The sequence below is a fragment of the Bombina bombina genome, chromosome 1, assembly GCF_027579735.1.
Source record: "Bombina bombina isolate aBomBom1 chromosome 1, aBomBom1.pri, whole genome shotgun sequence".
Lineage (NCBI taxonomy): Eukaryota > Metazoa > Chordata > Amphibia > Anura > Bombinatoridae > Bombina > Bombina bombina.
Window position 1 is genome coordinate 1512584136 of NC_069499.1, and position 67500 is coordinate 1512651635.

Here is a 67500-nt window from a genome sequence, read left to right on the forward strand (position 1 = left end):
GCCCGTGGAGTTGTGCACAACACAACACTAATTGGCTAAAATGCAAGTCAATAGATAATAAATAAAAAGTAATGTGATCAGGGGGCTGTCAGAAGAGGCTTAGATACAAGGTAATCACAGAGGTAAAAAGTATATTAATATAACTGTGTTGGTTATGCAAAACTGGGGAATGGGTAATTAAGGGATTATCTATCTTATTAAACAAACAATTTTGGCGTTGACAGTCCCTTTAAAGAACTTTTCAGTTTACTGCTATTATGAAACAGTTGTCTTTGTTGAGGAGTAAACCTCAGGAGCCTTGGTACTCTATGGCTGTAGTGCTTGCAACAATGTTTGTAGTAATGTTATAGAATGCTGCAAACACTGATAGCATAGAGTGCTAAAGTACACACTCCTAATGGGCCTACCTAGGTTTACTCTTTAACAAAGAAGACCGAAGCAAATTTGATAACTTGAAAGTTGTTTAAAACCCTGAAAGTTTATTTTTGGTTCTGTTGTTCCTTAAGGGGCCACTAAAGTCAAAATTAAAAATTTCATGATTCAGATAAAGCGTGCAATTTTAAAAAAAACTTTCCAACAGCATTTTGCGATTGGCTAATGCCTCCAAATGATACAGGGGAGGGAAAATGTATTCACTTTAAAATTTGCCAGAAACAATGTTATTGTTCATGTCAGATTCAAAGATAGTGCTATTGCATTGTTTTTTTATTGTGTATTTGTCAGTTATTCAGTTCTACTGTATTCCAGAATTGTTGTTGTTGTTTAAATAGATAATCCCTTTATTACCCATTCCCCAAGTTTTGCATAACCAACACTGTTATATTAATATACTTTTTACCTCTGTTATTACTTTGCAACTCTTTTTAAGAATAACCCCTCATCTCAGTTCTTTTGACAGACTTGCATTTTAGCTAATCAGTGCCCTCTCATAAGTAACTCCACGGGCGTGAGCACAATGCTATCTATATAGCACACATGAACTAACGCCCTCTAGCTGTGAAAAACTGTCAAATGCATAAGAGTCAGCCTTCAAGGGCTAAGAAATTAGCATATGAGCCTACCTAGGTTTAGCTTTTATCCAAGAATACCAAGAGAACAAAGCACATTTGATGATAAAGGTAAACTGGAAAGATGTTTAAAATGACATGCCCTATCTGAATCATGAAATATTAATTCTGACTAGATTGTCCCTTTAAACAAGGGCAAACATAATGGTCTGGTAATTTTATATGTTGGGAAGGAAAACTTTATAGGCATGAACTGAATGCAATTGAACTCTACATGCTTCAGAAGAGTTATCAGCTTTTGAGCAATGATAATGTATGGACTTTTCTAAGCCAGTGCTCATTTCTCAGAGAGATAACAGCTCCCTGAAAATATGAATTTCACAAGTGCAGAATTGCAAGTGGTAAAGTAACACATATTGGTTGGTCTCAGTCTCAGACCTTTTCCTTAGTGTATCTAGGACCCGGGGGGAAACCTAGGGTATGATGCTTGAGGGGTGTGGAAAGGTGGTCCCCACAAAACTAAGACATTTATAATATATAAAAAAATGTTACAGATGGGAGTCAGAGTCTGGAAACAAAACAAAAAAAATAAACAATTGAGAAGCAGCTGTCAGACCTTCAACTTCAAGGCGATTTCAAAATGTCTTTCCGTTTTTACGTTTCTGTCCTAAATAAACCTTTTTTTGGTACTACTTGTGGCGGAATGTTTTCTTGTCAGCCAGGGTGGAATATATTAGAAACTACAAAAATAATACTGCACTATACGCTATAATTTAAATAGTTTTACTTAACAACTTTTATCAAAGAATATTTTTATGTGGGCAAATTCTGCTCCTTCCCATGGGTGATAGGATGTTTGTTAGTACAAAGTCTGCTTAAAGCTTTTAGCTATATCCAGGTAACATTAATGGACACAATAGTTTCATGGTTTAATAAAAACATTGTTTAAATCACTTTTATGAAATGTAGGAATTATTTAAATAGACATCAGAATGTTCATTTATTAGTGCAATTGAACTATGGGACACTTAAAAAATAAATAAATATGTACATATATTTGTTTTTTGATTTAGCCACGCATATATGATATACAAAGGGACAGTCAAGTCCAAAATTAAAATTACATGCCTTATCTGAATCATGAAAGTTTAACAACTTTCCAATTTACTTTTAATCACCAATTGTGCTTTGAACTCTTGGTATTCTTAGTTGAAAGCTAAACCTAGACAGGCTCATATGCCAATTTCTTAGCCCTTGAAGGCCGCTCCTAAAGGGAATGCATTTTGACAGTTTACACACATTAGTTCATGTGTGTAATATAGATAACATTGAGCTCACACATGTGAAGTTACCTAGGAGTTAGCACTGATTGGCTAAAATGCAAATCTATCAAAAGAACTGAAATAAGGGGGCGGTTTGCAGAGGCATAGATACAAGGTAATCACAGAGGTAAAACGTGTATTACTATAACTGTGTTGGTTATGCAAAACTGGGGAATGGGTAATAAAGGGATTATCTATCTGTTTACAATAAATACAATTCTGGTGTTGACTGTCCCTTTAATAAATATATGGGCCCGGGAGGAAAGCAAGTTTAGACCATTTATATGCTCTTTGATCAGGGCATAAGTATACAACTCCTGTTATGAGTTGATTTCCTGCACCCTCTGGAGATGGAGAAGTTGCAAGATAGATTGTTTATTATGCTCACACCCATCCATCGTCATAGATGTGGTTAGATTGTGGATGCACCGTGCACAGTATTATGGCATTTTATATGGTTTGATTCTGTTAAATATGCAAGTCACCAGCACAAGTTTTGATTTACAGATACGAGCTGATTCACGAGTTTTACTTTGCTTCCTTTACCTAATTTCAAGTGTTATTATTAGTGATCACTTATTTTGTTTTATGCATCATTTAGCATCACTGATTAAATGTTTTTGATGATCTTCATTATGACATTACATTGTAGGTTATGATCATTGTTGCTTCACCTATAAATGGGCGGTTTTGCAGTTGTAGGGATGGGTTACTATTAAATTCAGCATTTCTTCACATTTGCACTTTTTTTTTTTTAGTTAGACAGTTTTTTTTTATGTAAATGTAATTTGAATTGGTTTTGCCATTTTTAATGACAGCTCCTCTCACAGATTAAAATAAAAATCTTGCGTAGGATGTATTCACACAGAGATTCAGAAGAATTGGAACAAGCGAGCAATGTTTTTAATGAAAATTCTATGGGTCCCATTTATGAAGCGTGCAACATGCCGACTGCCCATAATGCAATCCTCTGCACCTCACAAATTCATCAAAAATGTAGGTGATTACTAGCATTATGTTGATACATTTTTGAAACACATATTAAAGAATGGTTAAAATTAATTTAAAAAAATCATACAGTCGTACAAGGTAAAACTGAATCTATATCAATAAAATGTGAAAACAAATGATCAACCGATGCAACAAGCGCTGATTCAACATGACAATTCAATATTAAAGCTCACAGAACACTTGGCCCTTCAAAACAGTATAAAACCCCAAACACAAATGGGAAACAAACACCCTACATGTTCTGTCTATGTACAATGGATAGAATATAAAAAGATTAACACGAACACAACACAGATAAAATGACCAACTAAAGTCACAACGGACAAAGACATCAGAATCAAGGGTAGATGTATTCAGTAAACTGGGTCATATTTCACAAAATGCATCTTTACAGTATTGGTTTAGCAACAGAGGTATTTCTAAGCATTTTGAGACGGAATTCTGCAGAAATAAAACAATGTTGGCCTAGGCCAGTCAGGGAAAACCCCACAACAGTTTAGTGCATTAATATTTATATACAAATAAAATGGTACTTACTTTCTTTTCTCTTGAAGGAAAAAAAAGACATATGGAGTTCAAAAAATTAAACTGTCATGGTTCAGATAGAGCACTGGTTTTCAGACCTGTCCCCAGGCCTCCCTAACAGGCCACATTTTGAGGACATCTGAACTGGAGCACAGGTGAACCAATCAGCTGATTAGTAAACATGGTTATTTTACCTGCTCTCATCCATGGTAAAACAGAAAGCCTGGCCTGTTGGAGAGGCCTGAGGACAGGTTTGAAATCCAGTGAGATAGAGCCTGCAATTTAAAAAAAAAAATCCAATTCAGTTTGACAAAATGAAAAACAAATTTGACAAACATTGTGAACGCTACATGGCAGCATTGTTTCCAACAATACACAACTCTGCAAAACTGCATGATGCTCCATCTGGACCATAAATATGTACATTACGCCCCTTTAACAGATCATAAGTAATTTGCCACAAACACTATCTGGTGGTGACAACAGAATGAACATTTAAAAAATAAAAGTAGCACAAGCTAATTAGTACAGCCTGTGATTTATGAGTTACTGTGCACCAAGCATTTAAAAGTTGAATATGCACGGATAAAAAAAAAATCTACTGCAATTCGTATATATTTCTAAAATGCATATTAAAAGGGACACTGAACCCAATTTTTTTCTTTTGCGATTCAGATAGAGCATGACATTTTAAGCAACAATTATCTAATTTACTCCTATCATCAAATATTCTTTATTCTCTTGGTATCTTTATTTGAAATGCAAGAATGTAAGTTTAGACGCCGGCCCATTTTTAGTGAACAACCTGTGTTGTCCTTGCGGATTGGTGGATAAATTCATCCACCAATAAAAAAGTGCTGTCCAGAGTACTGAAACAAAAAAAACGGTTAGATGCCTTCCTTTTCAAATAAAGATAGCAAGAGAACGAAGAAAATTTGATAATAGGAGTAAATTAGAAAGTTGCTTAAAATTGCATGCTCTATCTGAATCATGAAAGAAAACATTTGGGTTCAGTGTCCCTTTAATAATGAAGCCATCCTTTCAGAAAGAGACATGGATGTCTTTGTAGATACATTGGCTGCTTTGAATGCTGTGTGTAAAAAGATGTAAAAGAATTTAAAATGACATAAAATGTGTGTATTACAGAAATTGGTCTTTTGCATCTGATGACGGAAATTAAACAGCTACAAGAACTTCAGAAAGGGAGAAATTATTACAAAGTGCATAACTGCTGTCTTTTGAAAGAAAATATTTGCCTATGCAATGGCTTAGAGTCTGGGAAAAGGGCACTTACAGTCAGTAATTACTGCACGGTCGCAGCAGTGATTGGACTGAAATCTCACTCAAAACTAATTCCTATTAGGCAGAGATCAGTGATAACGTAATATCCTACAAATCTGTATCACTTTACTCAGGATCCTTGTGTTGCTCTTGGTCCGAGGCGCTGGAAGCTTCATCATCATCATCAGTCTGATCACCTGAGTGGTACAGCATAAGTGCACGTGTCTTGTGGGTGATGGTTACAGTGCAAGGTCCCTGTGCCCACGGCTCGCCATCCACTTGCATTGGCATTTTTGAGCTCTTCAAAATCAGCTGTAAATAGAAAAAAACAAAGAGTGAAAATAAGAAACCCCCGAAGGAAAAAAAGAGAGAGGGCATTCAAAATAAAATATCAAAATTAGCAGTAACTAAGGGTACAATAAGCAGGAACTATTGTATGCACTTGTCTATGGTACACTGAGCACTACATTTCTGACCATTTTGTTAATGTTGGGTTCAAGTTTGTCTTAGCTTCATTACAAAGGGAAGTCATAATTACAAGGGGCTTTGCAATGCTGCTTTATTCACTCGTGTAAACTGTAAGATTGGTACATGGATCATACAAATGAGAAGGATCTTGGCAGTGAAAAAACATAAATTATGCTTACCTGATAATTTCATTTTCTTCTGAAGGGAAGAGTCCACAGCTACATTCATTACTTTTGGGAATTCAGAACCTGGCCACCAGGAGGAGGCAAAGACACCCCAGCCAAAGGCCTAAATACCTCCCCCACTCCCCTCATCCCCCAGTCATTCTGCCAAGGGAACAAGGAACAGTAGGAGAAATATCAGGGTGAAAATTGGTGCAAGAACACAAAATGTACAGCCGCCTCAGAGATAAAAGCACGGGCGGGAACTGTGGACTCTTCTCTTCAAAAGAAAATTAAATTATCAGGTAAGCATAATTTATGTATTTTATAATTTATATTTTTCTTCTTAAAAGGGAAGAGTCCACAGCTGCATTCATTACTTTTGGGAAAACAATACCCAAGCCAGAGGACACTGAATGCAATAACGGGTGGGTACAAAAGGCGGCCCCCTCGAAAGGCACCACAGCCTGAATTACTCAAAACCCAGAAAAGAAAAAATATGTAAAAATGACGGGGAGAAAAACCCGAGCCCAGTTAACTGCACATTAGTTACACCACCAGCAAAGCCGAACTAGAGACCACTCAGACCCAGAGTCCGTCAAGTCCAAACTACCTCGGAAGCGTCTGCCCCACGGGACACAACACCCAAGAAGGTACCCGGCTAAAGATAAGGACCGCACCTGCCCCCAAAAGGGAACCTAAGACCAGGAAATCCAAAGGAACTTATTCCACTCAACACCTAAAAGCAACCCATGGTTTTCTTTACAAAGGCAACACCCAGGGAGACAAACTCCCTAAAACACAAGGACCCAAAAAGAAGGATCCATACACAGGGAACATGTCCTCAAAAGGACTCGAGGAACCCCTCATGTCCCCCAATCCCATACCATACCCTAAGGTACTCCAGGAAATGCATGAGTGCCCCAATGCTCCATAACATATCTAGATCTGGAGGCTAGGTAGGTGGAGACAGCAGGAACAGGATAAATATCCCAGCAGCTCGAACAGAGCTCTCGCAGAGAAACTCAAAACATCTGAACAGGAACTCTCAAAGACCAGCCTCTAAAAGGAAGGCTGACCCTACCGCTAACTCAAAACCTCATAAAGGCATGTCAAGCTAGTAAGCATCCAGACAAAAGCAAGTAGCTGTAACTGTATACATCACTAAGCAAATCGCTGTGAATGATTTCATTAAAACATGAATGTTCTTCTAAAGTGCGGCTAATCCCCCTTAAGGGACTCAAGACACTGCTCATCTTATCAACCTCGAAAGGAGGAAGGCTGAGTAGACCTCGTTGGGGATCGAACTTGCAACCCTCGGTTTGCTACAGTACAGAGTAGCAACAGTGCATTAGTATGCTGAGCTAGCTGTCCAGCTCCAAGGGCGTAAAGCCCACCGAATAGCGGCTCCAAGAAGCGCCCCCTCCCGGCACCAGACGCCGGTAGAAAGAAGGAGGACATCCAAAGTCTTCCCTCAAGGAAAGGGCCAACAGCAGAAACGGTCAACACTGCGTAGTGTAACCGATCCCTAACGAAGACAAGAGTCCCAGACTACAGAAGAGAAGAGAGGATCAACGAGGAACAAAATCCCTGTTAAACCGCTGCTACAAACGGCATGCTACCGTGAGTCAAAGAAACATTGTGCTCGGGTACGAGACTCCCTACATGCAGTCGTGGACAAAAAAGGGCACACTTCCCAAGGGAAAAAGTCCCCCAAAGCCTCAGCATCCATATATTGGATACACGTAGGAGAAGCCCCTACAGGAGCAAAACCCTCAGTCTCCTGCTGCGGGAGCGGAGGAACCATACACTGCATGACAGCTCCCCTCCCAGGAACCTAAAACACAGGAAGGGAAAAAAAACCCTGCAAGGCAGGACCAAGGACCCCAGGACTCCATGCTACTAAGGTAATTCCGAACCAGGAGAACCCAAACCCTACTCTAATAGAGAAGGGAATGAACAACGGGGGGAAAAAACCTACCATAGAGGCGAGACCCCTCGGCCACATCGCCAACCCAGTTGAAAAGCAACTGTAGTCTACAGGAACATTGTGAATGCACCAGAAGACAGGTAGGGGCCCGTCAGAAAGGCCTAAAGTCTGAGCCACAGTCACAAAGGCATCTCTCACAGAGCCCCAGCCCCAACGAAGAGGGCTCACCGGACCACAACTTCAAGTGAGACCTGAACCGTCCACACCAATCCACAGAGAGACGAGGACCAGGCCAGGGTTCTTGACAATGGACAATGAAAAATCCAAGCTTGGAGAGAACCCTAACTGCCTCCTCCAAGGAGGAGCGCACCTCTAAAATCCGTAGATCTGGCGATCTAGATAGTCTCAAACTCAAGAGTCACAAAGGACTCCTGAACAGTCTGAGAATCAGCATCCAGTGAAATGGATCGCAAGAAATCTCTTTCTTGCGATCGTGATACACACCCAGGCAGGGTAACATCAATACCCAAAGGAAAATATAATCCAGGGCCCTGCTCGCCATCTCAGAGAAGTAAGCAAGGCATCGCCTGCAAAACTCCAAACGGAGTATCTAGGAAAAAGGGACAACTGCATGACCCTCGAAGGGCTGACCTCCGTATCCAACCTCAACTTTGCTACTGACAAGCCCCAAGGCTAGCGTAACATCGAGGACGCAACACAACCGAATGGTAAAGACCGTAGTCCTACCGAGGGTATTAGTCAGAGAGCTTGAAAAAGCTATTATTCAAGGAAAACTACCTTGAGCAGGCAAACTCCCACAGAAGGTAGGGAACTCCTGCACACCACCTTTCAGAGTAACATGACTCAGAACAGAGAAAACCATGTCCGCACACCCAACCAGACGATCCCCCCCAAAAGTGGGGAAGGATGAAGCTTCGCCATTGCAAGAAAGAGCGCATTAGGCTAACGAGTCAGTTTCCGGAAGAACCTCGAGTGAAATCCAAACGTTAACCCTTTGAGTGCTAAGCACTTTCCCCACCTGGGTGCTAAGCTTTAAGTTTTTTTGTTTTTTTGGGGGGGAAAAAAAATTTAACTTTTTTTTCAGATCCCCAATACTTACACTGTTGGAAAGGTTAGGCGATTACCTTTCTAAGCAGCATGCCCCCTGCTCCTATACTTAACATTGTTAACTATAAATAAAGTTGCGAGGTGACGTCATCACGTCATTGCGCTTGACTTCACCGTCACTATGCAGGCCCGATCGCCGGGGTAGGAGAGGATGGGAGCCCCCAGATCTCCCTCAAGGTGGGAAAGTGCTAGCGACGGCTCTGAGCCGTCGTTAGCACCAGAGTGGGAAACTCTGCGATGGCTCAGAGCCGTCGTTAGCACTCAAGGGGTTAATCACCCAGCACATCAGACCAAACAGGTCACACACATCTCCCAACTTCCATTTAAAGGAAATAGCGGTTCTAAATCTCGGGGACCTGAAGAACATAGAGTCGTCTGCAGAAGCAGAATCATAGCCCAGGTGAGTAGACCGAATCGACCACCCTTAGAGTGACACGCACAACCTTCCGCCTGGAGACGTTGCATATAAACCACAGACCTCATACATCAGTAGGATCCGAGCCCGGAGTCCATAGAATAGGCCTAGAGGTATCCTCAGCACCACAAAGGTAACATGAACCCTGGTAACAGTAAAAAACGCGCCCAACCAGTACCAGCCTGGTACAAGAGCACTCTGGAACTGTTCAAGGTCCAAGAAAATTTGTCCCGAAGGATCGATAAATGAACTAGAAACGAAAATTCTAGTATTCAACAAGTGCGCAACTCCCGAGGGAGTGCCCACGAGTCGCAAGTATCGGTTCCAAAGAAAAACTATAAAAACTAAATCTAACAGACTTGAGCTCAAGGAAAAACAAATTAAAACACATCCATCACGATCAAAAATAAAATTAAAGGCAACACCCATCGGATGAACGCCCAAGGTGAATGAGAACGACAATAGGACCAGCCGAGTAGAGGTCCCATTCACCCAAGCTCAGAAAAGGAACCAAAAAAAACATATAGAAAATAAAATGAAGATAATAAGGAGATTGGATAAGACATTGGGGGATGAAGCCATTTTGCCATCCAACATCTAAGGCCTCGGATCCCTCTGCCCAATAGGACTGGGATTCTGTAACATTGCCAAAACATGTCTTAAAAGAACCCTAAGGCCAGCCAGCCTATAATGGAAGGTAAAATCATCCCTTGCTGAATCTGCTGGAGACCTCGTCTCCGAGATTGGGGCCCCTAAAGCCTCAGGGGCCAACATTTCCCCGGAAGGCCGAACTGAATCGGGCGATCCCACGCTCGATGGGTCTAGGTTAACGGAGCACGGACAGTACCGGAGAAATACTTTACTTGGTTGATATAAATGAGACAGTGCCATAGAAATGGCCATAAGGAACCATGCTGTAACCTCTGGTGAAAACAAGCCTCTCTCCGGAGGAGTGAAGGCCATAGGGACACCTGCGTGCGTAGCCGGGAAAGGGTCTTGGGCACACGCCTCATAGAAACTTCGGGGGCAGATGGCTCAACACACTCTAAGCTCCCAGATTCAGGAGAAGAGAGTACTCTAGAACGGCACCCGGGACATAACTAATGGGTATTAATTACCAGGGCCATTTCATATTCATCATAAGACACATCCTCCGTATCAGAGGCATCCATGTCGCGCATATCAGAATCCTCCATAATCTTGGGATTACAAAAAGATAAAACTAACTGGCACCCTTTGACACCCCCAATGGCTGGGGCACTCACCACCTCCTGTGAACAAGACAACCCACGAGCTAGACTCTCTCGGTCGCACACAGTCCGCATACGAAAGTGAAAAACAACGTAACCGCACCCGTGACAAAGTGCACCATGCCAGTCATAAAAGGGCACGTAATCTAGAAAAATTGCGTCATTAAAAGAAGGCTGTTATGTTCCGTAAAGGCCGTGAGCCTACGTAAAGGTAAACATTTGCAGATAGAACCATATAACAAACATGATTAAAAGCCCCCCTGTTCAATAACCCCCCTCAGGAGATATTAACCCATGATTTCTTATTAAGATAAAAGGAGTCCCACTGGGACCCTACCTTGTTTCGTTAACATTACATTCACAAATCTAAATAAAATGAAACAATCTTACCAAAATCTACGCCGTGGAACAGGAATATGGCCCTTTAAGTGTGACAGACAGTAGCCTTGCTTCTGACATGGACTTGAGTGAAGAAAGGTAGGCAGCGAAACTCGTCAACGCTGATTACCAAAGGAGCTGTTAATATGAGTTAGGATGGGTTCGCAGGAAAACTCTCCCTGCGTCTCCGGACTCTAACTTTCATCCATGCTCTCACTGAAAGGCTGACAGGATTACTTAAAACTCCAGTCCCATTGCGAAGAGTACTACCCTCCATATGAACTCGAACTTCTGTACACATCTCTGCCAACCTCCTGTGACGAGAGGCAAAGAATGATTGGGGGATGAGGGAAGTGGGGGAGGTATTTAAGCCTTTGGCTGGGGTGTCTTTGCCTCCTCCTGGTGGCCAGGTTCTGAATTCCCAAAAGTAATGAATGCAGCTGTGGACTCTTCCCTTTTAAGAAGAAACTGGCTAGAGCAGCATATTTTTCCAACACACAGCACCTACTACATAATAACTGAATTGTTTTAACTTTTTAGTTCGGAAATACAGGGGATAAAACAAAATACTGGATTAAGACATTGCTCTAATGCATAAGAGCATTTTCATATTACACCTTTATGTCCCTTTAAATGCATCATTGTGTAATGATTGGCATGATCAGACACTGGGATTTCTAACCAGAATCTGACCTTCCAATGATAAAATATAAACACCAGTCTTCAATAAAATAAAGATGAACTTTTATTAGAGCGTTTATAAAAGGGTACACAGGGGAGCTGTATAACAAAGGACTTAAGCACTTTATCATATGCTCTTTTTGTTATGGTTTTGCACAGTGACATCACACTGATAAATTCTCTCATGGCTCAGGGTCAGCATAGGAGACATTAACGTACAATTTTGTGAAGGGAATTCACTTACCCGAACTGTGTGTGCCTGTCCCAGACGAACTGGATTTGCAAGCTTCACTTGAATTTGCGCACAGTGGAAAGACCCATAGACTCCTACTACTTCCAGCAGCCCATCATCATGCCTGCAAAGGGTCAATTTTATGTCATAATTCAATACTATGGTTTGCTCACCCAAGCCCTAATTACAAAATAACTCTCCAGTATGAGCCCTACCATCTATATTGTACATAGAGGCTTTGTGGCACTTTTTCTTAAGACTGCATGCCATTCCAAGGTGGTTTAAGTGATGCTAAACTGAAGCATATGGCCGCTATCACCATCACTCCCCTACCACATCAATATTGCAACAACCACATACCACACCCATGCATGTGAATATAGAAGCTGAGGGGTAGCTTACTTGCTTTATATGCAGCTGGCTCATTCCTACCTTTCCATAAGGACACAACATATAGGTTTCTTAATCTGTGTATATATGTAGGATTTTAAAAATTACATGAATTGTAATATTCTGTTTATCTACCAAAAATAACGTAATACATCAATGTTTAAATAAATAAATTCGGGAACATATATAGGAGTAAAAACAAAAAACAAATACAATGTGGCACATAATAGCAATAAGCCACAATCTAAAATGTTAATTTATTAAGTCAGTTTCCCGCCCATCAAAAAATAACCCAAAACACAACATTCCAAAAGATCTATGCCACAAGCTATGGTGAAAGTGTTCAAGTAAATACTATAGAAGTGAGTATTATAAATACCTTGATAATGGATATAGTTCATCTCCCATTCCTTCCCAAAGCCGGCAGCCACCGCCCCAACAACTGATGTTCAACACAACAATTCCTTCTAAATTTGGGAGGTCTATTCTCTCACCATCTAACTCCAACTGCCAAAGAGCAAAGAGTAAGCAAATAAAATATTCATACTACTTAAAGTAACAGAGCAAAATACATAATATAAGTAAACTGGAAAGTTGTTTAAAATTGCATGTTCTACTTGAACCAGGAAAGAAAAATATTGGGTTTTATGTCCCTTTAAGTGAGGGAAAATGTGCAAAACGTGAATAGGAATCTAGAGAACAGATAGCAAGACAACTTATGTTAACATTCCTACTGGGGAGTATAATTATCAGGGCGAATAAAAAAGACAAACATAAAAAATTTTTTTTTTTAAATTGATTTGATTTAAATAGAATTTACCCCCCAATAAAATGCTTTTTGAGAAAAAATAAATATATAAATCTAATTATATATTTAACATACATTATAATCGAAATTCTATTCACCCTGAAATAAGGATTTGTTTTTTTTAATGAGGCTGTATTTTCATTGCTGTAATGTTTCATTTTTGTGGTAAATTAATTCCATTAATTCATTCACAAAGTCTTTCTCTCCTAGAGGTTTCTGTCACATTATTTTGTGAAGTTTTCTATCTAGAAGATATCATATTCTTGGTTTTGTGGTTCTCAAAACTATGAATGTGTGTCTGCAAAAATAACATGCCTCTTCTTCAAAGCAAAAAACATATTAAAAACAAAAATATATACTGTATAATATATATATTATATTATATTATATCTTAAAACATAGGATGGCTAAAAAGACAGCCTATGTTTCCTAAATCCCCATCATGAGTTTTACGACACCCACTCCTCCCCCTGCATTTAAACCTCTGTAACACTTTCTGTCTTTTTAGCCATCCTATGTTTTAAGATATAATATGTAAATTCCATCAAATTGGTCGGTAATGCTTCAGACTTGAAAAAGGAAGCAATTCTTCCGAAAGCATGTCATCTTATAAATGTATAGTTAGTCCAATAAAAAAAGTATCATTGTTCAATGCAATACTCTTGTTATTTTGATATATGTATAAAAAAAAAAAAACAATAAACAGGGAAAAGCACTCTCTCCTTTATATAAGAAAGAAAAAAAAATACCTGGGAGATATATATATATATATATATATATATATATACACACACACACACACACACACATACACTATAGTATAGCCCTTTCAAGTCAAATACATTGTCATATGCCATATACCTTTTAACCCTTCTAAAATATTTGTATTCATATTGTAGTAAATAGAGTAAGTCTTTTGCGCTACGTCTTCACTAGCGCTAATCCGATGAGTGCAAATTTAGATTGGGCTCAAGGTAACCTGTTTACTTTCAACTTGTTATACGGGTGCAAGTTATTGCGAGCATGATTTTGGTTATAGCGACCAGCACTAATAATAGTGAGCCACTTGTTATCTGGCCCATAAAAGCTACAGAATATTCTCTGCTTCATTTGGGTATCTATGCATTTGAATATTTACAATGGCCAGACTCTTGTATTTTCCACTGCCACTATCTTGATCAATATATTATACAAATACTAGCAGAATGCAATTCTGTTTGCTCAACAAACAAACTATTAAATAAAAAAAACAAACAGTATACATTAGATATGAGCATTCGGATCCTTCGCGAGGATCCGAATGTGAAAGTAGGCAGCCACTAATGCCGTTAGGCTCTTTTCAGAGCCAGATTTATTCTTGTGAAAGATCCCCCCACTAACGGCTACATTACAAGTCAGCGCCCGTGCCATATTTTTTGTCTTTAAGCTCCCTCAAGCATCTTCAGCCTTGCTAGCCTCATCAGTCCTTATGTTATTAAATACTATTTAACAACATAAGGACGGGTGAGGCTAGTGAGGCTGAAGACGCTCGAGGGAGCCTAAAGAAAAAGCGTGCGACTTGTAATTTCCGCGTAAGATTTGTACTAATCCAGATCGTAGAGAGGTGATCTTTATCAAGAATAAATCCTGCTCCTAAAAGAGCCTAACGGCACGAGCGGCCGCTTGCTTCCGCATATGGATGCTCACTAAGTAGCCGAATGCACATATCTAATAAACATACATATCAGCCGAGTGCTGGATGCGTATTCCCTTAGGGTTCATTTGAAACAGTTAAAAGAATAATAATAATAATAAAAAAAGGTTTTAAATGATGGACATGGGCCGTATAACACTCACTGCAGACTTTTGAAACGGAGCAATTGCAGCAAAAAAACTTATGGGACACGAAACCCAGATTTCTTTTTTCATGACTACAATTTTGAACAACTTTTCAATTTACTTCTATTATCAAATCTGCTTTATTCTCTTGATATCCTCTTGCTTATGGAGCAGCTATGCATTCCTGGAAGCTAACTAAACACATCAGGTGAGCCAATGACAAGTGGTTTATATGTGCAACCACCAATTACCAGCTAACTCCCAGTAGTGCACTAGCTAGGTATGCTTATCAACAAAGGAAACAAACAGAACAAAGTCAATTTGACAACAGAAGTATACTGAAAAAAATATTTGAAATTTCTTGTCCTGTCTGAATCATAGAAGCTTAAATGTTGACTTTACAGTTCTTTTAACACCAAGTTACAAAATGTCTCACCTCAACCTTCTTGTTAAGGTCTTTGCATTCTTGAACCAAGCAATCTCTGGTGCCATAGAAAAAGTAAACTGCCTAGGAAAAGAAGCACATGGTTATCCGTGGGAAACTGAACCTTATGAGCTATAATTTACATTTCTTAGCTCTAGCTCACAGTAGCAGATGAACAGAAGCTTCACCCATGCATCAAATGGAGAATCTAAATACCATTTAAAGGGAGATAGACAACTCGGAGGGTGAGGACAGGTATTTTAAAAGAAAGGAGACTGTAAACTACATTTTTATAATATTGCTTATATTGCACCTGTAACACATACTAGTAGTTTCATTCACCAAGACTACAAGTTATGCGCTAAACCCAGTGCGTAAATAACGCAAAAAAATTAGCGGTACCACACTTTCCATAGCGCTGCCATTACAAGCTACAGAAAAACCTTCTTTTGTTGTGCGGTATGGTGGGTTAAGCTCCATACCGCACAAAAGCCTAGGCCTGACTTGACGTGCTTGGTTTTCCCCATAGACATCAATGGAGAGAAAGTGAAAAAAAAATTAACACCTGCGATCGCAGAATGGCGAACGCTATAACGCAATCCCCATTGATGTCTATGGGGACTAGAAAGTTATGTAAAAACCTAACAGCCTAACATAAATCCCTAGCCTAAATACCGATAATCCGCCACCCCCTGACATCACCGGGCCCGCATTGCTAACTAAATAAACCTATTAACCCTTAAACCGCCGGTCCCCCACATCGCAAACACTCTACTGAACCTATTAACCCCTAAACCACCAGCCACCCACATCGCGACACACTAAATTAAACTATTAACTGCTAAACCTGTTAGTGTACTTTGTAACATTTTTGTTATGAGTTTTGTGAAACATTTTTGTTTTGCAAAATCCATAACTACTGGTCTCTGATTGCGGAATGGATCACGGCAGTATAAGCTAGAATGCTAGCATAATAGCCTGACCGCACAACCTGTAATACGGGTGACCTGAAAATTCCACACTCAAAAGCCAAGTGCGGAATGGAGAGTTGCGGTACAGGCTAAAACGATAGCGGTATAGCCATACCGCCGCCACCTGTAATACGGGAGAACTATCAATTTTTCAGCGGTATAGCCGTACTGCACAACTTGTAATCTTGCTGATTATTTGTAAGTGAATAGAAGATCTATTTTAGCACCCTGCAGGGGTTTACTTTCCTGCTCTGCACGCAACAAACAATATAGGCTTTCAGTATTGCATAGCGATATGAGAAACTAACTTTATTATAACTAATTCATATAAATGTTTTTAAACAACTGTCAGGAAGCAACGTCACTGCTTGTTTATATATTGTTCACAGTCTTGCAAAAAAGTTAGTTCTTTGTTTCTGTGGAAGGGATGCAAAGAGCTGTGGGCGAGCAGCAACTGTCTCTCTGACACCATGCAGGCAGAGATACACAGAATGAAAGTTTAGTTTCACAGTTTTACTACTTGATATTATGATACAGTTGAACCTGGTCTGTTCCTGTTGAAATTAGCTTTGACTGAACAACTTCTACAAAGTGTTTGTCACCTGATGAGATGGAGTTCCTCATGTGTGTGATGACCGATCTTCTTCCCTGACAGCGTATGCCATATTTAGCAACTAACAAGCCTTTAACAATCAAAGCTAAGTATTGCCTAATCATTGCTTTGTTTCGCATAAGTTTCGAATAAAAGTGATCTGTTTCACACATTTCCTGTGTCGTTCCTTTAGATGAAGTTTATAAATGAGGGAATTCTTGGCACATTGTCCATTTAAGACAGAAAGTGGTATAGAGATCCCCATTTTTGGATCATCTTGATAAAGATGTTTGCTAGAATAAGCAACAAGGAACTCTTACAATTACATGCAAACACTATATATTAATAAAACTAGCTGATAAAACTTACCTTATTGACCAGTCTGCTAGAAAAGAGGGATGGCGTCTTCTCGCGGTGGTGGTGAAAATTTAAAGCCATGAGAGCATCTGGCCCTATTGAGAAGTAATTATTCATTGACATCATCTGCAAGGAGAGTAAAAAAAACAGCTGTATGTGATATAGCAATACCTGGAGCACAATTCATATCTTTTGCTTCTGGGTTTACCTAACAAAAAGAACATATTAAGGAATAAAAATTGTTTTTTTAATGGAGGTTTAACATATTTAACAGTTTTCTAAATTTTACCTTTGGCTTCCTCAGACTGTATCCTTTGTTTGTAACTTGCACTTTCCATCTGTAATGCATGAAACATGAATAGTTTTAGCAAAAACAGTAACACAAAACGAGTTGTAGGAAATGGTCTCTCTAAGCCTTGTAGGACGGTCACAACACAAATATATATATAATAAAAGTGAATATTCAAAACTTTAAAACAATCTGTATATAAGTTATAATTTCATAAGATGTTCAAATATTTCTAGACTCCAACAAAGCAACAGCTAATCATTTTATATACATGGTTTTAAGAATATTATGTTCCGCACATGACCCTTTATAATGCATATACTGATTCCAGAGTGATCTGTCATAATACTGACATGCTAATGCTACTGCTCACCTGTCTAATTTGATAGTATCTGCTTCCATGATGTCCCTAAGAATCTGTTCCACAAGTACATCCCCAGCGTAGCCTGCACCCCATCCCAACGTGTTAGACAGGTCATTGCCTGTCCCCAAAGGCAGCACTCCCACTTGAAGAGACAAACTTTCCTGCCCCTATAAAAATATAGATGTACATGAACTTCTGGTACTAGTCAATACAAATCAGCATATTTGTGTATTCTTATATAAAATATAGCAAATCAACTTTACTAAACTACCCATGTGACACGATCATATAGACTACCTTTGTATAGAAGCTACCTTTGTATAGAAGCTCTGAAGTTCAAAATATCAAAACTGAAATGTAAAAATGTTGCCATGGGTGAGTTACAATAAGCTCATCAGCGCATGCAGAGTAGAGCTTTAGTAATCGAATAATACGTTCTGCACATTAGAGATATAGAAACTCCCAATGTAGAAATCAGCAGTCAGGAGTGTGCGCTCAAAAATAACTATTTCAGCAACACTACATCTTCGACTGGATTTTAGGTTTAAAAAAATAAATAAAAAAATTAAATAAATAAATATATATATATATATATATATATATATATATATATACACATACACACACATACAAACACAATTATTATATAGGTACATATATATATATATATATATATATATATATATATATACATACATACACACATACATATATCCATTTAAAAATACATAGAACATATTCTGCTATGTGTAGAGTATTGGAACGTGAAATATTATATTGCATAAATATGATTAATAAATATGATTTTACATGTTTTCACCAACATGACTGTAAAGTAAAGGGCTCCAATGCACACACATAATATATATATTAGGGCTGCACGATTAATCGCTTATGCGATTAAAATCAGCGATTAATCGCCGCAATATAAAAATGGTGAGAGTATGCGATTTTTATCCCCGCCCCCTATGACGTACTGGTATAGGCTAGCCCTCCGCTGCTGGGTAAACCGGGTTAAAGACTTACACACACACACAAAGACCACTGGCTGCCAGGAGCGTGTCTCCCCCAGTACATAAGTACATGACACGTACATGACACAGCACCGCGCATACCTACCCCGATGCATGTCACCTTCCGACCAACCCACCAGCTGTGCCCGTACTGCTCTCACCCCGCCTGCCTCCTACCCGCCATACCCCAGCTCTCAGGCGGCAATAACAGTGCCTGGCAACTGCCGTACAAGGCTCCTCCCTAGAGGTGTTGTAACCTACCGAGGTACCATCCAGCTGTGTGCCAGGGGCTCTGTCATCCAATAAACTAATAGCTTGGGGCGGAGCCACAGCTCAAACTTGGTCCAGACCTTTAGCGCACTTCCTGATGTGGGAGGTACTGGAGAGCTAATGCTGGCACAGGCTGTAAGTGCTGGGCAAGGCTGCCCCTAGTACCCAACCTGCTGAGGCCTTATCACCGGTGTTTCCTTGTTTCTGCGCCGGCTCCTTTATAAGGCACAATGTTGTGGTTTGAGGGCCTGGTCTCCTCATTAAGTGGCTTGTTCTTGGTCATGTTGGTGCTCACTAGTAGCCTTCTTCTTGCTGCTGGTAACCACCAGGTACTATCCTGTCCCGGAGGAACGGACCCTGCAGGTGCTGAAGCCCCAGGGACGGGTTTTGGTTATCGCCCACGAGGAGGACATGATGCTCACGAGAACACATTGGCAGCCATCAGAATGGTATCTGTCGCTGTACATTAGGTTTGATATATCTTTATAACATGCCACATGTGTGAGCCCTAGAAATGCCCTAGTGCCTAATTAGAATTGGCACAGTTATTATACCATGCATGTGTGTGAACCCTAGAAATGCCTTACTGCCTTATTAGAATTGGCACAGTAATTATACCATGCCTTGTGTGTGAGCCCTAGAAATGCACTAGTGCCTTATTAGAGTTGGCATAGTAAATATGCCATGTGTGAGAGCCCTTTGAAGATATGTATCGGACCGTTTATTGGTCATTCTTTCATTGTATTTGTTAGTGACAATATCTGTGTCTACCACACCATATTTGTCTTTCTAGATATGTGTATTGGTTCAGTATGAGTGCTAAGGGAACATACTAGTGACTACTTGTGGCATGAGCTTTTTATAAATGTATTACTTGCACGTCAGGTATCTGTTTGCACTTATATTTTATTTAAACTAGTTTTGTTGTGTGTATTTTAATGCTCTCAGCCTGTATTGGTCAATGAGAAATATGTACTTTAAGACTCTGTACAGTTTAATTCAGTGAGAAATGTATGTTTAACAGTTATTTAAAAAAAAAAAAAAGTTATTTTAGGTTCAAAATCGCGATTTTCATGTTTTCCCATATATTATATAGATCCTTTGACAATTCTTTTGCTTTCCCCATGACTCAGAATCCAGAAACGTCAGTGCAGCACTGGATGAAAGATGCAAGGGTCTGTCAGGAGTCCAAAAATGTGTTGACCTTTTATACACACACTCTAATTACAAGCAAACAGATCACAGGTGAGGATGGTTACCTTTAATAGCCATTCAAACCCCTTTGTGTCAACTTGTGTGCATGTTATCAGGCCAAAATCACCAGGGTATGTAAACTTTTGATCAGGGTCATTTAGGTAGTTTCTGTTGTCATTATGATTTAAAAAGAGTAAACACAGTTGATTGATAATAAATGACTTCAGCCAAACATGAACGAGCGAAAGAAAGTTTTTTTGTGTTATCATTCATATTCTCTGAAAAATGGCCAAGAAATCATAAATTCTGCCAGGGTATGTAAACTTATGAGCACAACTGTACACACACACTATATATATATATATATAATCTGTTAAAGCCCTTTGTAGCTTTTTTTTTTTCTAACACCCGAGACCTCATATCTTTGAACCTTTGTGCAATATGTTTATAATAATTTTTTACTAGATTCTAGTAGATAGTGTAATTAAAAGTGTAACTTTACTTTGCAATGTATTTTTGAAGTGTTTTGTGACACTTTTTTGTTTTGCGAAAGTTAACCTCTGAGGACACGGTAATCATTCTAGCGTTTATTTTCAACTTGTAATATGAGCGGTAAACGCGACGAGCTCAAACACCCGTGATATAGTACTTTCTGCTTGCGTGTAACTGTTAAGGCGCCACTCCTATTCTAGGCCCTTAATGATAAACATCCATGATAAATACCAGAAAAACTTAGTGAATATAAAAAAAAGTGGTACTGACATTTCAGAACATACTGTTAAGGGCCATTAAAGTGTTTTTATAAATATATATGGCTAGTGTATAGCGGTATATCAGTGACCAAAAAAAAAAAAAAAAAGATAAAAATAATTCACCCAGAATTAGTAGTAGTAATTACAGCTATGATTAGGTGAGCCCCACAAATGTGGGTAAAAGTTGGGCTCAACACATAATATACTCTCACAAAATGAATTAGCACAATTATTGTCACAAAAAGGTTCAAGGGCTGCAGTCTAACACTGGATGGATACTAGTGTGATCGAAATATAACAAAATAAAGCAAACACAAATTGTTCAGACATACCTCAGCAGACACACGCCTTGTGTGGTCTCACCTAATCATAGTGGTAATTATTACAAGGATCTTTTTTTTACTTGCAGAGTGTGCTACTATGGGTTTCTCAGTTGTAGGCCAGTTACCCAGTTGAAGTGGTCTAGAGTATAAGTGAATTTTGAAGGTGCTTTGTTCTCATTGTATCCTTTGTTAAAAAGCATGCCTAGGCTCAGGAGCAGCGATGCACTACTGGGAGATGCACATATATGCATCTTGTCAATGGCTCACCCAATGTGTTCAGCTAGCTCCCACTCTTCCAGTAGTGCACTGCTGCTCCTTCAAAAAAGATTCCAGGAGAATTAACCAAATTTGATAATATAGGTAAACTCTTTTTTAGAATTGTATGCTTTATCTGAATCATGAAAGAAATATTTTGAGTTCCATGTCCTTTTAAGTAGTGTAAAGGGGATTACATTTTGATTTTTTTATATGTCCCTTTAATATACAATTAAGTCTAGCTAAATTCAGAGATATCTTGCACACATGGTAGATCTCCAGTTGATGAAGGTTTTATGATCAAGTTCCTTTAAATCTATTTATTTCTTTTAAAGAAACAAAACTATTGTATTACCTTAATCTTCATCTCATCTACAGCATCCAGGACCCAGCCGACAGTGCCATCCCCCCCACAAACAAGCACCTTTACAGTGTTAGCTGGTAGTAAAGTGCAGAGTTGAAGTGCTTTGAATGGAGAAATTTTGTTTAAGTCAAACACCTAAAAGAAAAATGCAGTGAACATAGTAATCTAGTTTATGCATTACAGAACAATATCTATAAACTACACATCATGTCCTTATCATTCTCCATACCAGCTGGAAATGCAATTTTTAGTATAAATTAGATTGACAACTGATAATTTTATATTCTGTTTTGTTTTGGGGATGTTTTCCTATATCCTCATTCACAACAATATTTAAAGGGACACTGTACCCAAAATTTTTATTTCATGATTTAGATAGAGCATGACATTTTAAGCAACTTTCTAATTTACTCCTATTATCAAATTTTCTTCATTCTCTTGGTATCTTTATTTGAAATGCAAGAATGTAAGTTTAGATGCCGGCCCATTTTTGGTGAACAACCTGGGTTGTCCTTGCTGATTGGTGGATACATTTATTCACCAATAAAAAAGTGCTGTCCAGAGTACTGAAACAAAAAAAAAAGCTAATATGCCTTCTTTTTCAAATAAAGATAGCAAGAGAACGAAGAAAAATTGATAATAGGTGTAAATTACAAAGTTGCTTAAAATTGCACGCTCTTTCTGAATTACAAAAGAAAAAATTTGGGTTCAGTGTCCCTTTAAGCAAAAAAAATCTATATTACTACTACTAAAATATTAACAATATTATCATTACTACTATTATTATTAGATGCATGCTCAAACCTGCACAAGGCAATGTAAGACTTTCTCCAGTAACTTGGTTTGATGATAGTAGAAAACAAACTCATTTGTAGAACATAGAAGGCAAACTGATATTTACCTGAACAGGATTCAGTAGACTTTTAAATTCACTCAGTAGAACCTCGCCCATGTTGTTCCCACTACGTGTATTAGCCATGACAATTAAGGGGGTCCAATGAGCGCCCATAGAAGATGCTAACTGTGTAAAGAGAACAAGGTAAAGTTAAATGCATGCCTTTCATTTTAATGAACCGGTTTTCATTCACATGGAAGCTTGTCCTTATCCATCAATTTAGCTGTGAGAGTTGCCCCTCTCAGCCATTAAAGGGACATTAAACACTTTGAGTTGGTAATATAAAATGATAAATTGTATATATAAACAAAAGTCTGCAATATATTTTCATTATTTATTTTGTCCCCTTTTCCTATCATTCCATTCTGAAATTGTGAGCTTTTTAATTCCTGTTAGAAATGGAAGTGCAGAATACTGTTATATCCCACACAGCCATTGGCTGCACGCTATAGTGACCTATTTATAACTGTCCCTAATTGGCCACAGCAGAGAAGGTAACCTAAGTTACAACATGTAGCAAAAAAGAGCAAAAGACAGCGCCTCATAGGGTAGACCAGCAATACAAATGGGAAAAAGGGGACAGGGGGATCGGAGCTACTCACAAAGTAGAAAGCACATAGTGCAAATGAGGCGAATCGGGTCCAAAAAGTCACCCAACATTCCCTGAAAGTTTTTTTTGGACTGGACTGTCCCTTTAAAAAGATAAATAACACCTTTACTAACCATTCCCCAGCTTTGCATAACCAACATTGATAAATTAATCTACTTTATAGACTCTACGCTTGCCTGTTTCTAAGCCTCTGCAGGCAGAGCCTTATGTTAGTGATTTTTATTAGCTTTTTAAATCACAACAGCCAGGCAGTGCTAGTTCGTGTGTGCCATTTAGATAACATTGTGCTCACTCCTGTGGAGAATGATAATGGTTATACAAGAACCAGCACTAATTAACTAAAATGCAAGATTGTAAAAAGCACAGAGATAAGGGGCAGTCTGCAGAGGCTTAGATACAGGTAATTATAGAGGTAAAAAAGTATATTAATACAACTGTTGGTTATGCAAAACCAGGGAATGGGTAATAAAGGGATTATCTATTTTTTTAAACAATAACCATTTTCAAGTAGACTGTCCCTTTGATGACAGGGTATATTTGTCTACATCGGAACAACGATGTAGACAAATTGAAATCTCACAGTCGTGAGATTTCAATTATGGGATCGGGTCAGGGGGGCGTCCCTATGACGCTAGGCACGCCCTCCAGACCGCAATCCCATCCTGGAAGTGCTGTTGGCTTCAGGACAGCCGAATGGCTAGGACGTTCTATTGCGTCCTAACGGCGCTAAATCCCGGCCCAGTTCGGACGGAATAGAACATTGTAACTGCCTTAAAAGGTAAAATTATTTCCCAGTAACAATAACTGTTTCATTTATTAAATGTTTACATTTAACCTACAATGGCTAATATTCTTTTGAAGGGTGACAAACCAATATGTTGATCCAGTAGCGTGTATATTCTGCAATGGGAAATAAATCATTCAATGATACACCTTAAAAAAAGACAGGAGGACTTCAGAACCCTGCATTCCACTTATTTCCCAACCAAACTATATCACTTTCTGCTTTGGTAGGTTGTTATTATTAAAAAAATGCGGAGTGGGAGGTAGGATTTCCCCAGGGAAAAGGGGACATTTAGTGCTTGGTAATAAGGCAATGACAGAAAACAAACATGTAAAAGAGGAAAAGAACAGAAAGAGCAGTTGGCAAGATGATAAGAGAGTAAAGACACAAAATGAAGATGAGAGGGGATAGAAAGGAGGTGAAAAGGCAGATAGGATAGGTAAAGATATACCAGGAAGACAGGCCAGGTTTTCATTATAGCTGAACCAGTGCACAGGTGATATAATCAGCTGATGGGTGTGAGCAGGTTTAGTAACCATGGTTACTGATCAGCTGATTACTTCACCTGTGCACTGGTTCAGCTATAATGAAACCCTGCCATGTTGGGGGTACTTGAGGACCACAGTTTAAAAACAACGCTCTAGGGAAACATAAATAAGGCTAAATGGACTATGTTTGTGCTCTCAATTATCCATTGACTCAACAAAAATAACAGAATTACTCATCCACCCATCCGCTGCACATCAGAAAAACATAATTTATGCTTACCTGATAAATTTATTTCTCTTGTAGTGTATCCAGTCCACGGATCATCCATTAATTATGGGATATTAACTCCTCCCCAACAGGAAGTGCAAGAGGATTCACCCAGCAGAGCTGCTATATAGCTTCTCCCCTAACTGCCATTACCAGTCATTCGACCGAAAACATGCAGAGAAAGGAAAACCATAGGGTGCAGTGGTGACTGTAGTTTAATTGAAAAATTACCTGCCTTAAAGTGACAGGGCGGGCCGTGGACTGGATACACTACAAGAGAAATAAATTTATCAGGTAAGCATAAATTATGTTTTCTCTTGTTAAGTGTATCCAGTCCACGGATCATCCATTACTTATGGGATACCAATACCAAAGCTAAAGTACACTGATGACGGGAGGGACAGGCAGGCTCTTTATACGGAAGGAACCACTGCCTGAAGAACCTTTCTCCCAAAAACAGCCTCCGAAGAAGCAAAAGTGTCAAATTTGTAAAATTTGGAAAAAGTATGAAGAGAAGACCAAGTTGCAGCCTTGCAAATCTGTTCAACAGAAGCCTCATTCTTAAAGGCCCAAGTGGAAGCCACAGCTCTAGTAGAATGTGCTGTAATTCTTTCAGGAGGCTGCTGTCCAGCAGTCTCATAGGCTAACCGTATTATGCTACGAAGCCAAAAGGAGAGAGAGGTAGCCGAAGCTTTTTGACCTCTCCTCTGACCAGAATAAACGACAAACAGGGAAGACGTTTGTCGAAAATCCTTAGTTGCCTGTAGATAAAATTTCAGGGCACGGACTACATCTAGATTGTGTAGCAGACGTTCCTTTTTCGAAGAAGGATTAGGACACAAAGATGGAACCACAATCTCTTGATTGATATTCCTGTTAGTGACCACCTTAGGTAGGAACCCAGGTTTAGTACGCAGAACTACCTTGTCTGAATGAAAAATCAGATAAGGAGAATCACAATGTAAGGCAGATAACTCAGAGACTCTTCGAGCCGAGGAAATCGCCATTAAAAACAGAACTTTCCAAGATAACAACTTGATATCAATGGAATGAAGGGGTTCAAACGGAACCCCCTGTAAAACATTAAGAACTAAGTTCAAACTCCATGGTGGAGCAACAGTTTTAAACACAGGCTTGATCCTAGCTAAAGCCTGACAAAAAGCTTGAACGTCCGGAACTTCTGACAGACGTTTGTGTAAAAGAATGGACAGAGCTGAAATCTGTCCCTTTAAGGAACTAGCGGATAAACCCTTTTCTAAACCTTCTTGTAGAAAAGACAATATCCTCGGAATCCTAACCTTACTCCATGAGTAACTCTTGGATTCGCACCAATACAAGTATTTGCGCCATATCTTATGGTAAATCTTTCTGGTAACAGGCTTCCTAGCCTGTATTAAGGTATCAATAACTGACTCAGAAAAACCATGTTTTGATAAAATCAAGCGTTCAATTTCCAAGCAGTCAGCTTCAGAGAAATTAGATTTTGATGTTTGAAGGGACCCTGGATCAGAAGGTCCTGTTTCAGAGGTAGCGACCAAGGTGGACAGGATGACATGTCCACTAGATCTGCATACCAAGTCCTGCGTGGCCATGCAGGCGCTATTAGAATCAATGATGCTCTCTCCTGTTTGATTCTGGCAATCAATCGAGGAAGCATCGGGAAGGGTGGAAACACATAAGCCATCCCGAAGGTCCAAGGTGCTGTCAAAGCATCTATCAGAACCGCTCCCGGATCCCTGGATCTGGACCCGTAACGAGGAAGCTTGGCGTTCTGTCGAGACGCCATGAGATCTATCTCTGGTTTGCCCCAACGTCGAAGTATTTGGGCAAAGACCTCCGGATGAAGTTCCCACTCCCCCGGATGAAAAGTCTGACGACTTAAGAAATCCGCCTCCCAGTTCTCCACTCCCAGGATGTGGATTGCTGACAGGTGGCAAGAGTGAGACTCTGCCCAGCGAATTATCTTTGATACTTCCATCATTGCTAGGGAGCTTCTTGTCCCTCCCTGATGGTTGATGTAAGCTACAGTCGTGATGTTGTCCGACTAAAACCTGATGAACCCCCGAGTTGTTAACTGGGGCCAAGCCAGAAGGGCATTGAGAACTGCTCTCAATTCCAGAATGTTTATTGGTAGGAGACTCTCCTCCTGATTCCATTGTCCCTGAGCCTTCAGAGAATTCCAGACAGCGCCCCAACCTAGTAGGCTGGCGTCTGTTGTTACAATTGTCCAGTCCGGCCTGCTGAATGGCATCCCCCTGGACAGATGTGGCCGAGAAAGCCACCATAGAAGAGAATTTCTGGTCTCTTGATCCAGATTCAGAGTAGGGGACAAGTCTGAGTAATCCCCATTCCACTGACTTAGCATGCACAATTGCAGCGGTCTGAGATGTAGGCGTGCAAAGGGTACTATGTCCATTGCTGCTACCATTAAGCCGATCACCTCCATGCATTGAGCTACTGACGGGTGTTGAATGGAATGAAGGACACGGCATGCATTTTGAAGCTTTGTTAACCTGTCTTCTGTCAGGTAAATCTTCATTTCTACAGAATCTATAAGAGTCCCCAAGAAGGGAACTCTTGTGAGTGGAAAGAGAGAACTCTTCTTTTCGTTCACCTTCCATCCATGCGACCTTAGAAATGCCAGTACTAACTCTGTATGAGACTTGGCAGTTTGAAAGCTTGAAGCTTGTATCAGAATGTCGTCTAGGTACGGAGCTACCGCAATTCCTCGCGGTCTTAGTACCGCCAGAAGAGCACCCAGAACCTTTGTGAAGATTCTCGGAGCCGTAGCCAATCCGAATGGAAGAGCTACAAACTGGTAATGCCTGTCTAGAAAGGCAAACCTTAGATACCGGTAAAGATCTTTGTGAATCGGTATGTGAAGGTAAGCATCCTTTAAATCCACTGTGGTCATGTACTGACCCTTTTGGATCATGGGTAAAATTGTCCGAATAGTTTCCATTTTGAACGATGGAACTCTTAGGAATTTGTTTAGGATCTTTAAATCCAAGATTGGCCTGAAAGTTCCCTCTTTTTTGGGAACTACAAACAGATTTGAGTAAAACCCTTGTCCTTGTTCCGACCGTGGAACCGGATGGATCACTCCCATTAATAAAAGATCTTGTACGCAGCGTAGAAACGCCTCTTTCTTTATTTGGTTTGTTGACAACCTTGACAGATGAAATCTCCCTCTTGGGGGAGAGAATTTGAAGTCTAGAAGGTATCCCTGAGATATGATCTCTAACGCCCAGGGATCCTGGACATCTCTTGCCCAAGCCTGGGCGAAGAGAGAAAGTCTGCCCCCCACTAGATCCGTTCCCGGATCGGGGGCCCTCGATTCATGCTGTCTTAGGGGCAGCAGCAGGTTTCCTGGCCTGCTTGCCCTTGTTCCAGGACTGGTTAGGTCTCCAGCCTTGTCTGTAGCGAGCAACAGCTCCTTCCTGTTTTGGTGCAGAGGAAGTTGATGCTGCTCCTGCTTTGAAATTACGAAAGGAACGAAAATTAGACTGTCTAGCCTTAGGTTTGGCTCTGTCTTGAGGCAGGGCATGGCCTTTACCTCCTGTAATGTCAGCGATAATTTCTTTCAACCCGGGCCCGAATAAGGTCTGCCCTTTGAAAGGTATATTAAGCAATTTAGATTTAGAAGTAACGTCAGCTGACCAGGATTTTAGCCACAGTGCTCTGCGTGCCTGAATGGCGAATCCGGAATTCTTAGCCGTAAGTTTAGTTAAATGTACTACGGCATCTGAAATAAATGAGTTAGCTAACTTAAGGGCTTTAAGCTTGTGTGTAATCTCATCTAATGGAGCTGATTCAAGTGTCTCTTCCAGAGACTCAAACCAAAATGCTGCTGCAGCCGTGACAGGCGCAATGCATGCAAGAGGTTGCAATATAAAACCTTGTTGAACAAACATTTTCTTAAGGTAACCCTCTAACTTTTTATCCATTGGATCTGAAAAGGCACAGCTATCCTCCACCGGGATAGTGGTACGCTTAGCTAAAGTAGAAACTGCTCCCTCCACCTTAGGGACTGTTTGCCATAAGTCCCGTGTGGTGGCGTCTATTGGAAACATCTTTCTAAATATCGGAGGGGGTGAGAACGGCACACCGGGTCTATCCCACTCCTTAGTAACAATTTCAGTAAGTCTCTTAGGTATAGGAAAAACGTCAGTACTCGCCGGTACCGCAAAATATTTATCCAACCTACACATTTTCTCTGGTATTGCAACTGTGTTACAATCATTCAGAGCCGCTAACACCTCCCCTAGTAATACACAGAGGTTTTCCAGCTTAAATTTAAAATTTGAAATATCTGAATCCAGTTTGTTTGGATCAGAACCGTCACCCGCAGAATGAAGCTCTCCGTCCTCATGTTCTGCAAATTGTGACGCAGTGTCTGACATGGCCCTAATATTATCAGCGCACTCTGTTCTCACCCCAGAGTGATCACGCTTACCTCTTAGTTCTGGTAATTTAGCCAAAACTTCAGTCATAACAGTAGCCATATCCTGTAATGTGATTTGTAATGGCCGCCCAGATGTACTCGGCGCTACAATATCACGCACCTCCCGAGCGGGAGATGCAGGTACTGACACGTGAGGCGAGTTAGTCGGCATAACTCTCCCCTCGTTGTTTGGTGAAATATGTTCAATTTGTACAGATTGACTTTTATTTAAAGTAGCATCAATACAGTTAGTACATAAATTTCTATTGGGCTCCACTTTGGCTTTAGCACATATAGCACAGATATCTTCCTCTGAATCAGACATGTTTAACACACTAGCAAATAAACTAGCAACTTGGAAATACTTTTCAAGTAATTTACTATAATATGAAAACGTACTGTGCCTATAAGAAGCACAGAAAAAGTTATGACAGTTGAAAATTAATAAACTGAAAAGTTATAGCATCAAATCTTTGTAAAAAACACAATTTTAGCAAAGGATTGCTCCCATTAGCAAAGGATAACTAACCCTGATAGCAGAAAAAAAAAAAAAAAAAAATACAGAAATAAACATTTTTTATCACAGTCAACTACAATCTCACAGCTCTGTTGTGAGTGATTACCTCCCTCAAAACAAGTTTTGAAGACCCCTGAGTTCTGTAGAGATGAACCGGATCATGCAGGGAAGACAATAAACTTCTGACTGAATTTTTTGATGCGTAGCAAAAGCGCCAAAAAAGGCCTCTCCCCCTCACACATAACAGTGAGAGAGATCAGTAAACGGTCATAAATTAAATAAAACGACTGCCAAGTGGAAAAAAATAGTGCACAAAACATTTTTTCACCCAGTACCTCAGAAAATTAAACGATTTTACATGCCAGCAAAAAACGTTTAACATTAATAAATTGAGTGTCATTAAAAAGCCTGTTGCTAGTCCCTGCAAATTAGGCTAAAGTTTTATGCATACAGTATAATTCCAGTGAAGTGCCATTCCCCAGAATACTGAAGTGTAAAATATACATACATGACAGCCTGATACCAGTTGCTGCTACTGCATTTAAGGCTGAGTTTACATTATATCGGTATGGCAGAATTTTCTCATCAATTCCATTGTCAGAAAATAATAAGCTGCTACATACCTCTTTGCAGATTAATCTGCCCGCTGTCCCCTGATCTGAAGTTTACCTCTCCTCAGATGGCCGAGAAACAGCAATATGATCTTAACTACTCTGGCTAAAATCAGGTAGATTCTTCTTCAAATTCTACCAGAGAAGGAATAACACACTCCGGTGCTATTATAAAATAACAAACTTTTGATTGAAGGTATGAAACTAAGTATAATCACCACAGTCCTCTCACACATCCTATCTATTCGTTGGGTGCAAGAGAATGACTGGTAATGGCAGTTAGGGGAGGAGCTATATAGCAGCTCTGCTGGGTGAATCCTCTTGCACTTCCTGTTGGGGAGGAGTTAATATCCCATAAGTAATGGATGATCCGTGGACTGGATACACTTAACAAGAGAAATAATACCGGTAATAATTTCCCAGGATTGCACACAACACTTATGCACACAGTGATAAAGCTTGTAGAATTTAGCTGAAATAAGTAACAAGACCTAGGTGACAATACTTTACATGTGATATATGAGAACATCAGTGACATCGTAGCTGATTTTATATATGGAGGAATGTGTGAGATCATTAATAATGTAATCGGATATGTTTGGTAGAGATATAAACATGTAAAGGAAATTTTATCATAATGACCTTTTCATAATCAGCAGTTTTGCCTTTTTTCATCTGGCTGACAGCAGATAGGTAACTTGGGGGAACTATAAGATTTCTAAATTCACCAAAATCACAGTCTTCGGTCTTCAAGTCATTTTGCATGCAGTCATCATGAACTGTGCGCTGACACCAAACGCACCTGATGGAGAAAAACAACACCAAAGGAAAAAAGTAAATGAAGTAGAAAAAAAACAAACATTACACAAAACACTGTATTTAAGTGCTTGTGCACAAATATATAGGCTAACACCTTGATACACAGAATTAGAACAACTTCCTGTCCGCTCATGTTGTTTAAAAATGAATATTTTTACATTATTTACATTATTCAAGGTCTGAAAACTGCATCTTTTTTGTTATTTTGACCAGTTGTCATTTTCTGCAAAGAAATGCTCTAAATGACAATGGCCTTGATTTAGAGTTTGGCGGTAGCCGTCAAAACCAGCGTTAGAGGCTCCTAACGCTGGTTTTTACCGCACGCTGGTATTTGGAGTCAGTCAGGAAAGGGTCTAACGCTCACTTTGCAGCCGCGACTTTTCCATACCACAGATCCCCCTACGCCATTTGCGTATCCTATCTTTTCAATGGGATCTTTCTAACGCCGGTATTTAGAGTCTTGGCTGAAGTGAGCGTTAGAAATCTAACGACAAAACTCCAGCCGCAGAAAAAAGTCAGTAGTTAAGAGCTTTCTGGGCTAACGCCGGTTTATAAAGCTCTTAACTACTGTGCTCTAAAGTACACTAACACCCATAAACTACCTATGTACCCCTAAACCGAGGCCCCCCCCACATCGCCACCACTCTATTAAAAAATTTTAACCCCTAATTTGCCGCTCCGTACACCGCAGCCACCTACGTTATCCCTATGTACCCCTAATCTGCTGCCCCTAATACCGCCGACACCTACATAATATTTATTAACCCCTAATCTGCCGCCCCCAACGTCGCCGCCACCTACCTACACTTATTAACCCCTAATCTGCCGACCGGACTGCACCGCTACTATAATAAATGTATTAACCCCTAATCCGCCTCACTCCCGCCTCAATAACCCTATAATAAATAGTATTAACCCCTAATCTGCCCTCCATAACATCGCCGACACCTAACTTCAAGCATTAACCCCTAATCTGCCGACCGGACCGCTACTATAATAAATGCATTAACCCCTAATCCGCCTCAATAACCCTATATTAAATAGTATTAACCCCTAATCTGCCCTCCCTAACATCGCCGACACCTAACTTCAAGCATTAACCCCTAATCTGCCGACCGGAGCTCACCGCTACTCTAATAAATTTTTTAACCCCTAAAGCTAATTCTAACCCTAACCCCCCCCCCCTAAGTTAAATATAATTTTTATCTAACGAAATAAATTAACTCTTATTAAATAAATTATTCCTATTTAAAGCTAAATACTTACCTGTAAAATAAACCCTAATATAGCTACAATATAAATAATAATTATATTGTAGCTATTTTAGGATTAATATTTATTTTACAGGCAACTTTGTATTTATTTTAACCAGGTACAATAGCTATTAAATAGTTAATAACTATTTAATAGCTACCTAGTTAAAATAATTACAAAATTACCTGTAAAATAAATCCTAACCTAAGTTACAATTAAACCTAACACTACACTATCAATAAATTAATTAAATAAAATACCTACAATTATCTACAATTAAACCTAACACTACACTCTCAATAAATTAATTAAATACAATACCTACAAATAAATACAATTAAATAAACTAACTAAAGTACAAAAATAAAAAAGAACTAAGTTACAAAAAATAAAAAAATATTTACAAACATTAGAAAAATATTACAACAATTTTAAACTAATTACACCTACTCTAAGCCCCCTAATAAAATAACAAAGACCCCCAAAATAAAAAAATGCCCTACCCTATTCTAAAATTAAAATAGAAAAGCTCTTTTACCTTACCAGCCCTGAAAAGGGCCCTTTGCGGGGCATGCCCCAAAGAATTCAGCTCTTTTGCCTGTAAAAAAAACCATACAATACCCCCCCCCAACATTACAACCCACCACCCACATACCCCTAATCTAACCCAAACCCCCCTTAAATAAACCTAACACTAAGCCCCTGAAGATCTCCCTACCTTGTCTTCACCACGCCGGGTTCACCGATCGATCCAGAAGAGCTCCTGCGATGTCTTGATCCAAGCCCAAGCGGTCCGACTGAAGTCTTCATCCAAGCGGGAGCTGAAGAGGTCCATGATCGGGCTGAAGTATTCTATCAAGCGGCATCTTCAATCTTCTTTCTTCCGGATCCATGTTCATCCCGCCGACACGGAACATCCATCTTCACCGACGACTTCCCGACGAATGACGGTTCCTTTAAGGGATCGGAACAGCCAATAGAATGCGAGCTCAATCTGATTGGCTGATCAAAATTTTCCTACCTTAATTCCGATTGGCTGATAGAATCCTATCAGCCAATCGGAATTCGAGGGACGCCATCTTGGATGACGTCCCTTAAAGGAACCGTCATTCGTCTGGAAGTCGTCGGTGAAGATGGATGTTCCGCGTCGGCGGGATGAACATGGATCCGGAAGAAAGAAGATTGAAGATGCCGCTTGATAGAAGACTTCAGCCGGATCATGGACCTCTTCAGCTCCCGCTTGGATGAAGACTTCAGCCGGATCATGGACATCTTCAGCCCCCGCTTGGGCTTGGATCAAGACATCGGAGGCTCTTCTGGATCGATCAGTGAACCCGGCGTGGTGAAGATAAGGTAGGAAGATCTTCAGGGGCTTAGTGTTAGGTTTATTTAAGGGGGGTTTGGGTTAGATTAGGGGTATGTGGGTGGTGGGTTGTAATGTTGGGGGGGGGGGGTATTGTATGTTTTTTTTTTACAGGCAAAAGAGCTGAATTCTTTGGGGCATGCCCCGCAAAGGGCCCTTTTCAGGGCTGGTAAGGTAAAAGAGCTTTTCTATTTTAATTTTAGAATAGGGTAGGGCATTTTTTTATTTTGGGGGTCTTTGTTATTTTATTAGGGGGCTTAGAGTAGGTGTAATTAGTTTAATATTGTTGTAATATTTTTCTAATGTTTGTAAATATTTTTTTATTTTTTGTACTTTAGTTAGTTTATTTCATTGTATTTATTTGTAGGTATTGTATTTAATTAATTTATTGATAGTGTAGTGTTAGGTTTAATTGTAGATAATTGTAGGTATTTTATTTAATTTATTTATTGATAGTGTAGTGTTAGGTTTAATTGTAACTTAGGTTAGGATTTATTTTACAGGTAAGTATTTAGCTTTAAATAGGAATAATTTATTTAATAAGAGTTAATTTATTTAGTTAGATTTAAATTATATTTAATTTAGGGGGTGTTAGTGTTAAGGTTAGACTTAGCTTTAGGGGTTAATACATTTATTAGAGTAGCGGTGAGATCCGGTCGGCAGATTAGGGGTTAATTATTGTAGGTAGGTGGAGGCGACGTTGGGGGCGGCAGATTAGGGGCTAATAAATATAATATAGGGGTTGGCGGTGTTAGGGGCAGCAGATTAGGGGTACATAGGGATAACGTAGGTTGCGGCGGTGTACGGAGCGGCAGATTAGGGGTTAATAATAATATGCAGGGGTCAGCGATAGCGGGGGCGGCAGATTAGGGGTTAATAAATATAATATAGGGGTTGGCGGTGTTAGGGGCAGCAGATTAGGGGTACATAGGGATAACGTAGGTTGCGGCGGTGTACGGAGCGGCAGATTAGGGGGTTAATAATAATATGCAGGGGTCAGCGATAGCGGGGGCGGCAGATTAGGGGTTAATAAGCGTAAGGTTAGGGGTGTTTAGACTTGAGGTACATGTTAGGGTGTTAGGTGCAGACTTAGGAAGTGTTTCCCCATAGGAAATAATGGGGCTGCTTTAGGAGCTGAACGCTGCTTTTTTGCAGGTGTTAGGTTTTTTTTCAGCTCAAACTGCCCCATTGTTTCCTATGGGGAAATCGTGCACGAGCACGTTTTTGAAGCTGGCCGCGTCCGTAAGCAACGCTGGTATTTAGAGTTGCAGTGGCGGTAAATATGCGCTACGCTCCCTTTTTTGGAGCCTAACGCAGCCCTTCTGTGAACTCTAAATACCAGCTGTATTTAAAAGGTGCGGGGGGAAAAAAGCATGCGTAGCTAACTTACCCCTTTGGCCGCAGAACTCTAAATCTAGCCGAATATTTTTATTTGGCATTTGGGAGAAATGTTGTCAGTAGTTTATAGAATAAAGCATAAATGTTAATTTTACTCAAACACATAGCAGAGAAACTGAGCTGTATATCTTATGTTTATATGCATGAACACTGCTTCACGTACAACAAAGTCTTCTACATTAGATTTAACATTTTAACCTTTGATGTTGGTTACAACTACATCATGTAACAAACTCTTCAGATCTCCTCCCTAATGTCAGTCTGTAATACTCTTCATATCACCTCATACTATGTATTTCCACTCTGCTTTTGACTTTCCAACTATTCTTGGTTCTGACACATATACATTTGCATCACTTTGCAGAATGATGCTGTAATCAATTTAACTGTTTTGGATCGAACCGCAAAAGTAATTCAAATTTTTCAAAGCACAACTGATGTCTCAGGCCTCTTTAGTTACTTCCACTATGGTTATTATTCATATTCTCCGAGGTACACACACCTTTGGCTGATGTGAGTACTGTATATTACTACTACAAAAAGATGGCTGCTAACAGTACCTGCATTTCAATATGAGGATGACAGCAATCAGCAGCTTATGTGTTATTATGGGGAGGGCTGCTGTTAGTAGCTGTGTACACAAGGGACTGAGATGGGTAGTTTTAAAACACTATGGCCAGATTACGAGTGGAGCATTAACAGTTACGCAAGAGCAATAAGGGGTTTATCGTGGGTGTTTGCGCTTGTCGGGTTTACTGCTCGTATTACAAGGTGAAAGTAAACGGGATTGCTTGAGTGCAATGGCGATTTACGGTAGAATGATTACCATGTTCTCAAAGCTCTGATTAACTATTTCGTGAAACAAAAAAACGTGTCACAAAACACATAAAAAATACATTACAAAGTACAGTTACACCTATAATAACACCATCTAATAAAATTATTCAAAAAAATATTACACAATAATGTTATAAGGGCTCAAAGAGATGAGGTCTCAGGTGTTAGAAAAAAAAGAAGCAGGCAATCCGCACTGTCAGGTTATTCATCTATGGGCGTGTAATATCCTTTTAGATCGTCATAGATTGGTCCTGTTAATGACCTCACATAATGGGTGGCATTTATTGTGGAAACTGACATCCTATTAGAGGTGCAACAACTAATCGTCATAATCAATAATAATCGAATATGAAAATAGTTGTCAACGAATCTCATAATCGATAAGTTGGTTTGCAATTAGTTGGTCTGCACAACACCAGCTGCTTCACTTAATTGAACTCCTGCACATGGTATTGTGTTTTATGGTTATGTCCTTAGCCTAAAGGACGTCTACAGACGTCTACTTGTCACTTTTTCAGGACAGTATAAGTTTACAACTACCCCTGGCTTATGTGCAACCCAGATATAAGAGTCATCATTTGGATTGTTTATATTAAATCTGGGGATTTGGGACTATGCTTTGCACGATATAGTGCCACGCTTGTTGTTTACACCTTGCCCCTAGATTGATTGGAGTTATTTAAATTGATGTGCACTATTATCAGTTTGCACAATTATTAGTGTATTGCTTGCTATTGCTGAATATATGTACTGTATAAATAAATGTGTAAGGCTTTGTCCTGTTATTGATATACAGTCCTTAGCGCTTTTGATTTAGTTTTTTATTGTTTTTTTTATATTTTTAATAAATTGTGATAATATGTACCAGATTCAACCTTTATAAGTATATATATATCTGTTATTTTTAGAGCGGACTAGATATTTTCCTCTAACCTTACAGCTGGTTATTTACCATTGCATATAGATATTCAAGATATTTTTATGTTAGAATGAAGTCAAGGGTTACTTTATTGAGAGGCCCCTTGCCAAGGTAGAAAACACTTAGCATTGGTGAAGAGCTAACAAAGATAAATATCACACTTTGGTGAAATTGGCAAAACCCTACTTATACACCTCAACAGCCTTTTCTCTGCTGCAGGAAATATAGCTGCAAACAGAGAACCAGCCTTAGCCAGAAGCATGTGGACATGTTGAGATTTTTGCATTTCAATGCAAAGTTTCTGAAAGAGTGAATAACAGAATGTTATTAACAGTGATAGTCTAACTCTTTCTAGTTCTACCTCTTCTCAAACAGTTTTTGTTTTGTTTAATTATAAAACTGTGCTCTGCTGCTTAAAAATTGAACAGTTGTGTTAATGTAAAGTTTTCGTCTGAAGTTTATATTTGTAACACTCATTATGTGGATTTTATTTAAAACATAGAAAACTATTATTGATTCTCTTTTATCCGATTAGTCGATTAATCGAAAAAATAATCGGCCGATTAATCAATTATGAAAATAATCGTTAGTTGCAGCCCTACATCCTATGTACTTTACGATTGTAACAATGTTATTGTTGCATATGTAATGTGAATTGCCAAAGTAATAATGTTATATACTTTGTGTCTTGCCATTGTGACCGGTTCTATGTTGATGTGACCACTAGAAAGATGGGAAAACGCATGACTTCGTAATATTCGTAATGCACCCAAAGATCTTGAGAATGGCAAACAAATTACAAGTGTTGCAAGACATTTTTTGCAATACGATGATGGAAATATTGGAGATATTAGATGTTGGGGGCTAGAAAAAATTAAACCTGGCATCAGAGGTGGGGGATGTGAACAAATACTTCTTTAAAAAGGAAACCAATTTGATCTTTAGACTGAATTCAGTTGTGCCAAATCGAATGAATGAAGCTAATAATTATTTGTTTTTCTGTAAAATGAGGGATCTTAATATTATCGACTTGCAAAAAAAGAATTAATTTGTGTGGAATATTATGATAATAACCTCAATCAATTACTTAAAGGGATACTAAACCCAATTTTTTTATTTCATGATTCAGATAGAGCATGAGATTTTAAGCATCTTTCTAATTTACTCCTATTATCAATTTTTCTTTGTTCTCATGCTATCTTGATTTGAAAAAGCAGTACTGTAAGCTTTAGAGCCAGACCATTTTTTGTTCAGTACATGGGTAGCACTTGCTGATTTGTGGCTAAATGTAGCAAACCAATCAGCAGCTCTACCAGGTGCTGAACTAAAAAATGGGCCGGCTCCTATCCTTTTATTACTGCTTTTTCAAATCAAGATAACATGAGAACGAATAAAAATTGATAATAGGAGTAAATTAGAAATTTTCTTAAAATTGTATGCTCTATCTGAATCATGAAAGAAAAAATGAGGGGTTAGTATCCCTTTAATGCAAACCTGCGTTAAAGAATATGATACTGAGCATTCTCTTGCTTAGGAAATTCATATATAATGATGTTTTTTTTCTATTTCGCTGGAGAGCATGTTTGTGTGATAATTGTACAAGTAATGTGTATCACATGTGTGTGTGTGCTCTATTTGTAAATGCAGAAGTTCAGGAAACATAGGTAAAATAAACCATATGATTCACCAGAAGGATCCAGACGACTCAGCACAAAGATTAGTAGCACTACACATATTAGAGGTTTGCGTAGTACCGGATCTCATCATACACACACAATTCACATTAAATATGGAACAATAACATTGTTACGATCGTAAAGTACATAGGATGTCAGTTTCCACAATAAATGCCGCCCACTATGTGAGGTCATTAACAGGACCAACCTATGACGATCTAAAAGGATATTACACGCCCATGGATGAATAACCTGACAGTGCGGATTGGCTCAGTGGTGGGCGTTTTCTATTATTGATCGGTCATTGTATGATCTGTGTAAAATAGGGCCCTTATAAGGAAGACGGCATTATGGCTTCGGCTTGTCATTTCTAACATTGAAAAAGGCCAGCATATAGGCCGAAACGCGTTTGTGATAACTTTTAGCTATTTTCATGTTTTTCACCCCTGGCACCTGAAGCCAAAGCATGCAGTTATTGGCCAGGAAACAGGGGGTGTTTACACTGTGTTTTTAGCTATCTAGGGTTGGTGGGTTGTGTAAAGAGGATTTGTACTCATTTTTAAAACGCATATCATTAAAGTTATATCATTTTGACTTAAATATTCACTATTATCTCATTAGGAAAGAGTGCTAGTCAAGCCCCTTCAACTTTCTTTTCTTCTCTCTTTTGTGTATTAGTTATATTAGGGGTAGCACCGCACTGAATTTTAGATTCAGCCCTTTTTCCTTAGCAACCAGGTCCTAGTGCCAGTACCAGGGGCATATTATGGCCTAGGCTAACAAGGCCGGTACCTAAGGCAGCAGATTTGGGAGGGGCAGCACATCTGCCTTATCCTCTCTCTAAAAGCATGCACACGTTACAGTGAGCAATAAAGTGCAGGCTTTTACATATAAGACAAGGCACATTCGCTGATTAAGGTCGCTCTTCACAGACATTGCTCCTTTAAACCGTTGCTTCATTTAGAACCGCCGGCATTTTTGCAGTGGAAGTGTTCTTGGTGAGAAACTTGCCCGGGATATGCTTACAAGGTGAGACTGAAGGAGAAGACCTTGTGCCGATATGCTGGCTCCCCTTTTCAGCTGTGGTGGGTCTGCGAGCACAGTGCTTATTGCAGGTCTTAGCAGCTAACAGACTGGATGCGTCTGTGCACTGCTTAGATCAGCTTGTGATGTCCAATCATAAATTCTCGGTGCTAATGTTTGTTAGCTACTAATAGCTAGCTTTCTCTGCATTCATGTGATGTCTAATCATAAACGCTCAGTGCTAATGTATGTTAGCTACTAATAGCTAGCTTTCTCTGCATTCATGTGATGTCTAATCATAAACTCTCAGTGCTAATGTATGTTAGCTACTAATAGCTAGCTTTCTCTGCATTCATGTGATGTCTAATCATAAACTCTCAGTGCTAATGTATGTTAGCTACTAATAGCTAGCTTTCTCTGCATTCATGTGATGTCTAATCATAAACTCTCAGTGCTAATGTATGTTAGTTACTAATAGCTAGCTTTCTCTGCATTCATGTTATGTCTAATCATAAACTCTCAGTGCTAATGAATGTTAGCTACTAATAGCTAGCTTTCTCTGCATTCATGTGATGTCTAATCATAAAGTCTCAGTGCTAATGTATGTTAGCTACTAGCTTTCTCTGCATTCATGTGATATCTAATCATAAAGTCTCAGTGCTAATGTATGTTAGCTACTAATAGCTAGCTTTCTCTGCATTCATGTGATGTCTAATCATAAACTCTCAGTGCTAATGTATGTTAGCTACTAATAGCTAGCTTTCTCTGCATTCATGTGATGTCTAATCATAAACTCTCAGTGCTAATGTATGTTAGCTACTAATAGCTAGCTTTCTCTGCATTCATGTGATGTCTAATCATAAACTCTCAGTGCTAATGTATGTTAGCTACTAATAGCTAGCTTTCTCTGCATTCATGTGATGTCTAATCATAAACTCTCAGTGCTAATGTATGTTAGCTACTAATAGCTAGCTTTCTCTGCATTCATGTGATGTCTAATCATAAACTCTCAGCGCTAATGAATGTTAGCTACTAATAGCTAGCTTTCTCTGCATTCATGAACCTACGGAGTAAATAGTAAACGGACACTTCAAAAGTTTCATTACTTGAATAATGGTAATTATTGTATGTTGTTGCATGTAAAGGGCAGTGATTGTTTTAAAGTGTATTCTTCTTTCTCTCCCTTCCTCTCTCCCTTCCTCTCTCCCTTCCTCAACTCACTCCCTCCTTTCTTTCTCTCCCTCCCTCCTATCACTTCTTTCTTTCCCTCCCCCACTTTTCTCTCTCTCTCTCCCTCCCTTCCGTCTTTCCTTTCTCTCCCCCCCCCCTCTTATTTTCTCTCCCTTCTCTCAGGGAGAAAATGGTATGAGATGCATGCAATTCAACCCACCTGTATGCAAGTGTTTTGCTAGCCCATTTTGTTTTGAATTGTTATGAAAAAAATAACAAAAAAACATTTTACACACTGACCCAAAAAAATATTAAGGGGAAAAAGGCCTAAAACCTTTGGTGGGGGGCAGCAGAATTTTGAGTGCCTAGGGCAGTATAAACCCTAAATATGCCACTGGCCAGTACTATTTCTCTCTTAATAGTACCTGTAAACTGTCACACACACAGTGTCACATGTGGAGAGATGTTCCTGTCAGTACCTGTAAACTGTCACACACACAGTGTCACATGTGGAGAGATGTTCCTGTCAGCACCTGTAAACTGTCACACACACAGTGTCACATGTGGAGAGATGTTCCTGTCAGTACCTGTAAACTGTCACATGTGGAGAGATGTTCCTGTCAGTACCTGTAAACTGTCACATGTGGAGAGATGTTCCTGTCAGTACCTGTAAACTGTCACACACACAGTGTCACATGTGGAGAGATGTTCCTGTCAGTACCTGTAAACTGACACACACACAGTGTCACATGTGGAGATATGTTCCTGTCAGTACCTGTAAACTGTCACATGTGGAGATATGTTCCTGTCAGTACCTGTAAACTGTCACATGTGGAGAGATGTTCCTGTCAGTACCTGTAAACTGTCACACACACACAGTGTCACATGTGGACAGATGTTCCTGTCAGTAACTGTAAACTGACACACACACAGTGTCACGTGGGCAGCTGCTGTTGACAGTACCTGTATACTGTAACAGTCACACATGGGCGGCAGTTGCTGACACTAAATGCATACTGTCACAAATTAGCAGTGTCACATGTGAGCAGATGTTGCTGACTACTTGTATACTGACAGACATTAGGGCAGTTATTGCGGTTAGCACCTGTATACTGTCACACATGGGCAGCAGTTGCTGACACTAAATGCATACTGTCACAAATTAGCAGTGTCACATGTGAGCAGATGTTGCTACTTGTATACTGACAAACAATAGGGCAGTTGTTGCGGTTAGCACCTGTATACTGTCACACATGGGCAGCTGTTGCTGACAGTACCTATAATTTATGCTATAACTGTATAATGAGTAGCACCATGTTGCTCATGGGCAGGTATTGCTGACATTGCCTGTATACTGTCAGATATTAACACAATGCCACACACAGGCAGATTTCGCTGACAGTACCTGTATACTGTCACTCAATGTCACATGTGGGCAGCTGCTACTGACAGTACCATTATGCTGTCACACATAGTTGTTGCTGTCAGCACCTGTATACTGTCACACTTTAGCACAATGTCACACAGGCAGCTGTTGCTGTCAGTGCCTGTACACTGTCACACATGAACAGCTGCTGCTGACAGTATCTGTATACTGTCACACATTGTAACCAGTTGTTGACAGTACCTGCTTATTGTCACAAATTAGCAGATCATACTTAGGCAGCTGTTGCTGACAGAACATATATACTGTCACACAGTACAGTGTCACATGTGGCAACTGTTGCTATCAGTACCTGTATAGTCAATTTCACACACTGTCACAAGCTGTTGTTGGCGTCAGTACGTGTGTTGTCACTGTCACACACTGTCACGCATAAGCAACTCATGCTATCTGTGCCCGTACAGTGTCAGCACTATAGCTATCACATTGTCACACACAGATGGCTGCTGCGGTTAGTACCTGTAATCGCACAGTTTAGGCTGGCTACCACACTGCAGGCCGCACACCACACACAGGCTGCACAGAGGAACGTTGCCCCGTACCCAGTGATGTCTCTGGTACGGTGCATTCCCCACCTCCGTTCTCATCATGATCTCTTTGCAGGGGAAGCGGCTGTTGGCCTTATTGAGGCAGACCTCATCCGTGCACAGGCCGCAGCACAGGCAGTGAGCTCCCCCGAGGATATGAAGGCCGCATACTGAGCAATAAGTGGGCTTGCTGAAGAGGTCGGTTTCCTTCCAGCAATGTTTTTCGGCCTGGAAGATATTGCTCCGTAGCTGCTGCCGCCGTGATCTCTGCACACTGCACCACAGAGTGATCAGAACCGGCAACAGCACCGCCACCGCCGTCCATATAATGAGGCCGGTTGACCAGGTCTCTGGCTCCTCCATTATCTGAATCCTCTGCTGCCTCCGCGGCAGCGGGGAGTGAATGTTATCTCACACCGAAACCATGATGCTAAATCCTCTGGTATTAGACCTAGGCTCCATCTTCAATTGACAGACAGCGTAACCAAGGCGACCAGAGGCGCATAGAGACGACGTCACTAGCATCCGCCAGAGTTTTTTTTTTTTTGCTCTCAGAGATTTCTTTAGTTGTTGTCCTGACCATATAATAAAAAGAAACAGTAATTCGATTATTTGAACACCTGGTGTGATACTGTAACTAGCTGCTTTCCTTTGAATTTACTATCACGTCAGCATTCTTTAAAGAAACAGTATAAACTGTTATGTACTATCTGTACAAACAGTACAATCTACTTGTAGGCAGGGCTGGCCAGTGGACCACAATATCTTCAATTCTAGTATTATTAATTTTCTTTATTATACTTTAAAGAAGTGTGTCAATGTATTTTGCATCACTACAGCAGACATCCCAAGTCTCCCTGAAGTTCAGGGAATCTCCCTGATTGTAATAGCGGCTCCCTAATGCCAGCAAATAGAGTACAATCTCCCTGAAACTCTAAGTACTATGATCCAATGTGGCCCAAATCTGGAAAAGTGTTTCTTTAAGGAATGCCTTTAGTTGCTGGGACGTTATAGAACCCTCAAAGCATCAGTAACCAAAAAGCCCCCACTGATTTTAATAAAATAAAACACAAATACTACCTTATTTACTGCACGTAATTAAACTTTGTATTCTAAAATATTTGAGCATTCAACAAGTGTACGATCACTGGAAAATAGGTTTATTGTATGTGGTTGTGCAATAAAGCTAGTTTTTTTTTAATGTGACTTTAGTGGGAAGCTACTTTAATGATACATCTGTATCTTATTTAGGGTTTCAAGGTGTCCAATATATAACTGGGAGGGGGGGTGGCGGCGCAGTAGCGGGAGAAGCCACCTCCCTGAAATGAGTTTTTGCAGGTTGGGATGTCTGCTACAGTGACCATATTCATTTCATGTTTATTAAAATAGTGTACTGTAGGAAAATCTAACTTAAAGGGACAGTCTACTCCAGAATTTGTATTGTTTAAAAAGATAGATAATCCCTTTATTACCCATTCCCCAGTTTTGCATAACCAACACTGTTATATTAATATACTTTTTACCTCTGTGATTACCTTGTATCTAACCTCTGCGGACTGCCCCCTTATCTCAGTGCTTTTGACAGACATACAGTTTAGCCTATCAGTGCAGACTCCTTAATAACTCTACAGGAGTGAGCACAATGGTATCTATATGACACACATGAACTAGCACTGTCTAACTGTCAAAAACTTTCAAAATGCTCTGAGCTAAAAGGCGGTTTTCAACGGTTTAGAAATCAGTTTGAGCCTACCTAGGTTTAGCTTTTCAAAAATACCACCAAGGGAACAAAGCAAATTTGATGATAAAAGTAAATTGGATAGTTGTTTAAAATTGCATGCCCTATTCGAATCATGAAAGTTTAATTTTGACTAGACTGTCCTTTTAAAGGGATACAAAAATTCAAGATTGACATGTACATGGGTGCATTTCTATTTGAAATAGAATCATTTACTTGCAATATAGCTTGCGCACATATGGTTTCAGGGCCTGTGCACCAGTATGCAAGCGCGGAGAGCTGGCAGGTGTGTATTGTCCCCGTGAAGATTTCATTTGTGTCATATAAGCCACTGCTGACTCTTAGGTTTGGTGTTTGAATGCTGGTGCACGGTATAAGTATTAGTCAAAGAAAACCTTTTATACAAAATGCTGAAGTATCAAAAATGTTAATATAGTAAAATAAATATAATTGAAACAAATACAAAAAAAAGTCCCTAAACTTTATTAAACAGAAATCTAAATATGGAAAATATGTCTAGTGCCAAATATACAGTTGTCCTTGTAGGCTGCTGGAATAACCAGACCATCTTGAATTGATGCATCAGAAAAGACCCATGAGACAAAAAGTGCACTCAGTGATACAGTACCACAAAGGCTAAATGTATGCTCTTGCAGAATTACACTTACAAGATCATAGTTCATGGGTATTATGTGTTGCATAGCAAAAGTCTCCTCTCTGGTTATGTGAATATATAAGATATTTGGGACTGTAAACCAATCCCAGTAAAATATACTTCTATTTTTCTATTTAACAGTTTAATATTATTATTATCAGTTATTTGTAGAACGCCAACATATTCTGCAGCGCTATAAACATAGGCGGTATACAAGGTAGCAATTATTGGGATCAAATGGGTAGAGGGCCCTGTCTAGAGTCGCACTGTTGTAGTCAGCTCTTGTGAAGGTGATCTGCAAGCAGTTGGGCTCTTAAGCTTACATTCTAAGGAGGTTCATGGCAGATAGCAATTGAGGAGTGGAACTGGTATTAGGGAAGGTTAGTGTAGGTTGTATGCATCCCTGAACAGAATTGTCTTTAGGGAGTGCTTGAAGCTTTAAAAACTACGGGAGAGTCTTCTGGAGAGAGGCAGAGGGTTCCACAAGATTGGAGCCAGTCTGGAGAAGTCCTGTAAATGGGAATGTGAAGAGGTAACAAGAGATGAGGAGAGTAGGAGGGCGTGAGCAGAGCAAAGGGGACGGGAGGGAGAGTATCTGGAGACAAAGTCGGAGATATAGAGGGGAGCAGTTATTGAAGATTAATTATTAATTTTGGAATATAATATTTATTGATTAAATCCACAATTAGAAATTTAGGTATTGTGACACCACACCCGAATAGAGGTGCTGACTATTGTCGTGGCAAGCCAGGATCCTGCTCATTGAATGATATTCTGTATGTTTCCTTCACTATGTCACTTCCTGTTTTTGATCCAAGCAAGTCTTTCTTCAACAAGCTGGCAAAGGATCACTCAGTGGGGTACCTGGAGAAGAATGTATACAAAGAACGGCTAAACCTTCCTGAACTTCTGATACAAGTAAATGGGAGCTGGAAAGTACTGCACACCGCCTGCTGCACAGTCAAGGAAAGCCAGTACCTGTGTTGTTGCAATGTCTTTGAAGTCGACGTACCAGTCTGTGGTCTAGAGCCCAGTGGAGCAAGCAACCCATCCTCCATGAAGACTGAGCAAGATGCTGTGAGTAACCTGTATGAGAGGCACAAAGGATCAGTCCCCTCAGTTGCACCAAAAGACGCTAACATTTGGGATGACAATGTTAACACAAAAGAAGCCATGAAACAGAATGGTATGATGAATCCATACATCCTGGATACTGAGGCAAGCCCCACAGCTGCAACTTATGATGCAAAGAGAGCTGACAGACTATCCACAGATGACAGACAGAAGATATTTGTAATGAGCCTTTACACTTGGAATACTGGACCAATCCATAATGCTGCAACAGGAAAAGATCAAGTTGAGAAAATATCAAGCTATATACAAGAGGAAGCCACATGTCCTATACAGCTAACAAAATGGAGGACTCCTATGGTGAAGGCCACATACAATATGGACAGACAGTACTGTATTGTCACAAACTATAGGGAGTATCTCTATGGGGGCCAGTCATGTCCAATATGTAACCCAAATTTTTGTTTCACTCCACATGAGTACACTACCATTGGTAATACTGTAATTACACCTGTACCTGTCTATGGAGAAGAAAATATACTGGACAGCAATCCTATGCCCAATCCTGAGGACTACATTCCCATTTTCAATGTGCACATAGATCACCTATCCTTAAATTTAGAAAAACTTTAAGAAAGAAAAGACACTCATATCATACACTTTAGCAACATGATAGAGAAGGCAGATGTAAAACATAATGAACTATTTCATGATGGGGATTTTGAACTAGCAACAACCAATTCATGGGTAGAAATTGGGATGAAATGTCTACTAATTGTACAAATGTGCTTGGTTATCACACTAATCATATTAATAATTCATATTAGGTACATTATGAGGAAACAGCGGAGGAAATTAAGAATATTAACAGAAATGAGACATAAGCAATTACTCTCATAAGGTGTGGCCAATCCAAAATGTTCTCATGGCCACAAGGGGCGACTGTTACAAAATGAGTAATTAATAAATATATATGTGTGTGTGTGTGTTTTAAATTCTACTACTTCCCAAGGACACACCTGTTCATGGACAGGAATAAAGCAGTAAATTCCTCTAGTTAAAATTAAGTCATGTCAGAAGCAATAATTAATAGCCTGACTGGTGTCCTAAGAAGCAACTGTCCAAAAGTTAGAAATAGCATAGAGGAATAGGTAAAGTACAGAGATGCAAATTACTTTAGAAACAAAAATATACATTCAGCTGTTATGATGAACCAATCACACTGTTAGCCAACCCAAAATGATAACAAGCATCCAGCATTATCCATTTTGGGAAATATTAGTGAAGGAGCCTGTTATTTAAAGGTATATAAGATGTAGGGATAATTAAAGAGAGGAGTAGAGGAGAAGAGAAGGCAGGAGAGATAATTATATTATGCACTTACTTTATAGCTATAAGGTTGTTTTCATGTCTGTTTGCATTTGATGTAAGAAATTGTATGCAGTTATGTCAATGTGTTTTATGTAATGTATTTAATGTAACTCATAATTATGGTACCATATAAAGAAGCATAAAATTCTGCTGTGACTAAATAAAAGTTCTTATATTAAGCTGTCTTTCTCACAAGCAAGTTCTTCCATAAATAATAATAATAATAATAATTATTATTAATATAAATATTATATTCCAAAATTAATAATTAATCTTCAATACAGTGCAGTTGAGGGCTTTGTATGGCAAGAGGAAGCCAGTGAAGGGATTGGCAGAGAGGTGCAGCAGATGAAGAGCGACGTGTAAGGAAGATGATCCTGGCAGTGGCATTCATTATGGATTGTAAAGGAGCTAGACGGCAGCTTGGGAGACCAGAGAGGATGGAGAAAGGATAAGAAAATGGATTAAAATCTTAGGTGTCTTGTGTAAGGAAATGTCTAATTTTAGAGATGTTTTTAAAGTGGAAGCGGCCAAGGACTGAATGTGAGGAGTGAAAGAAAGATCTGAGTCAAGTGTGACCCCAAGACATCGGGCATGCGGGGTAGGGGTAATGATGGAGTTGTCAAAAGTTTTAGAGAGATGGGGGGTGGAGATTTTAGAAGAAGGGGGGAAAATAAGGAACTCAATTTTGGAGAGATTTAGCTAAAGGTAGTGAGAGGACATCCAGGAAGAGATGTGAGAAAGTTTAATAGTAGAAGCAATGAATATAATAAGGCATAATACAGTGAATTGTTTAGAAATGACAGCTGGAAACTGTTGTAGTTGTCCTTATCAACCAGTGTTACTAGGAAACACACAACTAATAATGCACTTTACACTAACTAAATGGCAGTGGCTAGCCTTGCCTCTTCTAGAAGCAAGCCCTGATTGGCTCCTCCAAATAAGGGTGGAGTTTGGTTATTGAAAAACAAGTGAAGCAAACAAGATGTCATGTTTGTTTCAACCTTGTTTATATAATATTCTATAACAAAAGGAAAATATTTTTTTGTTTGTGTGTCCACTGGTAATGACTTACACTGACTTTTTATTTAAAATGCATTCAGATTTATGATAATTGTTTTTAGCATTTTTAGTAAAACATTTCACTAGTGTATGGAGAAATTCTCATGATGGGATAGTCTGAATTTTGTTTATATGAATTATTGGACAGATGCTGATATCTAATTTTCATGGTAAAATGAGAAAAGTTGCATTAAAAAAAGCCTTTCACATTCACTATATGGATATAAATCTATGTTTTTAAAGATATCAAAGTTACATTTTTCAGTAAATATAAAGTAATCATTGAAATTAACTCCAGGGCATTTCCAATTAGACTAGATGCTTTTATTTGGAATACAATTTTGTTTGATATAACCAGTAACCTGAGCATGTGCTATGTTGTTGAGCTACAAGATATCCAAGATTTGGTGGCGCATGTCTGGGTATGTGACCCTTTCCCAACTATCCCTCCAGCTTTTTCTTCTCTAGAAAATAACTGGCTCCAAAGAGAATCCAGGGACCACCCTAACTCAACTTATAGCCCCCCAAACTCTTCTAACAGCTAGCCCAAATCCATCCAGGCTCCAAATAACCCCAATCACTGAATGGCGCAACTCCACCCCTTTCATTCTGTCACCACCCTCAAAACAGCCATAACTTCCCAAACAAGTCTCTTTCACTAGTCCTAAGCCTCCCAGTCCCAGAAGGCACCTGACAGTGACAAATGTGGGTATTATAGTGGCTGTATGTGCAAGCAACTTACCTATGTCTGCTAAGGGAGCCACATGCACCAAAAAGTCATCACAGAACACAGATAACTGTTCTCAGGAGCATATTTGCAAATACAATGGTATTTGTTTAAAAAAATAGTTTTTCTTAAATTTGAAATAAACTACTGCAGTACTTATTTAAACCTTTAATAGTATCTCAGTAAGATGCAGTATATTATTTTTTTTTTTAACATTTACTATATTTTGTAACAAACTTTTACCGTCCTATAGTAACATGGGGGCCCATGGATAGACAAGTTTTCCTGGCCGGGAACCAGTCCACCTGGCATTGTGCGGAGTGGGCAGTGTGCACTGCGCCCACACTCATCCTGGTGAGGAAGTTGTGAGTAATTCTTCATTATAATCAATGATGCTGCTTCTAACTTGTAACTTTTCACTTCTCAGTGCCTAGAACTCCACTGTGAAGGATACAACGTAATAAAAACCTAACAACTTAATATGAAATAAACTATCTCTATATAACAGTCTAACAAATGCAGAAAAAGATAGAAAACAGTTATAGAAAAATAAAATAAAAATTAAAACAAGACAATATCTTCAGCCTAGAAATAGTGAGAGACGACCATAACAAGGAATTCAGCTTTCTGGGTAGATATATGGATGGTCAACCTGTTCATCTAGAACTCCCTTTCATTTAAAGGGACACTGAACACAATTTTTTTCTTTCGTGATTCAGATAGAGCATGCAATTTTAAGCAACTTTCTAATTTACTCCTATTATCAATTTTTCTTTGTTCTCTTGCTATCTTTATTTGAAAAAGAAGGCATCTAAACTTTTTTTTGGGTTGAGAACTCTGGACAGCACTTTCTTATTGGTGGATGAATTTATCCACCAATCAGCAAGAACAAAAAATTACAAATAGCCCTTAAAAGGGCTTTTTGCGGGGCATTGCCCCAAAGTAATCAGCTCTTTTACCTGTAAAAAAATTTACAATACCCCCCAACATTAAAACCCACCTCCCACACACCCAACCCTACTCTAAAACCCACCCAATCCCCCCTTAAAAAAACCTAACACTAACCCCTTGAAGATCACCCTATCTTGAGACGTCTTCACCCAACCGGGCAGAAGTGGTCCTCCAGAGGGTCCTTAGTCTTCATCCTATCCGGGCAGAAGAGGTCCTCCAGACGGCCAGAAGTCTTCATCAAGGCTGCATCTTCTATCTTCATCCATCCGGAGCGGAGCGGGTCCATCTTCAAGACATCCGACGTGGAGCATCCTTCCAGGCCGACGACTACCCGACGAATGAATATTCCTTTAAATGACGTCATCCAAGATGGCGTCCCTTGAATTCCGATTGGCTGACAAAATTCTATAAGCCAATCGGAATTAAGGTAGGAAAAATCCTATTGGCTAATGCAATCAGCCAATAGGATTGAAGTTCAATCCTATTGGCTGATCCAATCAGCCAATAGGATTGAGCTTGCATTCTATTTGCTGATTGGAACAGCCAATAGAATGCCAGCTCAATCCTATTGGCTGATTGGGTGGGTTTTAGAGTAGGGTTGGGTGTGTGGGTGGTGGGTTTTAATGTTGGGGGGGTATTGTAATTTTTTTTTACAGGTAATAGAGCTGATTACTTTGGGGCAATGCCTCGCAAAAAGCCCTTTTAAGGGCTATTTGTAATTTAGTATAGGGTAGGGCTTTTTATTATTTTGGGGGGCTTTTTTATTTTATTAGGGGGATTAGATTAGGTGTAATTAGTTTAAAATTCTTGTAATTATTTTATTATTTTCTGTAATTTAGTGGGGTTTTTTTGTACTTTAGTTAATTGTATTTAATTGTAATTAATTGTAGTTAATTTAGGGAATTAATTTAATTATAGTGTAGTGTTAGGTGTAATTGTAACTTAGGTTAGGTTTTATTTTACAGGTAAATTTGTCTTTATTTTAACTAGGAAGTTATTAAATAGTTAATAACTATTTAATAACTATTGTACCTAGTTAAAATAAATACAAAGTTACCTGTAAAGTAAAAATAAACCCTAAGCTAGCTACAATGTAACTAGTAGTTATATTGTAGCTAGCTTAGGGTTTATTTTATAGGTAAGTATTTAGTTTTAAATAGGAATAATTTAGTTAATTGTAGTAATTTTATTTAGATTTGTTTAAATTATATTTAAGTTAGGGGGGTGTTAGGGTTAGGGTTAGACTTAGGTTTAGGGGTTAATATGTTTATTATAGTGGCGGCGGTGTAGGGGGGCAGATTAGGGGTTAATAAATATAATGTAGGGGCGGCAGTTTAGTGGTTAATATGTATAATGTAGGTGGCGGTGGGCTCCGGGAGCGGTGGTTTAGGGGTTAAACATTTTATTTAGTTGCGGCGGGCTCCGGGAGCGGCGGTTTAGGGGTTAATAAATTTAATGTAGGTGGCGGCGGTGTAGGGGGGGCAGATTAGGGGTGTTTAGACTCAGGGTACATGTTAGGGTGTTAGGTGTAGACATTTACCATAGGAATCAATGGAATATCGGGCAGCAGCGAACATAACTTTCAGACTCCCATTGATTCAGGTGGCGGATTGAAAACCAGGTATGCTGGGCCGGAAAAGTGGCGAGCGTACCTGGTAGGTATTTGATAACTTCCAAAAGTAGTCAGATTGTGCCAAACTTGTGTTCGGAACATCTGTAGTGATGTAAGCATCGATCTGTGTCGGACTGAGTCCGGCAGATCGTATGTTACGTCACTATATTCTACTTTTGCCACTCTGTAGGGTTTGATAACTAAGGCGAATCAGGCTTGCCACAAATACGCTGCGGAATTCCAGCGTATTTGCGGTTGACGGCTTGATAACTAGAGGCCATAGAATACAATTTTAAACAACATCCTAATTTACTTCTATTATTTTGTTTCCTTCATTCTTTAGATATCCTTTTGTTGAAGAAATAGCAATGCACATGGGTGAGTCAATCACACAAGGCATCCATGTGCAGCCACCAATCAGAAGCTACTGAGCCTATCCAGATATGCTTTCCAGCAAAGGATATTAAGAGAATGAAGCAAATTAGATATTAGAAGTAAATTAGAAAGTTGTTTAAAATGAAAAGCTCTTTCTAAATCATGAAAGAAAAAATGTGGGTTTCATGTCCCTTTAAGCCTGAATGCTAGGCGTGGAGTCTCATCCAGGTGAAGGAGTATGGTAGTTTTGAGATGGATTAAAGGTACAGTTTAAACTTCAATGGATTGGATAGAGCATGGAATTTTAAACAGCATTCCAATTACTTCTGTTATCAATTTTGCTTAATTCTTGTGGTATCCTTTTTTGAAGAGTAATCCTAGGTGAGCCATCTGGCAGCAGTGTTTTCAATATTGTTTATAGCAGTGTTATACATAGATACAAACACTGCTGTCATAGACTGCTAATGACACATCAACTCTCCAGAGCTCTTATCAGCCTACCTAGCTTTACTGCTAATTAAAGATATCAAGAGAGCAAAGCAAATTTGATAATAGAAGTAAATTGCTAAATTGTTTTAAATCACAAGCTCTGAATCTGAATCATGAAAGTTTAATTTTGACTTTATGTCCCTTCAAGGCAAGGAACAGAGATACTGGGTGGGATGTTACGATGTAGGGTCAAGGTAAGTATTCAGCACTGTAAGAGAAGTAGTGAATTTCCATATTATGGGGGGGGGGGGGGATTATCATACAATGTATTTATTTCCTTTGCTATATTCTAATGTTGGCACACAGCAGTGATGTTCTCTGTGCTTTTTTTTAGTAGCATCTATATTTTTAAGTGAGTAACAAATAAAGGGCATACCCTTAGTATCACCACCAAGCAGTATTCCTTTCTTACTGGATGGATGGCGAGAGCCTTAGGTTAAGGTGACCAGATTTTTAAAATGAAATCCAGGGACATTTTTTTTAAACCCCTTACAGTAAATTATATTTTGCGTGATCCATTAATCGAGGTTGAGGATTTCAGGCCTAGGACCAGCTCAAACACCTACATAAAAAAAAAGTTATTTCTTTATAATCTTATTCTTTGATAGAGAACTAGAATTCCTTTTTTTCCAAAAAACACGAGTAAAAATGGCAAGCGTATACTATAACATACCCCTACAAGTAACTCAGTACCCTTTCGGTTTTTAACACGCATGCGTTACTCAAAGCCAAAGATACACATCTCTTATACATGCTTAGTAATAATGCCTCACAATAGGCCACTAGTAAAATCAATCACCAGAAGATACCCCTACTTTGTAGTTTTTGACCACTCAAAAATCTTAGAAAAATTATGTACTTCTAAACATTCCAATTTAACATACTAGACCTACCTAACAAGGGCTCAGCCCCTCGATTCCATTGCGCCTGCACATATATAACATGCTTCCGCTATTAACTAACCAATGAGAACTTACCTTTCACCTTTGAGCCGTTGCAAAGCGGGGCTGGCAAACCCCATGCCACACTTAACAATCTATAGAGAGAGGGGTCCAAAGCTTTTAGCTTCAGTTGCGCTGTAAGCACCAGCGGTAAAGTATCCAAGGGAAGCGGAACCACTGCTGTAGCTATACGCAACTAATCAGTGTCTAAAACAGATAAATCTATCAACTTCCCGTGAACACATCTAACATGCACGGGACTCTGACGGTCTTACCGGGGACATTTTTCGGGGACATAATTTGTCTGGGAACAGTCTCCTCAATCCGGGGACTGTCCCCTAAAATCGGGGACATCTGGTCACCCTACCTTAGGTACACTCTTGCTTACCATATGCAGGGTGATGACTAGTCACCATTGTGAAAGAAGCTTGTGGAGTTACACTGCTTCAAGACTTCTGGAAGGTGGATCCAGGCTTTCCGACCTATGGGATGGTTTCAATGGACTTCATAATCTCTGAGCTATATAACAAGAATGAGAGACACACAGCCAGGGCCATAACTAGATCTCACAGGGCCCCAGGGCAAAGACTGTGGTCTGGTCAGGGCCTCTCCATTTGTGATTTCTACCTGACTCTCACATAGGATAAAGAGGAGCTGCTTCTCTGTGACTGTAAATCATCCATGCCCATTGGTTAATCCGCACCTGAGTTCCGCCCTATGTAGTAACACCACTACTGATTGTAGGGCCAGATGTACCACAAAAGAAGTGCAGGCTCAGTCTCAGTTAAGACCTCTGAAACCCCTGTAGTTCAGCCACTGTTTGGAGCATAAACTGTGCAGTGTGCACTTGGCTCTTTTGTCATTTCACTTGTCAGTGCAAGGGGTTTGAGTTCAGTGATTGACATAAAGACATAAATTATATGCTGAACAGCTAATGAGCTTGTCGATTGCTCTAATTAGATAAGTATGCCTTTACTCTCTGGAATTAATGCTTTACACTTACAGTATGTCTCATATACCTTGAACATTATAGTGAGTAATTTTTGTGCCTTTTGGGTTAGAATTATAAACCATTATGTAGAAATGTTGTGGTGAAATCATATTTATCAGCATTATTGTAGATGCTCAAATAATATATTGTGTATGATAACAGAATTTATATCTTACCTGATAAATTCCTTTCTCCTACGGTGTGTCCGGTCCACGGCTTCATCCTTACTTGTGGGAATATTCTCTTCCCTAACAGGAAATGGCAAAGAGGCACACAGCAAAAGCTGTCCATATAGCCCCTCCTCTGGCCCCGCCCCCCAGTCATTCGACCGATGGTTAGGAGAAAAAGGAGAAACTATAGGGTGCCGTGGTGACTGTAGTGTATAGAGATAAAAAAAAATTTAAGCCTGACAAAAAGCCAGGGCGGGCCATGGACCGGACACACCGTAGGAGAAAGGAATTTATCAGGTAAGATATAAATTCTGTTTTCTCCTACATAGGTGTGTCCGGTCCATGGCTTCATCCTTACTTGTGGGAACCAATACCAAAGCTTTAGGACACGGATGAAGGGAGGGAACAAGTCAGGCAACCTAAACGGAAGGCACCACGGCTTGCAAAACCTTTCTCCCAAAAACAGCCTCTGAAGAAGCAAAAGTATCGAATTTGTAAAATTTTGTAAAAGTGTGCAGTGAAGACCAAGTCGCTGCCTTACAGATCTGATCAACAGAAGCCTCGTTCTTGAAGGCCCATGTGGAAGCCACAGCCCTAGTAGAGTGAGCTGTAATTCGTTCAGGAGGCTGCCGGCTGGCAGTCTCATAAGCCAATCGGATGATGCTTTTCAGCCAAAAGGAAAGAGAGGTAGCAGTAGCTTTCTGCCCTCTCCTCTTACCAGAATAAACGACAAACAAGGATGATGTCTGTCTGAAATCCTTTGTTGCTTCTAAAAAGAATTTTAAAGCACGGACCACATCTAGGTTGTGTAACAAACGTTCCTTCTTCGAAACTGGATTCGGACACAGAGAAGGAACAACTATTTCCTGGTTAATATTCCTGTTGGAAACCACCTTTGGAAGAAAACCAGGCTTGGTACGTAAAACTACCTTATCTGTATGAAACACCAGATTGGGTGGAGTACACTGCAAAGCAGATAATTCAGAAACTCTTCTAGCAGAAGAAATAGCAACCAAAAACAGAACTTTCCAAGATAGTAACTTAATATCTATGGAATGCAAAGGTTCAAACGGAACCCCTTGAAGAACTGAAAGAACTAAGTTTAGACTCCATGGAGGAGTCATAGGTCTGTAGACAGGCTTGATTCTAACTAACGCCTGTACAAACGCTTGTACATCTGGCACGGCTGCCAGACGTTTGTGCTGTCCTTTTAGAGAACTAGCTGACAAACCTTTTTCCAAACCTTCTTGGAGAAAGGAGAGTATCCTAGGAATCCTAATTTTACTCCATGAGTAACCCTTGGTTTCGCACCAACAGATATATTTTTTCCATATCTTATGGTAAATTTTCCTAGTCACCGGTTTTCTGGCCTGGACCAGAGTATCTATAACAGATTCCGAAAACCCACGCTTAGATAGAATCAAGCGTTCAATTTCCAAGCAGTCAGTTGCAGAGAAACTAGATTTGGATGTTTGAATGGACCTTGTACTAGAAGGTCCTGTCTCAAAGATAGCTTCCATGGTGGAGCTGATGACATATTCACCAGGTCTGCATACCAAGTCCTGCATGGCCATGCAGGAGCTATTAGAATCACTGAAGCCTTCTCCTGTTTGATCCTGGCTACTAGCCTGGGAAGGAGAGGGAACGGTGGAAACACATAAGCTAGATTGAACGACCAAGGCGCCACCAATGCATCCACTAGTGTCGCCTTGGGATCCCTGGATCTGGACCCGTACTGAGGAACCTTGGAGTTCTGACGGGACGCCATCAGATCCACATCTGGAGTGCCCCATAGTTGAGTTAACTGGGCAAAGACCTCCGGGTGAAGTTCTCACTCCCCCGGATGGAAAGTCTGACGACTCAGAAAATCCGCCTCCCAGTTGTCTACTCCTGGGATGTGAATTGCAGATAGATGGCAGGAGTGATCCTCCGCCCATTTGATGACCTCTCTCATTGCCAAGGAACTCTTTGTTCCCCCCTGATGATTGATGTACGCTACAGTCGTCATGTTGTCCGACTGAAATCTTATGAACCTGGCCTTCGCTAATTGAGGCCAAACCAGGAGCGCATTGAATATCGCTCTCAGTTCCAAAATGTTTATCGGGAGAAGAGACTCTTCCCGAGACCATAGACCATGAGCTTTCAGAGAGTCCCAGACCGTGCCCCAGCCCAAGAGGCTGGCATCGGTCGTGACAATGACCCACTCCGGTCTGCGGAAACTCATTCCCTGAGACAGGTGATCTTGAGTCAACCACCAGAGAAGTGAGTTTCTGGTTACCTGGTGTTACAGAAGCATTGGTTATTTTGTTGTGAAAAGCTTATTTCCCAGCAGCAATGCCTGAACCGGCGGGCCAGCGCCTGAGAGGGGCTCCGGGAGGGCCGTAACAAGTTTCATTTCATAAAGAGTTAACTCTTTTTTTTTCAGCTTTTAGAAACTATTGTCTAATCACCTCTGGAGCCAGACTGCTAATTGATAAGATGAACTTGTAAACTTGTTATCTTAAGTACTGTAATCCTATTGTGGCCTGTCAAAGGACAGTGCTCTCTATCTAAATGTGTGATGGGGGATTTTGTGCTTCCCCCCCTCTCCCCCTGGGAGTGCCCTGTGTGCATGTAACCTTAATAAAAAGCAGGCTGGGCATCCCAGTCCTGAGTTCTTGTTTTGACCCTCAATCGCAGCGTTGACTCGTTTTTGTGGGCAGAAGGGTATCCTAGCTGTACTGCAGCTAAGGGAGATTATTCTATATTTGCGAGACTCATATAGAATACTATGGAAAGCAGCTTCTCCCCTCTTTAGCAATAGGGATCCAGGCTACTAAGCGGTCCATCTCTCAGCGAGACTAAGGGTAACCGTAACATTTGGCGGCAGCGGCGGGATTTTCCTGGATTTCCTAGGAGAGGTACAGAACGGATGGAGAGCGCTTACGAAAAATTGAAGCGTACAACCCTAAAGGATTTAGTTGAAAGCAGAGGGGGGTACGCCAGCAACCGGCCGAGGAGAGAGCTGATCGCAGAATTGACCGAACTGGATCAGAGCTTCACAATGGCGGAAACACCGACCACGATTAGTGACGAAAAAACCAGGATTGTTCGGGAAAGGCTCTCATTATACGGGCCGAACCCCTCCATGGAATTGGTACAGCAGTTGATGGCGGAGGCGGACGAGGATATACGAGAGACTCGAGCCCACGAACTCAACCTAGCGAACGCACACCGCAATGCTGAAGCCCCGCAGGTAATCATCCCTGTCGAAAATGCTGGGAGGCCCAAGATACCCTATGCGGCATTTCGACCCTTCCTAGAGAGCGAGACAGGGATTGATGAATATTTGGCGGACTTCGAAAGGCAATGTGCCCTGCACCAGATTCCCAACAGAGAGTGGCCCACGATATTGTCTGGGAAACTATCCGGGCGAGAACTGGAAGCCTTTCGTACTCTGGGTGCTGAGGAAGTGACACAGTATGAGCTAGTTAAGGAGACACTGTTGCGACGGTACGCTGTAACTCCGGACACGTATCGCCGACAGTTTCGGGGCACGGAAAAGAAGCCTAACGATACCCATATGGAATGGGCGCACCGAATGCGGAGAGCGGCAAATCACTGGCTGAGCGGAAGTAAAGCGGTGACTGGGGAGGAAATTTTACAATTGTTTCTCTTAGAACATTTTTATAATGGCATGGAACAGCAAGGGAAGGAATGGCTGCGAGACAGGCGGCCTTCTACCTTAGAAGAAGCAGCCAAATTGGCCGATGAACATTATGACTCCCGTCTTCACGAACCCATGAACTACCGAGCTCCAGCACGGGTCGAACCCAGAGAGGTTTACCGTGCACCCCCTCGTGCTGAATTCCGAGCCCCGGTGCCCACAGGGCCCGTCCGACACTCAGGACCACCCAATAACAGCTCTGAGCGCCCCAGACCGACTTGCCACCGATGCAAGCAACCAGGGCATTTCATGGCTAGCTGCCCCCTTAATACGCACCAGACACCCAGGAATTACAATGACCCCTCTGGGTCCTATCGTCCGGCCCGGGCCCTCTGTGTTAACCAAGAGGCCCCTATGGAGGGATATGTGGGGCCGCTTCACGAGGCAGACCCTGTATATGCTGCCTCAGATAACCGCCAGCACCATCGGCAGAGGGTATGGCTCGAGGGGCGATCTACCGAGGGATTGCGAGACACAGGGGCTACTATCACGCTGGTACAGAGTCATTTGGTGCCAGAGCACAAGCGATCCGGACAGACTGTGGCCGTTAGAGTGGCGGGGGGGGATGTGTACAAAATTCCAACAGCTAAAGTGCATCTTGATTGGGGAGCGGGAAAGGGGGCTGTGAACGTGGGCCTAATGGATAATTTACCTGCCGAAGTACTACTGGGCAACGATTTGGGCCCCATGACTTCTGCCTATGCTCCAGTATGCAACAACGAGGCGGACCCAGTGACTACACGGGCCCAAGCCCGGACGGAGCGAGAGCTTTCACCAGTGCGGGAGACACAGGTAAGACCTACCCCAACCTTGCCTGACAGGTTAGGCCCCATACCCTGGGACACCCCAGATGCTTTCGAGGCAGAGTCTAAGACTGACCCGACCTTACAAAAGTACCGGGAACGAGCAGAGACCGGAGGGGGCGGGGCAGATAACGAAACATTCTTATGGGAAAAAGGGAAACTATACCGCTGGACAGAGAAAAGGGGACAGCGTAGGCGACAGCTGGTAGTGCCCCACAAATACCGTCAAGAAATCCTCAAAATAGGCCACGACATCCCCTTAGCAGGCCACCTAGCCGTTACCCGTACCCTACACCGCATTACTCACACGTTCTTTTGGCCAGGGGTGCACGCTGACGTTACAACTTACTGTAACACCTGCGATGTGTGTCAACGAGTAGGAAGGCGAGGCGATCACCCTAAAGCCCAGCTAGTAAATATGCCCATTGTAGAGGAACCCTTCAGCCGGGTTGCTATTGACCTAGTGGGACCACTGGCTACCCCTAGTCCCTCCGGTAAGCGATACATTCTTACCGTAGTGGACTACGCTACCAGGTACCCAGAGGCTGTCGCCCTATCCAACATACAAGCGGATACGGTAGCGAATGCACTAGTACAGGTGTTCTCCCGGGTAGGATTTCCAAAAGAAATCCTATCCGACCGAGGCACCCAATTTACGGCTGAATTGACCCAACAACTCTGGCAGGTTTGCAAAATTAAGTCCCTCCTAAGCTCCCCATACCACCCCCAGACGAACGGGCTGTGTGAGAGGTTCAATGGGACCCTCAAGCAAATGCTCAAGACGTTCACTCAGGAATACCGAGACTGGGAACGCTTCCTGCCGCACCTCCTATTTGCTTATCGGGAGGTGCCCCAGGAAACGACAGGGTTCTCTCCCTTCGAGTTGCTCTACGGAAGAAAGGTACGGGGACCCCTAAACCTGATCCGGGAGCACTGGGAGGGAGAGATGGAGGCTGACGGTGTCCCAATTGTGCCATACGTGCTGGAACTCAGGGACCGAATGGAGCAATTAGCCAAATCCGTGCGGGCTAATCTCCAGTTGGCCCAGAGAAGACAGAAAGTATGGTACGATCGGGGGGCCCGAAAGAGAATCTTCACCATAGGACAAAAGGTGTTAGTACTTAAGCCGGTGAAGACAGACAAATTGCAGGCGTCCTGGCAGGGTCCCTACCAGATCGTAGAGAAAAGGGGAGACACCACTTATGTGATAGCTAGCTGCCACGACAACAATCTTAGAAAGACATTCCATGTAAACATGCTCAAGGAATATTTTGAGCGACCAGAGAACGTGACGGCCATATGTTGTTCCCCTCAGGAAGACCCCGACAGTTTACCCATTCCAGACCTATTAGAAAAGAGCCTCCCCACAGGTATAGTGGCTCAGGTTCAGATAGGGGACCGACTTAGCCCCACTGAAAGGGAGCAGCTCAACCAACTCCTCCAGTCCAAACACCTCACCTTCTCCCCGAAGCCAGGGTACACTACTTTAACCACCCACCAGGTAGATACTCCGGGACAAGCTCCCTTGCGCCAGGCTCCGTACCGAATCCCCGAAGCAGTTAGGACAGGAATGAAGAAGGAGATCGATGAGATGCTCCAGCTCAGGGTAATTGAGCCCTCCGATAGTCCCTGGGCCTCCCCAGTTGTCTTGGTGCCCAAGAAAGATGGGACCACCCGGTTCTGCGTAGACTATCGGAGGCTCAATGAAAATACCGTGACGGACGCTTACCCTATGCCCAGGGTAGACGAGCTACTCGATCGTATAGCCAGGGGAAATTACCTGACCACTATTGACCTCTGCAAAGGTTACTGGCAGATTCCCCTGGCCCCGGAGGCTATCCCCAAGTCGGCATTCGTCACCCCATTCGGCTTATATCAGTTTAGGGTAATGCCGTTTGGGATGAAGAATGCCCCAGCTACATTCCAGCGCTTGGTGGATAGGCTCCTGGATGGCTTCCAGAGTTTTGCTTGCGCCTACCTGGACGACATAGCGATCCACAGTGAGTCCTGGGAGGACCACTTAGCTCATGTGGGAATGGTTCTGGATCAGATCCGGGCTGCTGGCCTGACTCTGAAGCCAGAAAAATGCCACTTTGGGATGGCCGAGGTACAGTACCTGGGTCACCGGGTGGGGTGTGGAAAGCAGCGACCAGAGCCGGCCAAAATAGAAGCTGTCGCCAATTGGCCCACCCCCATCACTAAGACTCAGGTCCTAGCCTTCCTGGGCACGGCAGGGTACTATAGACGGTTCGTACCAGACTACAGCACACTTGCCAAACCCCTGACTGACTTGACCAAGAAGAACTTACCTCGACAGGTCCTGTGGTCTCCCCACTGTGAAACGGCTTTCCAGGCTCTCAAAAATGCTCTAATTAACGCTCCTGTCTTGGCGGCCCCAGCCCTTAACAAACGTTTTATCGTCCATACCGATGCTTCCATGTTCGGGCTGGGAGCCGTCCTCAGCCAAGTAGGCGAAGATGGAGGGGAGCATCCAGTTGCCTACATCAGCCGGAAGCTCCTGCCCCGCGAAGTCAGCTATGCAGCGGTCGAAAAGGAGTGTTTGGCTTTGGTGTGGGCATTAAAGAAATTGACTCCCTATTTATATGGTCAGGAGTTCACTCTGGTCACCGACCATAACCCGTTGGTGTGGCTGAACCGGGTCTCTGGAGATAACGGCAGGCTATTACGTTGGAGCTTATCGTTGCAAACCTTCAATTTCACCATTACTTACAGACCTGGGAAACAGAATGGCAACGCCGACGGGTTGTCCAGACAAACCGACCTCAGCCCCGCATAACCAGCGGTCTGGACAGCCTTAGTCTGCCCCGAAAAGGGGTCAGACCGTGTCTGCCAGAGTGTTCCACAGAAAGGGAGCAATGTTACAGAAGCATTGGTTATTTTGTTGTGAAAAGCTTATTTCCCAGCAGCAATGCCTGAACCGGCGGGCCAGCGCCTGAGAGGGGCTCCGGGAGGGCCGTAACAAGTTTCATTTCATAAAGAGTTAACTCTTTTTTTTTCAGCTTTTAGAAACTATTGTCTAATCACCTCTGGAGCCAGACTGCTAATTGATAAGATGAACTTGTAAACTTGTTATCTTAAGTACTGTAATCCTATTGTGGCCTGTCAAAGGACAGTGCTCTCTATCTAAATGTGTGATGGGGGATTTTGTGCTTCCCCCCCTCTCCCCCTGGGAGTGCCCTGTGTGCATGTAACCTTAATAAAAAGCAGGCTGGGCATCCCAGTCCTGAGTTCTTGTTTTGACCCTCAATCGCAGCGTTGACTCGTTTTTGTGGGCAGAAGGGTATCCTAGCTGTACTGCAGCTAAGGGAGATTATTCTATATTTGCGAGACTCATATAGAATACTATGGAAAGCAGCTTCTCCCCTCTTTAGCAATAGGGATCCAGGCTACTAAGCGGTCCATCTCTCAGCGAGACTAAGGGTAACCGTAACACCTGGTCTACTTGAATTTGGGGAGACAAGTCTGCATAATCCCCATTCCACTGTTTGAGCATGCACAACTGCAATGTTCTTAAATGAATTAGAGCAAAAGGAACCATGTCCATTGCTGCAACCATTAGTCCTATAACCTCCATGCACTGAGCTATGGAAGGCTGAGGAATAGAATGAAGAACTCGACAAGCTTTTAGAAGTTTTAACTTTCTGACCTCTGTCAGAAAAATCTTCATTTCTACAGAATCTAATATCGTTCCCAGAAAGGGAACCCTTGTGGACGGGGACAGTGAACTCTTTTCTATGTTCACCTTCCACCCGTGAGATCTTAGAAAGGCTAAAACAATGTCTGTATGAGCCCTTGCTTTGGAAAGGGACAACGCTTGGATTAGAATGTCGTCTAGGTAAGGTGCTACAGCAATGCCCCTCGACCTTAGAACCGCTAGAAGGGACCCTAGTACCTTTGTGAAAATTCTGGGAGCAGTGGCTAAACCGAATGGAAGAGCCACGAACTGGTAATGTTTGTCCAAAAAGGCGAACCTTAGGAACTGATGGTGATCTTTGTGGATAGGAATATGCAGGTACGCATCCTTTAAGTCCACGGTAGTCATATATTGACCCTCCTGGATTGTTGGTAAGATCGTCCGAATGGTTTCCATCTTGAATGATGGAACTCTGAGGAATTTGTTTAGTATTTTTAAATCCAGAATTGGCCTGAAAGTTCCCTCTTTTTTGGGAACTACAAACAGGTTTGAGTAAAAACCCAGACCCTGTTCCGCTGTTGGAACTGGGTATATCACTCCCATCTTTAATAGGTCTCCTACGCAATGTAAGAATGCCTTTCTCTTTATCTGGTCTAAAGATAAGCGAGACACGTGGAACCTTCCCCTTGGAGGAAGTTCCTTGAACTCTAGAAGATATCCCTGGGAGACTATTTCTAGTGCCCAGGGATCCGGAACATCTCTTGCCCAAGCCTGAGCAAAGAGAGATAATCTGCCCCCTACTAGATCCTGTCCCGGATCGGGGGCTACCCCTTCATGCTGTCTTGGTAGCAGCAGCAGGCTTCTTGGCCTGTTTACCCTTGTTCCAGCCTTACACAGGTTTCCATGTAGGTTTGGGCTGGGCAGCATTGCCCTCTTGTCTAGAGGCTGCAGAGTTAGAAGCTGGTCCGTTCCTGAAATTGCTAAAGGAACGAAAATTAGACTTGTTCTTAGCGTTGAAAGGTCTATCTTGTGGGAGGGCATGGCCCTTTCCCCCAGTGATGTCTGAAATAATCTCCTTCAATTCCGGCCCAAAAAGGGTCTTACCTTTGAAAGGAATATTAAGTAATTTAGTCTTGGACGACACATCTGCCGACCATGATTTTAGCCAAAGCGACCTGCGCGCCACTATAGCAAAACCTGAGTTTTCCGCCGCTAATTTCGTTATTTGAAAAGCGGCATCCAATATAAAGGAATTAGCTAACTTAAGTGCGTGAATTCTGTCCATGACTTCATCATATGAAGTCTCCTTCTGGAGCGAGCTTTCTAATTCCTCGAACCAAAAAGACGCCGCTTAGGTGACAGTAATAATGCACGCAATTGGTTGAAGAAGGAGACCTTGCTGAACAAAAATCTTTTTAAGCAATCCTTCCAATTTTTTATCCATAGGATCTTTGAAAGCGCAACTGTCCTCTATAGGAATAGTTGTGCGCTTTGCTAACGTTGAAACTGCCCCCTCAACCTTAGGGACCGTCTGCCATGCGTCCCTTCTGGGGTCTACAATGGGGAACATTTTCTTAAATATAGGAGGTGGGACAAACGTTATGCCCGGCTTCTCCCACTCCTTATTCACTATGTCCGCTACCCTCTTGGGTATCGGAAAAGCATCAGCGTGCACAGGGACCTCTAAGAATTTGTCTAATTTGCACAACTTCTCTGGGATTACCAAAGAATCACAATCATCCAGAGTAGCTAGTACCTCCTTAAGCAGGGCACGGAGATGTTCTAGCTTAAATTTAAATGCTACTATATCAGGTTCTGCCTGTTGAGAAATTTTTCCTGAGTCAGAAATTTCTCCCTCAGACAGCCCCTCCCTCACAGCCAATTCCGATTGATGTGAGGGTAAAATAGATAAGGTATCGTCAGCGTATACTTGTTCATCCTTTTCTATATTTAAAACTGAACAATCACGCTTTCTCTGAAATGCTGGCAGTTTGGATAAAAGATTTGCTATAGAATTTTCCACTACTGCTGTTAATTGCTGCATAGTAACAAGCATTGGCGCGCTAGATGTACTAGGTATCGCCTGCGCGGGCATAACTGGTGTAGACACAGAAGGAGAGGATGTAGAACTATCCCCACTACCTTCATTAGAAGAATCATCTTGGGCAATTTTATTAAATGTGACAGAATTGTCCTTACTTTGTTTGGACGCCATGGCACAATTATCACATACACTTAAAGGGGGAACCACCTTGGCCTCTATACACACAGAACATAAGCTATCTGATGGCACAGACATGTTAGGCAGATTTAAGCAGGCTATTAATGCAATAAAAACGATTTTAAACAAAACCGTTACTGTCTCTTTAAATAATAAAATGACACACTTTATTTCTGAATGTTCAAAAAACTATGAAGGCAATATCCGATCTTTATAAAATTTACACCCCAGTGTCTTAATGCTTTGAAAGTATTGCACACAAAATATGAAGTCTCTAGACCCTTAAATAAGCAAACCGGAGCTAATTGTTCAATTTAACCGGTTTTACACACTACAGTCCCTGCTACAGCCTTTGCTGCAGCTTTTACCTTCCTTAGGGGTTATTCACCACAGAAATAAGCCTTCCGGAGTCTGTTTCTTATCCACAGGACCCTCTCACATGAAGCTGCATGCACTGCCTATAATATTAACTGCGCAACTGAGGCGCGAAAATGAGGCCTCCTCCCTCTGCATACTAGAGTGAAGGGGCCTTCCTGACTAGATTAGGCGTCTAAACTAATGCCAGGAATAATTAAAATGTTACCAAAAGTGTATTTATGTTCACAAAACATTTGAATTACCATAAAAATGTGATCTAAGTCAATCGATTTGGCCCACAACAGTGTCTACCAGTATAAAGCCCAAAAAATAAGCCTGTAATCTGTTACACAGTCTAAGAAAATGGCTTACCGGTCCCCTGAGGGAAAAACTGACAGTCTTCTAGCATTACCATGTGTTGTTAGAAATGAGACTGGTCATACCTGGAGCAGATGAGTCTGCAAACTGTTACCCCCAACTGAAGTTCTCTGGTCTCAACAGTCCTGCGTGGTAACAGCAATGGATTCTAGTTACTTGTGCTAAAATCATATTCCTCTTTAACAGAAATCTTCATCACTTTCTGTTGTAGAGTAAATAGTACAAACCGGCACTATTTTAAAATAACAAACTCTTGATAGAAGAAATAAAAACTACAACTAAACACCACAAACTATTTACCATCCCCGTGGAGATGCTACTTGTTCAGAGCGGCAAAGAGAATGACTGGGGGGCGGGGCCAGAGGAGGGGCTATATGGACAGCTTTTGCTGTGTGCCTCTTTGCCATTTCCTGTTAGGGAAGAGAATATTCCCACAAGTAAGGATGAAGCCGTGGACCGGACACACCTATGTAGGAGAAATATATATTTTTGGAGTTAGGGTTAATTGCACTGGGACAGGATCTCTTTGAGATTCTAATATAAAAATTTTATTGTGTAGTAAAACAACTTTGCAATACAATTTCATTATTTATTTTGACCCCTTTCTAAAGTGCAGGTCAGGATTCACAAACCTAACCTTGACACATATTTTTTTTCATAATTGGCATCAGCAGGGATTGTCAGTTAAGGAACTGAAAAACTGTGATAGTTTTGCTAAGACAGTCATTATGATTAGCCGTAGCTGCTCCTCTACATAGTGATGGTGGATTTTGACTATTGAAAAATAATTTCAGCAAATACAAAGCAAAAGGGGTGAGTTTGGTAAGTTTTGTAAAATAAAGTTACTATGAGAAATCTGATCTTGATTGATTTTTCTTTTCATAAAGGCTCCATAAGGTTATTTGCTGCTTGAGGAAGCAAGTTGAACTTGCGAAACGCATCCAGCATTGTTTTTATTGTGTGTAACACATTTTATTAAACCATTTCCAAGTGAACTTGGGAAGTTTTTTAAAGTAAATTAAACTCCCTAATTCTCTGATGAAGCGCATGTGCCCATGCGCGAAACGCGTCAGTTAGTAGGAGCTTCCCCTTCTTATAGTCTCCTACTTGAATAAATCTACCTCTGCACTGGCAACGGGCACCGGTAAAAAATTTTCTTCAATATTGCAAGTTTTTTAAATAATTTGGTTATCCTGCTTGGTTATTT

The 67500-nt window shown here is 40.9% G+C and overlaps 1 protein-coding gene across 1 annotated transcript; it reads right to left on the minus strand.

Annotated features, from left to right (window-relative positions):
- Positions 1-3690: 3690 nt before the first annotated feature.
- On the minus strand, positions 3691-43476 carry LOC128643660 (diacylglycerol kinase epsilon-like). Its single transcript, XM_053696490.1, has 11 exons — positions 42953-43476; positions 31233-31392; positions 22875-22994; positions 21965-22108; positions 17812-17969; positions 17439-17487; positions 17162-17275; positions 15242-15313; positions 12559-12686; positions 11802-11913; positions 3691-5458 (listed from the first exon to the last, which is right to left on the minus strand). The coding sequence occupies exons 1-11, from the start codon at positions 43381-43383 to the stop codon at positions 5273-5275; spliced, it is 1674 nt and encodes a 557-aa protein (XP_053552465.1). The 5' UTR covers positions 43384-43476; the 3' UTR covers positions 3691-5272.
- Positions 43477-67500: the final 24024 nt, after the last annotated feature.

What these genes read in the sequence shown, in the direction of transcription:
- LOC128643660 (XM_053696490.1), bottom strand. Translation starts at nt 43,383, where the DNA reads ATGGAGGAGCCAGAGACCTGGTCAACCGGCCTCATTATATGGACGGCG. An exon ending in CCTAAACTGTGCGATTACAG is followed by an intron (nt 31,393 to 42,952) that starts GTACTAACCGCA and finishes TTTCTCCATCAG; the next exon opens with GTGCGTTTGGTGTCAGCGCA. An exon ending in AAACTGCTGATTATGAAAAG is followed by an intron (nt 22,995 to 31,232) that starts GTCATTATGATA and finishes CTCTTTACACAG; the next exon opens with TTAGCATCTTCTATGGGCGC.